Here is a 64,651-nt window from a genome sequence, read left to right on the forward strand (position 1 = left end):
CCTGTCCTCCGCGCCCCGCACCCCTCCACTCCGCGCACCTCGGGCCCCGCCACCCCCCCCCCCCCCCCCCCCGGCCCTGCACTCCACACCCGGCACCTCGGAGACCTGTATCCACAAAGCTCCCCTCCTTGGAGACGGCGAGCTTCTGTTATGGGGGCGGGGCAGGCAGCAGTAGATACAAACACTGGGTTAATGGTCTGTCTTAGAAGTAGTACGTGCTTATTGAATGTAAACTGTAATTGAAAGATAAATTCTAAATTAAAAAAATTTTTTTAAATTGCTATGGGGAAATAAAACGGGGAGGAGGGGTGGCTGCAATGTGTGCTAGACTTTAGGTCGGAAAGTGACAAGGAGTTAGGATTTCGCTCGCGTTCTCCCGGTATCGGGCCATCTGCCGGGCAATCGCCCACCCCCGCCCCCTGCAGAAGGCGCCTTAGAGCCGCTGCCCGCTCCTTAACGTGCGGGTGTGCGTCCTGGGCGTCTTGGGTCCGTAGGGATAGACTGAGACTGCAGAACAGCGGTCCTCCCGACCCGGTATTGGGGAGGCGCCTGGATCTCCTCCCTCCCTCCCCCCTCCCCCCACTCCGGGCTGCCCTGCAAAGTGGCGGCGGATGGGGAACCTGGGGTCCCACGACAGCTCTGGAAAGCAACCAAGGGGAATACAACCCCAAGGAGAAAACAGGCTTAAGTTGTGCACACAAGAGGAGGGTGCTATTATTTCCTTTTTTCTAATCCTCACCTGAGAAAAAGTGGATATATATGTCCAAAACTTAGCCCTAGCCGGTTTGCTCAGTGAGTAGAGCCTGGGCCTGCGGACCTAAGGGTCCCGGGTTCCATTCCGATTGGGGACGAAAGGGGCCATGTGCTAACCTGACTAGCTCAGGGAAGGCCTGCATGGCGGTTGTGCAAACTCAAGACCGAAAATAACCACGAAGGATGGTCTGAAAATTAAATATTTAACTACAAGCAGGTTATGGTGGGTAGTCATGTCCTAGGCCAGTATTTTCCCTGACAAAGATCAACTCTGATCTTTACTGAGCCTTTTGTCTTTTTGCATCTAGAGTAACATACCTGTGAAACGTCTGGGTAACTTGTAACTTCCCTTTTTCTGGACCCTTCAGGGCACAACAAATGGCACTCCCTCATTGTTATTATCGTGTTAATCGTCACCTGTTAACTATGTTAACCATCCTGTATCCATCTGTGTAAAAGAAGCATATGTCCATCATTTCACTTTTTATCCAATCCCAGAGGTTCCCCCCCTCTTTGCTTTCTCCCACCTCCCTAATCTGTCACCAATGAATTTCATGTAACTCACGTATTTTCCTTTTGATGGTAACTTATGAAAACAAGGTATGAACTCCCCATTCTCTGGAGCATTAACCTAATCTGTTGAGAGTCTGCTTCCTCGCAATTGTCAACAGATTGGCTCAAATAAACTCACAAAATTCTTGACAAGTTTGAATGGTTTTTACATTAACACGGTCAAAGGCCCATTGGGGCCCGTGCAGGAGGCAACCCAGGGATGTGTTTCTCTCACAGTGATGTTTCTCTCTGTCTTTCCCTCTCTTTTCACTCTCTCTAAAAGTCAATGGAAAAATATCCTTGGGTGAGGATTTAAAAATAATAGATAGATAGATAGATAGATAGATAGATATAGACAGAGAGGAAGGGAGAAATATCTCTGTAAGAAACATCCATCGGTTGCCTCCCATATGACCAGAATGGGTCACTTTCCCCTGGCCCTTCTCCTGGATTGCCCTCCTGGTAGGGGGCACTGTCATCCCTCGGCTGGGAAGGCTGGTACTCTCTCCCTCATGCCCTGCCCCCCAAGCAAGACAACCTATCAGGGCCTCCTCCGTGGCTCTCCAGCCCCCCTTTGGACCCTACCAGTCCATCCTCATGGCCCTGGGGGGAGTTTTGTGTAATGATGCTGACCATGTCCCTCCTCTTCATGAATCCATCCCCGACCTCCCAACCTGTGATGAATCTGAAACTCTCATTGTAGCCTCCAGGCCCTGAGCCACCCACATCTGCTCACCATTCCTGCCACTGGTCTTCCTGCCCGGCTCCATCCGGGCCCTGGGCTCAATCCTCTCACCCACTATCCTCACCCTTCAACTCCCTCTAGGGCAGCGGTTCTCAACCTGTGGGTCGCGACCCCTTCACAGAGGTCGCCTAACACCATCGGAAAACACATACATAATTACATATTGTTTTGTGATTAATCACTATGCTTTAATTATGTTCAATTTGTAACAATGGAAATACATCCTGCATATCAGATATTTACATGACAATTCATAACAGTAGCAAAATTACAGTTATGAAGTAGCAACGAAAATAATTTTATGGTTGGGGGTCACCACAACATGAGGAACTGTATTAAAGGGTCGCGGCATCAGGAAGGTTGAGAACCACTGCTCTAGGGGCTTTCTCAGGCTGCCCTCCGTGAGCCAGGCCCCTGTCAGACACTGTGGGCAGCCCTTTGCCCCAGCTCTCTTGGACTTACCAGTCAGGAAGTTCCGTGTTTCCTGTCTAGCCCTGGGAGGCCAGCGCTGTGACTTGTTTATCACTAGATCCCAGGCACCCTGCTCTGGACAGACTTTAAGATCTTCAAGAAGCGAAGGGGCCGGAAAGTGGCAGGAGAGAGAGGAGAAGGGGTAGAAATGGGGGTGAACCTAGGTGAGAATTATACCATGTCCCCTGCACCGCTCCTTTAACTTTTATACGAACTTGAAATGTTTCAAAATAAAGAAAATCTTGACACTGCGTGTGTTCCCGGCTTGGCTCAGCAGGGGCTTCCTGACCCCGGTACTGAACACCTTCCAGGCAGATAACGGCCACTCAGGAGGGAGATGGCCTTTGCTGTGTCCTCAAGCGGCCTCCAGGGGCCACCAAGTCAGCCAGGCCCCTCACTGGGGACGTGAGTGCCCACGCAGCCTGCAGCTTCCCTGGCAGCAGCAGGAGGGGTCAACAATGCCACACTGAAGTTCGGGGAGTGGGCAGGCCCGTCATTCCTCTCTGACCCGCCCAGGCCGGGGCAGCCTGGACACCAGGCTGAGTGGGATGAAGTCACGCCTGGCCTGCCCCCTCTCCTCTCCTTCCCTTCTTCACTCCTGCTTCCCGGGTGGCACTTCGCCATCACACGCCAGAGCCTGAGCAACTCCTCCTACGTTCTTACCATCAGACAAAACCTGCCCCGCTAAAGGATGACTCAGAACGGAGGAAAGAGGAATTGGTGGGTGAGGGGAACCTATTTAAATCTGGAATTAAGACAGAAGAACATCTCAAATTATGGCTGCAGAATATAAACGTTACAGACAAACATGCTGTAAAAATAAAAATAGCGAAATGGAGAGCTGGCAAGGAAAACGTGCTGGGCAACCAGCTCTCCTGAGACGGTGTCAAGAGATACTGATTACATTTAGAAAATGGTGTTTTAAAACACAAGGCCTCTAAACTATCGGGTACATGCAGAGGTGTGACGAGATAATGGACTCCCCCTGGAATTTCTAACAGATCAGCATGCCAGACACAGATACTGGCTTCTCCACGACCCCCACACAGATACTGACTCCTTCCTGAATACCTTGCCGACCCCCTGCAGCTGAAACTTCCTCAGCTGAATACCTCAGCTCATATCCCCATCCCTCACCCAACCGCAGTATAAAAAAAGCGCCCCCTCCCTGTTGGCGTGAATCCACGTGCCCTGCCTTTTGGGGTAGATGGGTCTCCCGGAGTCGCAGAAATAAACCTTTCCTTTCTTTCTTTTCTGATTCACTTGACTCTTTATTTCTTATGCCGCCTCCTGAGCCACCTAACCTAACAATAAGCCCGGCCGGTGTAGCTAGCTCAGTGATTAAGCGTCGATCTATGAAGCAGGAGGTCACGGTTGGATTCCCAGTCAGGGCACATGCCCGGGTTGCGGGCTCAATCCCCAGTGTGGGGCGTGCAGGAGGCAGCTGATCAATGATTGTCTCTCACCATTGATGTTTCTATCTTTCTCTCCCTCTCCCTTCCTCTCTGAAATTGAAGCAGGAATTTGGGGGAACATAGACAGGCTTAGGGTTTTTTTTAGAATTGGGGTCCATGGAAAAACACAGGGCTGCAGACTGCGAGAAGGTACATTTCCATAACGCAAGGAAGCCAGGTGCAGTTACATCTCCATAAGACAGGGGAGCAGCAACAGTTGCATTTACATAAGACAAGGGAACTGGAAGTATCCAGAAAGGTCTACATTTACCAAATAAAGAGAAGGAAGCCCTTCATCCAGATGGAAAAGAAAGCCCAGAGGAATGGAAGGACTATGAGGGAGGAGGGCCTTAGGAATCACTATAGTAACCAATTCGAAGGGGAATATTGACCAATCAGAGGGGATATCAGGACACAGGAACTGCAGCCTTTATAAGCCACAGGGAAAAGGAACTCAGTGGGACCCTTTCCCCCTCCCTACGTGGGAGTCAGTTCTGTGGGACTCTTCCCCCTCTCTACGTGGGAGTCTGTACTTGTTCTTCAATAAATCTCCACTTTTGCTATTCCACTTTCTGTCCGTGGATTCATTCTTAGATTCTGGTGGACAAAGAATCCGGGTTCCAGTCCAAAAATTTGGTATCAAAGTCAATAAAAATATATTTTTTAAAAATAAGCCATTTCCTTGTGCCCAGTGGCAGTTTACAAATAATGAGGGCCACTGCGGTGAGGCAACTGAGGCTGGGGGCCTCTGGGGGACCTGGACTTCTGGTTGGAGGAGAGCTGTAGAGTTCCTCCACTTCCTCCTCCAGCAGTGGCAGCACCCAGGGGCTAGGGAGGGGTTCAGGGTCCTGGTCATCTCAGCCCCCAACCCACCTGGAAGGAACATGATGGGAGCACCACACACTTGTCAGGGGGCCCGCCCCCAGACTGCAGCCCCTGCTCAGCAGAACCCTGTGCAGGGGGCTATCAGTCCCATGTGGCTGCCTGGAGGAGGTGAGCCTCCTGAGGCTCCAGCAAGGGGACAGGCCCTGGAGGGAGCCAGGGAGGTGGCTGGATCAGCTTCCTAGGGGGTCAGGGCTGGAGGTCCCACTGCCCCCTTTCAGACCAAGGCAGAAGGAAGGGAACCTCAGAGACCCACCTAGTCTCTTGCCAGTGGCTGGATTTCCAGATCGAAGGAGCCCTCGGGTGTGAGGTTCTGGGGGATGAAGGCCCTTGAGAGCCCTCCCGAGTCTGAAATAGAGCCCAGTCCAGGCAGCCCTGGGGAAGGACCATGTGAGGGCTGGTGGGGTTGGAATTGGGCCTCAAAAGACCCAGAATCCTGGAATTTTTACAACCTGTTCATGATAGAATCTAGCATTTATTTTATTTTATTTTAATCTTTTGTTCTGCTTACAAAAGTAACTTGAGCTTGAGCTGAAAAACATTACACAATGTTGTGAGTGAAAATCACTGGGGACTGGGCCCCAGGCAGAAGAAGTCACAGCCAAGTTCACTGAGCCATCAAGGACGCCGTGCCCGCAGTCGTCAGGGTTACGGAGCCTTGCCGGGCCCCACAGAGGACTCCTCCCCGCCCTCTGTGGGACTGGGAGCTGGCCCCTCTGCCAACCTTCCGTCTTCTTTTCCTTCTGGAAGAGAATGGGGTGGGTCAGGAGGGCTCAGAGGAAAAGGGAGGGGTGAGGGTGTGGCACAGACCCGAGTCCCTGAGCTCTCAGCCCACCAGGGGATGATCTGGGCACCACTGACCGACTTCGAAGATTGCCAACTCCAGACAAACGCTCCCAAAGGCCACAGAGGCTGCTAAAGTCATTTCCAGGAAACTTTGGGCCAAATCTGGGCTGAGGACTAGGAAGCTGCTGCTGTCCCCAGTGCCTGGCCAGGGATGGAGCCAGGGGGGGTGTGTGTGAAGGTGGGATGCAGCTGAGGGGGTTGGTGACTGCTGGAGTACCTGCCTAAGGGAGCCTGTGGGGCAGAGAGACAGCCTGGCTCTGCCCTCCATCTCTCCACCTGAGGAAGGCTGGCTTTTGTTCGAATCCTCACAATAGCGTGTATGGGGTAGAGCCTATCTGGCCCAAGAACCTGGGAAGATGCCCAAGCTGAGGTCTCAGAGAGGGTGGAAAAGGCCATGGAGCTGACCCAACCCACTGAGTTGAGCGGGAAGACGGTCTCTGAGCCAGATGTCCCCCTTCACCCTCTGCAGGGATCAGCTGGTGGCCTCAGGGTAGTAACTTGGCCTCTCTGAACCCTGCTTCCCAACAGGTCACAGGACAGCACCCTCCACCCCCTGGGCTGGCAGGAGGAAGCAGGTATACACACACATGGAGGCCCTGAACCAGAACTGGCTGGTGGAAGCGCTCACAGCATACACTGGGCACACTGCAGAGGGGCCTCCAGGTTCTGGGGAGATGGGTCCCCAACTCCCTGATTACAGTTCCTATCCAACAGGGGATGGAGGGTGAGGGGTTCCTCAGGCCTGTAGCTGGGGTGTCCCGTCTCAGGAGCCTTAATGTCTCAACCTTGGGGAAGTAGTAGGGCCCCCCCACCCCTGACCTCAGAGCACTCACCACTGTTTCCATCAGTGCGGAGGGGTCCCTTGTACTGCCCAGCTACCTGGTGGAAACCAAGAAGCTTTGGCTTCCCTTTCCCGGGACTGGCTACCAAGCCCAGTGCCCTGACTGACTCCAAGGAGGCCCCCTGTTCATAGGCAGCAAACAGGGCCAACTGCTGTGGCTTTTATTTTCTCTATCTTCTCAGGGCTCAGCAGACCCAGTTTCTGGTTGGGAAGAAACCTCAGCTCATCTCCTTCCCAGCTACTAGGCATCCCCTCCCCCAGGCGTCCCTCAGGTTTCCAAGTTCCACTGTCACCTGCACCAAGCCTGGGGCTCCAAATAGACTTTGGCACAGAAACATGCACACACAGACCCCCCGCCCCCCCAAACACAGAAATACAGAAATACACAGGAGCAGGCAATGGACAGCCCTCGCCAGTTGCTCAGTGGTTAGAGCATCCGCACTCAGACTGAAGGGCTGTGGGTTCGATCCCCCTTCAAGTACACATACCTTGGTTGCAGGCTTGGTCCCTAGTCCGGGTCAGGGTGTGTGCAGGAGGCAACCAATCAATGCGTCTCTCTTACATCAATGTTCCCCTCTCTCTCTCTTTCTCCCTCCCTCCCTCCTCCTTCCCTCCTCCCTCCCTTCCATTCTCTAAAAATCAGTGGAAAGGGTGAGGTTTAAAAAAAAAAAAAAAAAAAAAAGAGCAGACATGGACAGAAATAGGCCCAGGGACATGGACACACAAGGACACACACACAGACATACCTTCCCAAATACATATGTAGACACAGAACCCTAGACACACATGCATGGAGGCTACAGACAAGCAGAGATTTACACTCATATGTAATGTGGGGAGAGAGACTACATGCCGACACGCTCACAGCACAGACATGCTCTTTCTAGAGCCAGCCAAGCCTGTCTGTCCCCTCGGCTGTGCCGGTGTCAGGGGACTTGCAGCCCCAGGGAGGTCTTGCTCGGTTTTGCTCGCTGGGACGAGGGCCTCACCTGTGTCCAGCTTCCTGCGTTTCTGCTCAGGCTCCGGGGGGGCTGCCTCAATGGCACGCTGGGCCTCGGGATGGATCTTGAGGAGGGCCTTGGCCAGGGTGGTGGGGGCGGGCACCCCCAGGGACATGATGCAGTGCACGCCTCTGCGCTTGGCTGCAGCCACTTTGTCACTGTCTTTGGACGCTGTCAGCAGGACCAGTTTGGAGAACTTCCTGGGCTTGGGCTTTCTGGGAGCTGAAGGGACGACATCTGTGCCCGGCTCGGGGGACTGTGGGGACGGCTCCTGGCCGGCCTTCACACTCTCCCCGTCCTGCTCGCTGGGCTCAGGCAGGGGCATTTTGGGACCAATAGCCTGTCCCCCAGGCCACACTCAAGCTCCAGGAGACAGATTTCTCCTCCTGATTCCTGGCAAGGAACCTGGCAGTCCAGGGGCTCTGTCCTAATGGAGAAAGCAAACCCCCATCAGTGAAGCCTGGGCTCAAGGAGAATGGATCTGGGGGCGCAGTTTGGGCAGATGGGGCACCAAGATGCCCAAGGACATGAACAGAGCTGGAGAAGCCTGGGCCGATGCTTCTGCTTGGCCAGCTCCTCTCTTCGCAGCAGTGAGCATGTCACCTCCTCCATCCAAACCTCACTTCCCTGCCGGGAGCTGGTCCATCCTTGCTGCTTGACACAGTCGCTGCAGAGAAGAAACATCTGCACAGCATATGTTTCAAGGGACCTGGCGTATATGGCATACTGTTCTTAATATGTTTGCTCCCTTTGGCGCTATGTGTTTTAACCAAGGTCACCTCTCTGAGAAAGGTTGTTTCCCCAGGTAGGGATTTTTCCCTGAAGTTAGGGAGGGGATAAAACCTCTTAACTAAGTGCCAGGCGGGTAGTTAATCACTTTAACTACAAACAATCACCCTTAAGCTACATAATCTTTACTCCCTGGAATGGAGATAAGAAACGCCCTAACCTTTGCTATAGAAATTGACAGGATTAAAATCAACTGGTATAAATACAGATGTAACAAGACAACAAGACAGAGAACCTAGAGACAGAACCTAGAGACAGGACTTGGCTGGAGATCCTAGACAGAACCTAGACTCAGAACCTAGACACAGAACCTAGAGACAGAACCTAGAGAACATGGCAAAAGATCCTGGACAGAACCTGGCTACAGAACTTGGCTGGAGAACCTAGACAGAACATGGCGACTGAACCTGGCTAGAACCTGGCTGGAGAACCTGGCTGGAGAAGCTGGATGGAGAACCTAGCAAGAGAACATGGCTACAGAACCTGGCTGGAGATCCTGACCAGAACTTGGCTGGATCCTAACCAGAACTTCGCTGGAGATCCTGACCAGAACTCGGCTGGAGTTCCTGGCTTGAGATCCTGGAGGGAGAACCTCGCTATGCTGATCAACTGAACGCTGACCCCGTGCCATTCCTTCTTCGCCGACTCCGTCCACACCTTTGGGGACCCCTGGACCCGCTGGGGTTGGACCCCAGCACTTCCCCACGTGTAAATGTGCTTTTACAATTAAGTCCTGCCCTTGGGGCGGGGGTGGGGGGGTGGGGTGGGGGGAAGGCTGCTGGGGATTAAGATACTGATAACTGAGTTACTACAAATCCAGGTGCTTGGGTGCTGAGCCTGAAGCGAAATGTTTCATGGCTTTTTCTATTTAACCTTCCAGCCCCATGTTATGAAAGTCCGCCATTCTCACTGACCCAGGTTACAGACGAGGACACTGAGTCTGCCAGGGTAACCAGCACAGCCATGAAGCGGCAGAGCTGGGAGGCCAGCTGAGGCCGAGCTGGAGCCCACCCCACACGGCGCCTGGCGTGCCTTGTCCAGGATAACAGTCACCGGCGTTCCTGGGCACCAAGCATCAGAGACAAGCACTGGGGGCATGAGCTCAGGTCACTGACCTTCCCAGAGTTCCCAGCGCCCTTTCACCCTGACACTCTGCAGACCACAGGGTTCCTGGCCCTGAGAGGCGTGACTCTGTGGACTCACAACTAGATCTGGCCCTCACCCCAGGCGGGAGGCCTGAGGCCACCCAGAGCTCAGGAGGTGCCAGGGGTGCTTTCATAGTCCACGAGGGCAGCGATCTGACCTTGTGCTTGAGCTGGTGCTGCTGCTGCCTCAGCTGGGCGGGGACAAGGCTGTGAAGCTGTCCAGAGGATCTGTGGTCACTGAGGGCTCCCTGGCTTCTGGCCTGGAGAAGCATAAAGGACAGATTACGGGGACGGAGCTGGTCTGAAGACCATGCCCTGGGGCATAAGCATGGGGTGGCCATTTTTGTTTGGGGGGCAAGGAGGTGGTGAGCGGATGGCAGGTCTTCCCAGTTTACCGTGTTAGCCCAGAACTAATGCTGCAGCCTGGGGAGACTCTCGCCTGCCCTGCCCAGGACCAGGCTGTGGCAAAGCCCACGCATGCCTACTTGCACCCTCCGTTCTCACTGTTTCCTTTTTCCTGTGTCCTCACATGGTCTTCCCTGTGTGTGTCTATACCCTAAAGGCCCTTTCCCTAACACAGCCACATTGTGAGGTCCTGAGGGTTAGAGCTTCAACACATGGGTCTGGGGACAGGCACAATTCAGTCCACAGCAGCACAGAACACGGTGAGTGCCTAATAAATCATAGCATGTGGTGTCTCTATATCTCGACCCCAAACTTCCAAACCGAGAGCATGTCCCGGAAGGCAGGAGTGCGCAGGGCCTGCACATGACACTAGGACAGCGGTTCTCAACCTGTGGGTCGCGATCCCTTTGGCGGTCGAACGACCCTTTCACAGGGGTCGCCTAAGACCATCCTGCATATCAGATATTTACATTACGATTCATAACAGTAGCAACATTACAGTTATGAAGTAGCAATGAAAATAATTGTATGGTTGGGTCACAACATGAGGAACTGTATTTAAAGGGCCAGAAGGTTGAGAACCACTGCACTAGGGGCTATTTACTCAGTTAGGAGCCCTCAAACCAGCTGGATCTTCACACAAATGCCACCACAGTTCCAAAAGCTCTGCCTGTCACCCAGGGGAGCCAGACTACGCTTATATGGATTTTTTTTCATCATCCAAATTTTAGGTCATCATCCAAATTTTAAAAATATGAAAAATGCTTGTAGAAACCACCTTCATCCAAGATCTACCCATTTGAAAACATTCTGAAAGGGCGAAGGCTACGCCCTCCACCTTCCCCCAGGGTAAGGGCTACATCCTCCATCTTACCTTGGCCACGTGTTGGGCAAGGAGCTTCTTCACAGAAGTCTAAGACTCTGCTAGCCACACCCAGGAACGGGACATCGACTTGTGCCTGGCCAATCGGCAAAGCACAGTCCTTTCTCCTCCCTTACTCCAACCCCCCCCATATAACCGGTCCCTGGGCGGGGTTGGCGCGCTCAGCCACTTGGTTTGGTTTGGTGTCGGTAAGCCTTGTGGATGGGGAGCCCAAGTTAACTTGAAATACAGATTCTTATGCTTTTGCATCGAATTGGCCCCCTGATGTGGTTTCTTGGGAATCTTGAAATCTGGGCACAACATTTGGGGGCTCGCCCGGGGTTCCCAAGACCATGTAGGGACTCCCCCAATTCGTAGAATCTGCATGGCCACGGTAAGTGTCTCTGTATTGTGTTTGTCTGTTCTGTGTGCTTTATCTGTTCTGTGTGAGCTCACTTCTGAAATCTGTATTCGCCCACATTGACCGTGGACGCACATGGAGGTCAAAGGGCGGGAGGAGTCGGGGGACGCCTCGATCCTCCATCTGTATCTGTAGGGGTGTAATTTTGCTTCCGAAAAGGCGGAAGGTCTGTAGAAACCCCAATCTGAGACGAGGTGGGTAGTTCCCGCCGGTTTGGCGTAAGCCATCGTCTATCTCTTCCATGGAAGTGGAAGGCTGTTTTGGGCCCTGTTTGTCTGTGCCTGTTTCTCTGTTTTCTGTTGGGGGAGGCTTTAGAGCTCCCTCAGGAGTTGGGAAGTTGTTAAACTCTGAATGAATGTCTGGTGAAAGTATGTGAATGTAAAGGCAGGGGAGGGGTCCCCGCCCGCCCGCGCACGCCGCAGGAGCCGCTTGCTCTGCAGTCGGGGGCAGGCGTGCAGGAGCGGCGCGCGGCTGCCCTAGAGCCCGGCCGCGCCGCGGGCCCGGGTGGCTCGGCTGCGGCCCTGGAGGCTCGGCCTCTGGCCCGGTCGGCGGCGGGCGCTGGGCCGGAGCCGGAGCCCGAGCGGCGGAGCCTGGAAGAGGCCGGAGGCCGGGAGAGGCGGCGGCAGCCCGGGCAGCCCGAGCCCCGCAGCTTGGGCCTGCGCTCGGCTCCATGAGCGGCGGCGCGCCTTGCCTTCGGGGGGGGGGGGGGGGGGGGAGCGGCCCTGGGGGCTCGGGCCGGGCGCGGACTCGTTCGCGGAGCCTGGCGGCGGCGGCGGCAGCAGCGGCAGCAGCCGCCGGCATTGGCCGGCGTTGGCCGGCGTTGGCCCCGGGCTTGTGGCGAATGAGTGGAGCCAGGTGGAGCTCGGGAGAGCGGGGCCGGCGTGTCGCTCACGGGAGGCGGGAGCAGCGAGGCCCCCCGTCGGCGTCGGGTCCGGGGGAAGGTCCCCCGCAGAGCCTGAGGGCCGGACACCCGGGAGGCCGGGGGCGGCTGGGGCTCTGGATGCGAGCCGGTCTCTTCCCATAGAGATCGCCCCAGCTAGAAATGTAAAAGTTTTACAAAAGTTTTAAAATGCATCTGAGATTTCTGTGCACGTGTAAAGGGAAAGTACAGAATAAAAACCCGAGACTGTTTTGGCCTTAAAAATGGCAGAGATGAACCTGACAAAGAAATATTTGAATTAAATTGGAAAAAATTATATTATTGTGGTAACTAAATACCTTTGCTTATTGGTACAGCCACCATTTTGGGCTGCAAGCCTTGACAGCCGCCATGTTGGCCGCATGGTCTGCCGCTCCCCTGGGGGCCGCCATCTTGAAACAGCAAAGGCCCCTCCCTCTGATTTAGCCAAAAAGGAATGTCTTCTCACTGAGGCAGGATGGAATTTCAGGGGTGGAGCTTTAAGGCGGAGTTTTACTACGGAAATGTGAATGGGGCAGAAAGTGTTCTTGCCTCGCGGATTTATTTAATACTATTTTTAAGAAGATATTTTTAATACTTAATTAGCAATCACGGTCTTAATATAATTTCAGTGGTATAATAAACCAATGTTTCTGAGCAGTTGGCTTTATAAGGGCCAACAATAGAGCTCGTATTCCTTAAAAAAGGCTAAGTCATTTTTCTAATCTCTTAAATCTAAAAAACTCTGCTTTCCTTAAACTAAGGACAATTAAAGATTAAATCAAAATCTTTAAAAGGGACTGATAGTAGTAATCCAATTTCTAAAGTCAGATAGAAACTGTGGCTTCATACTGATCTAAATAATGTGTTTACCCACAGCTGTGGTTTGGATTGCATGCTGTCTCTGCTTCTGTAAATTGATCTGTCCTTAATGCTTAAATATGTATCCTTGTTATTGAATTTGAATATATTGTCAATCTGAGGAATGTTAATTATTTACATGTCACCTAAAAATTAAGGCTAAAAGTTTTAACTGGAAAGCATGGCTTTGGTGTAATGGGAGGAAAGAAATGTTAAATGAATGATAAACCAGTAAGCTGGAACTGGTCACTGGTGGTGGATTGTGAGAAGAGCTGGACACTGCCTAACTTCTCCTTCCTTGGTACCCCTAAAACATCAGAGGGTACTTCTGGCCTCGATTTTCTTGGTTTTGGATTTGTTTGTTTATTTGTGATAAAAACCATTTCTATCTAAATAAGATATAGATCAAGAATCCTGTCCTGGGATGTGGGAAAGAGCCCCACATCTGTTCCTGTCAGGTCCCCATCAGGGGACTTGGGGGCGGTGTTCCTGTTATCTGCTCAAGAGCCCAAGACTGTAAAAATACTTATTCACTGAAAAGGTGTAAATATGTTTGTAAACACCTCTGTCTGTTTACTGGGAACTTTGATTTTCTATGTGATATTCTATGCTGGGTTGGGATTTTGGAATTCTAGTCTGATTGGGACATTTAAGGATGGAGCTCACAGTTCCTCAAGGCAAAGACTTAATGGACCTAGAAATCTATAAAAATAGGCAAGAATGAAGCTGGTCAGGCCCCACCCCCTATCATTCCTGACTTTCTTGCTGCAAGAATTGTCTCTTTTCTTGAGAGGGCTCCAGAGAGCGCACGAGGACATTTGGCTGCACCTTGGCGCCACCCAGGAGACTGGCCCAACCCCAACTCCTCATCAGCACAGACCAGGAGATTGGGTCTACATCAAAAGGCACCACCTGGAGCCTCGATGGAAAAATCCCTACACCCAACTCCATGATGCTGACGACCCCCACCGCTCTCAAGATAGACGGCGTCATAACCTGGGTCCATCACACCCACGTCCAGTCAGCGGACCCATCCATGATCCGGAAAGACTTCGTCAAGCTACGGCATGCTCGACCTGCCTGATGCTGGTAACATTGAATAGACTTAAATAATGCCTGCATCTTCATGGACATGGCTCCAAAGAGACAAGGACAATTTATAGAATCACATATTTAGTAGCAGAAGATGTGGCTACCTAAAGCGGCCATGATGCCTATATTATGTTTCATTGTATTGATGTATTATATTAACCTTTAATTCTCTTGCAGGTTTGAATGTATGTTGGCTGTCCTGGAAGGGTACTATATGAGTTGACCCCCAAAAGTAAAGGGTGCCTAGCTGCCAAGAGGACAGGTGCCCAAATGGGCAGGAATGGTGCCCATCAGGTTTTGGTCTCTATTGAGAGACAGCTAACAGTTGGCAGCCTGTATACTGCTTGCAGGCCTTTGTGACCATGCCCATGTCAGGGGTAGTCTGAAAAAAAGCCTGTTTAGAATAGAAGATCTGAGGCATGATTATGCATAGAAAGAAAGTTTAATGCCAACAATTAAAAGGAATTAGCAAGAAAAGTCAGAAAATCTTAGAGTAGATCAGTATGTCTTTCTTCTTATGTAATTCCTCCAAAATTTGGCAATGCTAACATGGCAATACGTTTCTTTGCATAGATTCAATAAGACCGGTTCCTAATAGTGATTTTATTAACGGAAAACTTTGACTGGAATATCATGTTTTAAAGAGCCCTATCTAAGCTCTAAAGACTCGAAGCCAGTAAAAATGCCACGAAGAAAGCCTGATATTCTGCTTGGAAGCCCTGAAGATGGCTGGCGCTGAAGTGTCAGGCCGATGCCCTACCATCACTGGCGGTTGGTAAGAGTAGAAGGGGAGCAGTAGGGATGCCTCTGCGTTCCTGCGGAGCCCCCACACGCTCTGGGCCGCAACAAGTAGGAGGGCTACTGAGATGGGCCTTAAAACCTAAAGCGTGGGCTCAGGTGAAGTTGCTACAGGTGAGGGATTCACCTAACTCAGCAGATACTGCAGGCGGGCCTGATGGCAGCTGGGTGGCGTGGCTTCCTGGCCCTACGGGGCACATTAAGATTCAACCATGAGATTCCAGCAAAGGTAGTCAGTTACCATTCTTGTTGTATTTATGCAAACATCAGGACAGTAGATAAATTAATCTTGATTTGGCTTTTTGATAGCCATGGAGGAATTTAAAAAAAAAAAAAATCATATTTCAATAGAAGTTGTTGAAGCTAAAATGATTTCTTCCCCTTCCACCAGACCCTTTGTTAAAATATGCCCAGTACGGGCCTCTAGCAACGGTGGAATAAAAATTCAATCCGTCTCATGATTGAGCCGGAAGTTCCAAGACAAAGGGGGGAATGAAAGGGCGAAGGCTACGCCCTCCACCTTCCCCCAGGGTAAGGGCTACATCCTCCATCTTACCTTGGCCACGTGTTGGGCAAGGAGCTTCTTCACAGAAGTCTAAGACTCTGCTAGCCACACCCAGGAACGGGACATCGACTTGTGCCTGGCCAATCGGCAAAGCACAGTCCTTTCTCCTCCCTTACTCCAACCCCCCCCATATAACCGGTCCCTGGGTGGGGTTGGCGCGCTCAGCCACTTGGTTTGGTTTGGTGTCGGTAAGCCTTGTGGATGGGGAGCCCAAGTTAACTTGAAATACAGATTCTTATGCTTTTGCATCGAATTGGCCCCCTGATGTGGTTTCTTGGGAATCTTGAAATCTGGGCACAACAATTCCTGCATAATAAACAGCTCCTCTACTCAGCTGACACCACTCTTAATAATATTGAATTCATTAAACAGTAATAGCAAATCTGCATCATCCCACCTCCTATCACAAACTGCTTTCATTTCTGCATTGTTTTCTACATACATCTTTTTTCACAGCTACAAGCAAAGCTTTCAAATAATCGTACTTCCTGCTTTCTTTCCATTTATTAGGGTAGAAACCACCAGTCTAGAGACCAGATGAAAAGACCCCTAGAGAGTGCCAGAACACAATTTAACTTACCCTGTAAGTGTAGAGAATTCAATTTAAACTTTAAGCAACAGTATTCTAGAAGGCCACAAGATAGTGATGTTGCTCCTTAAAATGAGCCATTTTTCCAAGATGGAAAAAAAGAGGACACAAGGGGTAAAAAAGGATATAAGAAGGTTTTAAAGTGTTTCTACTTGTGCCCTACCTGGTTTGGTTCAATGGATAGAGCGTTGGCCTGCAAACTGAAGGGTCCCAGGTTCGATTCCAGCCAAGGGCACATGCCTGGGTTGCGGCCTTGATCCCCAGTAGGGGGCGTGCAGGAGGCAGCCAATCATTGATTCTTTCTCATCATTGATGTTTCTATATCTCTCTCCCTTCCTCTCTAAAATTAATAAAATATACTTTAAAAAAAGGTATCTAACTACAGATAAATAAATAAAAATAAAGTGTTTATATTTGGTTTACAAAAAAGCATTGTTAGAAAGTCCAGTAAACACATTTAGCAAAGATGATCTTTTCTAGGCTACACAACTGTGCATTTAAAAAAAAAAAAAAAAGACCAAGAACTTTGATCCCTGTCCTGTGTCTTTCTCTCTCAATCCACTTGTCTTTCCTTTTATTTATTCTCCATTCCAGTTATATTTCTCATGTACTTACTAATTTTATTTGACCCATTCTTAACTTAAGAAGCAGGTGCTTTCTAGTCTGTTTTCAAAGAATTATATTAAAATGCACTAAAGCTAATTAAGAAATATTCATTAAAATGTTAGCAGTGGTGGGAATGCGGGGTTTCATTTTTGCTCGTTTTCTATTTTTTTATAATTTCCCCCAAATTATAACGTGCATGAACTAATTTTACAAGGGAAAATATTTAACATTTAAAACATAAGATACATTTACCAAGATGGTAATTTTCCTTTTAGTCTACTACTTTAGAAAATAGGTCTCCATTCCTATGCCACATAATGTCATATAAGAAAATAAAGATTAATATAAATAGCTAGAATTTAAAAAGAATAAAATTAAACTAGAGAGAGAGAGAGAGAGCACACACCCTGCCCCTCCAGCACTCCTGTCCATGTCCAACATTAAAGTGACCTGCTCAGAGCCATGTGGTTGGTCCTCAAGCTGAGATCTGAGCCAGGAACAAAAATCCTATGACATCAGCCCATATCTCCAGAACAATCTTCCTTCTAAATGTCACCATCATCCCCCCTGCCCTGGGAAGACTGAGACTCCAGGACTTAAGTAAGTGGCTCCGGACAGCAGAGCTACCAGGAGCGAAAATTTGAACCCAGGCCTGGCTGGTCCGTCCTGAGCAGCTGTGGCTTAAAGTGAAAAATGCCAGTTACAGAGGGAACTGCATGCAGGACTTCAGAGTAAGTCCTCAGGATATTACCCAAAGAATAAAATAGATATCCATAAGCCCACACTGACATAAATGGGGGAGAAGAGACAAATCCTTATGAAGAATTCCAAAAACCTTTAAGAGGTGAAGGTTAAATCCGACCCTTGATACGGGGGAAAGAATAGACTTTTCACAAATGTCGAATGGTGGGACAATTAGATATCCAATACAAAGGAATGAAGATGAACCCCCTCCTCACACCATATACAAAAATTAACTCTAAATGGATCATAAAAGCAAGCTATAAAACTCTTTTTTTAAAAGATAGCAATAAGTCTTCATGAACTTGGATTGGCAGCTTTTTTCTTTTTTTTTTTTTTTAGATATATTTTATTGATTTTTTACAGAGAGAAAGGGAGAGGGAGAGGGAGTTAGAAACATTGATCAGCTGCCTCCTGCACACCTCCCACCGAGGATGTGCCCGAAACCAAGGTACATGCCCTTGACCGGAATTGAACCTGGGACCCTTCAGTCCGCAGGCCAACGCTCCATCCACTGAGCCAAACCAGTTAGGGCATGCTTTTTTCAATATGATACCTAAAAAAGTACAGGCAACCAAAGAAGAAACAGATAAATTGAAAAAAAATTAAAACTTTTGTGAAGGATACTGTCAAGAAAGTTAAAAGAGTGTGGTGCAGTTGCTTGGGCGTTTCCTGTGCACCAGGAGATTCCCAGTCAAGGGCACATGCACTGTTTCAGGGGTTGTGCAGGAGGCAGGTGATTCTTGTGCTCTCACATCGATGTTTCTCTCTCACTCCCTCTCGCTTCCTCTCTCTCTAAAAACCAATAAACTATTTTATTTTTATTAAAAAATTTTTTTGGTTAATCCTCACCTGAGGATATTTTTTCCATTGATTTTTAGAGAATGGAAGGGAGGGAGGGGGATGGGAGAGGAAAAGAGGGGGAGAGAGAGACCAATGTGAAAGACACATTAACTGGTTGCTTCCCACATGTACCCCAACCAGGACTGGGAATGGATCAAATCTGCAACCCAGGTATGTGCCCTTGACCTGGAATGGAACCCATGACCCTTTGGTCTGCAGGTCAACATTCTAACCACTGATCAACACTGGCCAGGGGGGTGGGGAGAATCAATAAATTATTTTTAAAAAAATAAAGTTAAAAGGTAACCCATAGAATGGGAGAAAAATTTTGCAAATTACATATTTGATAAGGGTCTTGTATCTGGAATTTATAAAGAACTCTAACTCTGAAATAAAAAGGCAACCCAATTTAATAATGAGCAAAGGCTCTGTATTGGCCTTTCTGAAAAGAAGATACACAAATGGTTGTTAAGCACATGAAATGTTCCACATCATTAGCCAAATGGGAAATGCAGAACAAAACCTCAATGAGATACTACTTAACACCACTGGGATGCACATCAGTATCTCTTCTGGATTCATCCCCACCCTTCTAGAAATTTATTTTCTAGGTGTAAAGGGAAGGACTGAGGGGCAGCTACTTTAAGCGAAATGTGTATATTTTGAAAATTAAATTTTTACTCAGTAAAAGTTCAATAAATAAATAGAATTTAAAAAATGAAGCAGAAATGAATTAAAAAGACCAAAAAGCTTAACAGTTACCTTACTGGACTCGGTTTACACCCTTCCCTTAATTGTGTGATCCGGTGGTTTTAGATTGCTGTGGTCTCCCATCACCCACTGATCCCAACCCGCTGTCATGCTATGCTGTTGGTCTGTGCAAAGGAACCTCAGAAGTGTGAAGATGACCCAGTGCAAGGCCCAGTTCACACACTGTTAAGAACTGGCAGGAGCCTCTGAGATATCACCAGGTCTTTGGGAGGCCGTGTAATGGCCCCCAACAATGTCCAGTCCCGACCCCTGGAACCTGTGAATGTGTTACCTTACATGGCAAAGAAGAATTAAGTTTTCAGATGGAATTAAGGTTACTAAAGTAGATGAGCTTGGGTTATCCAGGCGGGGCCAATCACAAGGATCCTAAAAAGCCGAAGAGGAAAGCAGAGAGAGGCAGAGAAAGATGTGCTGATGGAAACAGGGTCAGAGGAATTCGACATTGCTGGCTGTGAAGGTGGAGGGAGGGGGCCATGAGCCAAGGGATGCTGGAGGCCTCTAGAAACTGGAAAAGACAAAGAAATAGATGGTCTCCTCTCGAGTCCTCAGGAAGGAATACAGCCCTGCACACGCCTTGATTTGAAACCACTGAGACCTGTATCAGACTTCTGAACTCCAGAACTGTAAGACTGTTACAAAGCTGTGTTGATTTCAGCCACAAAATCTGTGCTAATTTGTTACTGAAACAATAGGAAACTAATGGGAGGTCCATTCCCTTCCTGGTGAGATTCTGAAAGATGGGAGCCCTGCCTGGTGGTTGATGATGGATCAGCTGAATTACCTTCATGTATATGAAAGAGATACCACCAATGTCCACCAACACCTCTCTGGGCTGGTCACACCTGTGTAATAGGATAGTGGTGAATTTAGCAAAGCTTCTTAAAAATAGATAGGGGATGTCCTACAGTTTGGCTCAGTGGATAGAGCGGCCGCCTGCGGACTGAAGGGCCCCAGGTTCCATTCCGTGCCAGGCTTGCCGGTTTGATCCCCAGTCGGGGGTGTGCAGGAGGCAGCCAATCAATGATTCTCTCTCATCATTGATGTTTCTATCTCTCTCTCCCTCTCCCTTCCTCTCTGAAATCAATAAAGAAATATATTTTTAAAAAAACAGATAGGGGAAGAGTGAAGTGGTTGTTTTAAAAAAAGTTCCCAGTGAAACTGACAGCTGCCCCGCCTCCCATCATCACCGTCCTAGGCGCTTCATGGAGGGCTGTGCCTGGCTCACTGGTGGGATGATGGGCCAGCTTAGCTGGTACATATCCTTACAGGGAGGTTTTCGAAGCAGCAATGACCCCAAGATGGTCCAAGAACTGCTACTCCAGAGTTTGCAGGGAAGAGCTCCCCCAAAGTGGGAATTTCACGTCATAGCCCCTCCTTAACCTCATCACCATGGCTCGGAATATCAGTCACTTTATCCCCCTTCCCCATTGTCATTTGTCATCAGACCTCTCTGTGCTGCGCCCCAATGGCCCCCGCTCCCATCCTCCCCAATCGCGTCCATCGCCTCCTGACCGAGCCTCTGAGTGTCCCCTCCCAGGATCGCACCCTTCCGACTCCGCCATCCCTGCGGGGACTGCCAGGGCCACAGGGGGGACGGGGTGAGGACGGTGCGGGGAGGGAAGCAGCACTGGGTGGGGCAAGGAGAGCAGGCTGGCATGGGGCTCCCGGACTTAGGGTGTCTATCGGGGCTCAGTCCCGGGGTCGGCGGGGTTGGGGGAAGGAGCGAAGAAAAGGGGGTGAATCGCGGCTGAAGGACAAGGAGGTGGCCTGAGCGCTGGGATGCAGAGCCGGGGGGACCCCCAGGATCAGCCGCCCCAGGAACTCAGAGAGACCCCCGCGGGGTGGGGGGGGGGGGGCGTCCGCGCCCTGGGACCCGGGACCCTCCCCGACCCTCCGGGGCCCGTCCTTACCGGGCGGCGGCCGGGCTGTGAGCGCAGCGGGACCCTCCCTCTCCGGGGTCTGAGCCGCAGCGAGTCCCTCCGCCTCCGAGCCGGGGCCCCCGCCTCCGCAGCGGCCGTCACCTCAAGCCGGGGTCACGGCACAGGCATGCGCAGTGGCGCCGCGGCCCATTCCTGGGGAAACTCCGCTTTCCCGGGTCTTCCCCGCGCGACGCGGACTCGCGCTCCCGGACCAATCGGCGCGCGGGGCGGGGCGTCTGGGCGGGAGGCCCGGGCCGGGGTCCGCGCAGGACTCCGGCTCGCAGCGCCGGGCGGTGGGTTTCAGAGCCCCCCGTCCGCCCCCGGGGCGTGGACCGGGTCCCTGCGGAGGAGGCGGGGCACTTTTTAGAGGCCCCGTTACCCCGGTCTCTGCCCGAGCGCGCGGAGGGCAGGCCTCCCTTTCCGCTCATTGAGCCGCCGGCTCCGCTTAGCGAGCATCCTGGACCGCGCAGCATCCTCGGGAGGGTCCCGCCCTCGCCCTACGGTCCGGCCCCGCTCAGAGGTCAAGCCCTCGCAGGTTGGTCTCTCCCACATCACTGGTCACTCCTTTGCCCACCTGCCCAGCACTAACCAATAGGCACGGCCCTCACCCATCGGCCCAGCCTTCACCATCCGCCCAGCCTTGTCCATTGGTCTAGCCATCACCCATCGGTCCGGCCGTCGCCCGTAGGTCCCGACCTCACCCATCGGTCCGGCCGTCGCCCGTAGGTCCCGACCTCACCCATCGGCCCGGCCGTCGCCCCTCGCACAGCCACTGCACACCTGTCATCCTCCGAACCGCCCCGTGCGGTGGGGACCGGGACTGCCCCGGTGCAGGAAGCCGCGGGGCCTCGCGCTGCTCTCTTGGACGCTCGGCAGGTGGCGGTGGCGGGCGGAGCGGTCTCAGCATCGTCTGAGCTATCGCTCACCCGGTCACTCAGGGCCCAGGCGCTAAGCCCCTGCGCCGGCGCGGACTGCCCGCCTTTCCTCCCGCACGGAGTCCCCGGCCCTCGGCTCACTGTGACCTTCTCCAGCTCGCGAATCCCTCCTTCCATCCGCTCCCCTTCACCCGGCGGAGCCCTGGGTCTTCTGGCTGCAAGTCCTCGGCGTGTGCGGCGCGGGAAGACGCTGCCACACATTGACACCCCTTTCCTCCGCCTCCCTCCAGTCTCTCTAAAGCTGTTGCTGGCAGCGCCGCCAGGCTGCAGACCGTGCAGATCCTGCCCCCTTGGGGCCTGCCTGCTGGGCGTCCGGCTCTTCCCAGGGTCTCCTCTGCACCCTCCAGTTCTCCCATGTTCTCCCGATTTCCAATCCGGATCTTTCTCTTCCAAATACCAACAGAGCCCGCACCCACTTCCAGAGAGGTTCCGTTTCTTCTGGGCCCTGCCTCTGCTGATTACTCCTTCCCACCCCAGGTTCAGCCTGCAAGGCTTCTATTGTCCCTAAGTCCTTTCTTCTGGGGCCAGGATAATTTCCTGGACATTCTCCAGTGTCATTCAAAGGCCTTCATGGATTTATTTATCATTACTAATCATCCACCGGCTACTGGTTGTTTCTAATTTTATTATTTTACTGGAGGCCCAGTGCACGAATTCATGTATGGGTGGGGTCTGGTGGGGGGCACACAGGAGGTTGGCTGGCCGGCCCCACCCCTGGTTGAACTCCTGGTCCAGGGGACAATTTGTATATTAGCCTTTATTATATAGGACTAGAGGCCTGGTGCACAAAAATTTGTGCACTGGGGGGTGGAGTGGGGGGGGGTCCCCCAGCTCGGCCTCTGCCCTCTCGCAGTCTGGGACCCCTCAGGAGATAACGACCTGCTGGCTTAGGCCTGCTCCTGGGTGGCAGAGGGCACGCCCAATCCCTAGGTGCAGCCCCTGGTCAGGCTCAGAGCAGGGCCGATTGGGGAGTTGGGGCGCCGCCCCCTGTCATGCACAGAGCAGGGCGGATCGGGAGGTTGCGATGCCACCCCTAGTCACGCTCAGGGTAGGGCCGATTGGGGGGTTGGGGCACCAGCCCCTGTCACACTCAAGGCAGGGTCGATGGGGAGGTTGCGGCACCACCCCCTGTCACTCACAGAGCAGGGCCGATCAGGGGGTTGGGGCGCTGCCCCCTGTCACTCACAGAGCAGGGCCCATCAGGGGGATTGGGGCTCTGTACCCTGTCACACACAGAGCAGGGTCGATCAGGGGGTTGGGGAGCTTCCCCCTGTCATGCACAGAGCAGGGCCCATCAGGGGGTTGAGGAGCTCCCCCCTGTCACTCACAGAGCAGGGCCGATAGGGGAGTTGGGGCACCGCCCCCTGTCACACACGGAGCAGGGCGGATCAGGGGGTTGGGGCGCTGCACTCTGTCACACTCAGGGCAGGGCCAATGGGGAGGTTATGGCTCTACCCCGTTACACACAGAGCAAGGCCCGTGGAGGGGGGTTGGGGCGCCGCATCCTGTCAAACACAGGGCTACAGGGCGATCAGGGGATTGGGGAGCTCCCTCCTATCAGGCACAGAGCAGGGCTGCTCAGGGGGTTGGGGTGCCTTTCCCTGTCACAAACAGAGCAGGGCGGATAGGGAGGTTGTGGCCCCGCCCCCTGTCACTCACAGAGCCGCAGGGCAATCAGGGGGTTTGGGCGCTGCTCCCTGTCACGCTGATCCCGGTGCCGGGAGGCATATTACCTTTTTACTATATAGGATAGAGGCCTGGTGCACGGGTGGGGGCCGGCTGGTTTGCCCTGAAGGGTGTCCTGGATCAGGGTGGGGGACCCCACTGGGGTGCCTGGCCAGTCTGGGTGAGGGGCTGAGGGCCGTTTTCTGGCTGGCGGGTGACTAAAGCTCCCAACAGCTCCTTTTTTTCTTTTTTCTTTTTTATTCTGGGCCAGCTTTAGCTCTGAGGCCTCGGCTGCTGAAAGCCGGTTTCTGGCCTTTGTTTTTCCTTCTGTATTTGATACAATGTTGCGGTCCAGCTGGCTGAACCTGGCTGACTGACAGCCGGTTTCTGGGGTTTTGTTTAGCTTCTTATTTGCAACATAGTACATAGTTGCTTAGAGTTGCAGCTGAGAGGCCGGCAACTCAAGCGGGGAACATTAGAGTCAGCTGTCACTGGAGCAAGCAAGCCTCCCTGTTCGCTTCAGTGCATGGCTGCCGGCCGCCATCTTGGCTGACAGTTAATTTGCATAAGGATATGCTGATTAGCCAATGGGAAGGGTAGCGGTCGTACGCTAATTACCATGTTTCTCTTTTATTAGTGTAGATAAGCATTTTAAAAAAATATTTTTATTGATTATAGAGAGGGAGGTAGAGGGAGAGAGAGAAACATCAATGATTAATTGCTGCCTCCTGCATGCCCCACATTGGGGATCAAGCCCACAACATGGGCATGTGCCCTGAGCAGGAATCAAACCATGACCTCCTGGTTCATAGGTCCAAGCTCAACCACTGAGCCACACCACCAGGCACCTCATAAGCATTTTCATATGTAAATTTCTGACATCTCTTTCTTTAAATTCTGAAAAGAGGTCAAAGAAGGTGACTATTTTAAAGGCTTTTAAAACATGTTGCCAAAGGAACTGCATAAGCTTGGGATTAGATGCCTGGGTTCAAATCCCAGACCTGGCATTTGCTCGCTGCATGACTTGAGCAATTACTTCCCCTCTGTATGCCTCTTTTTTGTTTTGTTGTTGCTAATCATCACCCAAGGATATTTTTCCATTGACTTTTATAGAGCGTGGAAGAGAGGGGGAGAGACAGAGAGAGAAACATTGATGTGAGAGAGAGACACATTGATTGGTTGTCTCCCACATGCACACTGACTAGGGGGCACCCTGACCAGGTCCAGGGATCAAACCTGCAACTGAGGTATGTGCCCTTGACCAGAATAAAACTTGGGACCCGTCAGACTGCTGGCCAACGCTCTATCCACTGAGCCAAACCGGTCAGGGCTGTTCTTTGCTTTTAAGTTCTTAGTGTACGGACAGAAAAAGGCCTTTCCTTTGCTTTGCTATGGCCTTCCACAATTTATGAGAAGCACCTGATAATAAACCCCAAGATTGTTGGGTCCTCTGATTCACACAGCTCCTCTGTTCAAAATGCAGGAAAAGATAAGCTACTCTCAAAGCTACATTCTTGCATCCCCCTCCTCCCTGCTGTTTTCACAACTCAAGGATAATTGGCACCAAGGAGTCTAGTAATTAGTAACTTTCTGAGAAAGTTCCCTTCCCCCTCCCTTTCAAAAGTTTCTTTTAAACTCTTCATAACTTTTGTTCTAAGCTTGTTTTACAGGCCAGGGAGGAAAAGCACTGTGCCTCAGTTTTATTCACCTGGTATATGGGGATAATAATAGTCCCTACTTCCTGGAGTTATTATGAGAATTCACAGAGCATTATCTACATAGGTCTTAGATTTTAACATTTATATTTCTTAGTCCAGTGGTTCTTAAAATTTTTGGCTTCAGAACCCCTTTACATTCTTTAAATTATTGAGCAACTCAAAAGCTTTTGGTTATATGGGTCACATCTAGCAATATTTATAATTTTATAAATTTAAGTTGAGAATTTAAAACAGCAATAATAAACACACTGTGTAGCATAATTATATCTTCAGGCCAAAAGTGAATGAGGAAAGTGACAGTATTCTACATTAAAAAAAATATATATTTTATTGATTTTTTACAGAGAGGAAGGGAGAGAGATAGAGAGTTAGAAACATCGATGAGAGAGAAACATCGATCAGCTGCCTCCTGCACATCTCCTACTAGGGATGTGCCCGCAACCCAAGTACATGCCCTTGACTAGAATTGAACCTGGGACCTTTCAGTCCACAGGCCGATGCTCTATCCACTGAGCCAAACCAGTTTCGGCCAGTATTCTACATTTTTAAAAATTTCTTTAATATCTGATTTAAACCAGCTGGATTTTCATATTTACTTCTGCCTTCACTCCATTACAATATGTTGTTTTGGTTGAAGTATGAGAAGAAAATCCAGCCTCACACAGATAGGTAATTGCAAAAAGAATATTTTCATATCCTATGCAGATAGTTGTGGATATTCTTCTTTAATACTACACCAACACTTAATCACTGATAGTTTTGTTACTGAACTCAAGGAGTTCACCATTTGAGGTATTCTAGTCAAGAATGAGACACAGCCCTGGCCAGTGTGCTCAATGGTTAGAGTGTCGGCCCACACACTGAAGGCTCGCAGGTTCAATTCCTGGTCAAGGACACATTACCTAGGTTGCAGATTCACTCTCCATTCTCTGGTTGGGCCTTGTGTGGGAGGCAACCAGTCAATGTGACTCTCTCACGTAGATATTTCTCCCTCTCTCTCTCTCTCTCTCTCTCTCTCCATCCTTCCCCAGTTTCATCCCTTCCTTCCACTCTCTCTGAAAAGCAAGGGAAAAAATATCCTCTGGTGAGGATTAACAAAAAATAAAAAAAAGAATCAACCAATGAATACATAAATAAGTGGAGTAACAAATCAATGTTTCTCTCTTCCTCTAAATTAAAAAAAAATAAATACATAAATAATTTTTAAGAATTCTTATGCAGATCTTGCAAATGTTGACCCATTTTATTATACAATATAAAAATATAACAGGCATGAATACTGCCACCAATCTCATCACAAAAGTCTTACAATATTAGGAAGCTGTGAAGCTAAAGGTGGCAGATACAAGTTTTCCAAAATTTTACTTTTTGCTAGAAGGCTAGGTAGAATTTTATCATTGGCAACAAATCTTGACAATTGTATTCCTTGAAGTAACAGACACTGTTCATTTTTTAAAAAAATGTTTGCCAGTTACCAAAATCTGAATAGCCACAGATTGTCTATGGGTCATTTTTTTTCCCAAGTAAAAATAGTGTTTCATACGGCCCCCGTGAGGTCGGGATGGCCCCGGTGAGGTTGCAGCGACCCCCGTGAGGTAGGGACGGCCCTGGTGAGGCTCAGACGGCCCTGGTGAGGTTGAGACTACTCCAGTGAGGTTGGGACAGACAAAGGGGACCAGTATAGACTGATGAACAGGAGTAGATACAGAGGCAGAGCAACATTGAACAGACTGTCAAACTACAGTGGGAAGCCTTGGGAGGGTTTTGGGGGGGATTAAGAGATCAACCAAAGGACTTATATGCATGCATATAAGATTAACCAATGGACACAAGACACGGGGTGGGGTGGGGGGGGCGGGGGGGTAGGGGCTGGGGGAATGTCAAGGGGGGGAAAAAGGAGACATATGTAATACTCTTTGTAATAATTTAAGAAATAAAAATTATTTAAAAAGGAAAAAAAAAAAAAAAAAAAAGAAAAGAAAAAGCTACCCTAACCGGTTTTGCTCAGTGGATAGAGCATCAGCCTGCGGACTGAAAGGTCCCAGGCTTGATTCCTGTCAAGGGCATGTACCTTGGTTGCAGACACATCCCCAGTGGGGGGTGTGCAGGAGGCAGCTGGTCGATGTTTCTCTCTCATTGATGTTTCTAACTCTCTATCCCTCTCCCTTCCTCTCTGTAAAAAATCAATAAAATATATTAAAAAAAAAAAAAAGATGTGTGCCTAAGGACAAAGACTTAATAAAATTAGTAATTTTGTACTGGTCACCAAAGACTGTCTTAAGTGAAAGAGTCGTTTTCCCCCAGCATGTGGTGGTGAAGTACAGAGTGACAACTAGTGAATTTGGTGTCACTACCTTGGTTCATACTAAGAGTCACCATTGCTTTTGCATCATCAGTGCAATGTCAACACAGTGAAAAAGGCAAACTGTGTTTTCTCAGCATTTCTATAAAAGTAATCACGGAAGAACCACAGGTGGAGGCCGCTACATCCGTCTTCCGTGGACCCTTAGATCACCCTCTTCCGATGAGACCCTGACTGCCACCCCCAAACTACGACCCATTTGCCAGCAGGAAGCAGACAGACCAGCGTCCTCTGTCCCCAATGGCAGTTGGGGTTTTCTAATCGGAGGGGTGACTGAAAGGAGTTTTTAGGGGTAAAATAGGCAGGTTTAGGAAATTTTAAAAATTTAAGGGGTCCATGAAAAAAGTACAGGGCTAGAGAGCTGCAGAAGGTATATTTCCATAGAATAAGGGAGCTGGGAGCTGCAGAAGGTATATTTCCATAGAATAAGGGAGCTGGGAGCTGCAGAAGGTGAACATTTACAGAATAAAGGGAAGGAAGCCCCTCATTCAGAGGGAAGAGGAAAGCCCAAAGGGAATAGGAAAACAATAAGGGAGGAGAGGAGAGCCTCATGTACCTCACGTGAGGTTTGAGCTCTGAGGTTGCTATAGTGACCAATCAAAGGGGATAGTGACCAATCAGAGGGGATATCAAGGCACAAAGAACTGCAGCCTTTATAAACCGGAAAAAAAAGGGACTTGGTGGGATTCTTTCCCCCTCCCCACCTGGGAGTCTGTGCTTGTTTTGCAACAAATTTCCACCTTTTACTATGCCAATAATAATAATCACAGAGTTCCTGAAAGGGGTTTGGGAGCCCCCAGGAGTCACTGGGCCACACTCTGAGAGCTTCTGTGCTATCCATTTTTCTACTAGGTTGTTGATCATTTTCTTACAGATTTAAGAAATCTTTTCTATTCAACGCAGATTAATCCTATCATTCCACATACGATGGGAATAGCATTTGCATTTGTGGAGGGGTGGGGAATTAGGTGTATGAAGGTCATTGGCATTAATTCAGCACCAATAGGTGTTTGGAGAAGAAATCTGTTCAGTGCAAACAGCTCAATTGTAAGACAGCACAGCTGTTTGTGTTATGCCCAGATTTCAAGATTCCCAAGAAACCACATCAGGGAGCCAGCCAATCCGATGCAAAAGCATAAGAATCTTTATTCGAGCTAGCTCGGCTCCCCCACCTTGCCGACACAGCAGCAGGAAGCAGAGAGAGAGCCCAACCCCGCCCAGAGACCGGTTATATAGGGGGGGTTGGAGTAAGGGAGGAGAAAGGACTGTGCTTTGCCGATTGGCCAGGCACAAGTCGATGTCCCGTTCCTGGGTGTGGCTAGCAGAGTCTTAGACTTCCGTGAAGAAGCTCCTTGCCCAACACGTGGCCAAGGTAAGATGGAGGACGTAAGGTGGAGGGCGTAGCCCTTACCCTGGGGGAAGGTGGAGGGTGTAGCCCTCGCCCTTTCATTCCCCCCTTTGTCTTGGAACTTCCGGCTCAATCATGAGACGGACTGCACTTTTATTCCACTGTTGCTAGAGGCCCGTACTGGGCATATCTTAACAAATGGTCTGGTGGAAGGGGAAGAAACCATTTTAGCTTTAACAACTTCTATTGAAATAGGATTTTTCTTTTTAAAATTCTTCCATGGCTATCAAAAAGCCAAATCAAGATTAATTTATCTACTGTCCTGATGTTTGCATAAACACAACAAGAATGGTGACTGACTACCTTTGCTGGAATCTCATGGTTGAATCTTAATGTGCCCTGTAGGGCCAGGAAGCCACGCCACCCAGCTGCCATCAGGCCCGCCTGCAGTATCTGCTGAGTTAGGTGAATCCCTCACCTGTAGCAACTCCACCTGAGCCCACGCTCCAGGCTTTAAGGCCCATCTCAGTAGCCCTCCTACCCGTTGCAGTCCAGAGTGTGTGGGGGTTCTGCAGGAACGTAGAGGCATCCCTACTGCTCCCCTTCTACTCTTACCAACCGCCAGTGATGGTAGGGCATGGGCCTGACGCTCCAGCGCCAGCCATCTTCAGGGCTTCCAAGCAGGATACCAGGCTTTCTTCGTGGCATTTTTACTGGCTTCAAGTCTTTAAAGCTTAGACAGGGCTCTTTAAAATATGATACTCCAGTCAAAGTTTTCCGTTAATAAAACCACTATTAGGAACCGGTCTTATTGAATCTATGCAAAGAAACGTATTGCCATGTTAGCATTGCCAAATTTCGGAGGAATTACATAAGAAGAAAGACATACTGATCTACTCTAAGATTTTCTGACTTTCCTTGCCAATTCCTTTTAATTGTTGGCATTAAACTTTCTTTCTATGCATAACCATGCCTCAGACCTTCTACTCTAAACAGGCTTTTTTCAGACTACCCCTGACATGGGCATGGTCACAAAGGCCTGCAAGCAGTACACAGGCTGCCAACTGTTAGCTGTCTCTCAACAGAGACCAAAACCTGATGGGCGCTGTTCCCTGCCCAGGTGGGCACCTGCCCTCTTGGCAGCTAGGCACCCTTTACTTTTTGGGGTTCACCCCACATAGTACCCTTCCAGGACAGCCAACATACATTCAAACCTGCAAGAGAATTAAAGGTCAATATAACACATCAATACAATGAAACATAATATAGGCATCATGGCCGCTTTAGGCAGCCACATCTTCTGCTACTAAACATGTGATCCTATAAATTGTCCTTGTCTCTTTGGAGCCATGTCCATGAAGATGCAGGCATTATCTAAGTCTATTCAATGTTACCAGCATCAGGCAGGTCGAGCACGCCGTAGCTTGAGCTTGAGCAGGTTGCGTTGTTCTCGATAGATGACGAAGTTTTTCCGGATCTCGGATGGGTCTGCTGACCAGACGTGGGTGTGATGGACCCAGGTCGCGACGCCGTCTATCTTGAGAGCGGTGGGGGTCGTCAGCACCACGGAGTTGGGTGTAGGGACTTTTCCATCGAGGCTCCAGGAGGTGCCTTTTGCCTGGGTGGCGCCAAGGCGCAGCCAAATGTCCTCGTGCGCCCTCTGGAGCCCTCTCAAGAAAAGAGACAATTCTTGCAGCAAGAAAGTCAGGAATGATAGGGGGTGGGGCCTGACCAGCTTCATTCTCGCCTATCTTTACAGATTTCAAGGCCCATTGTCTTCCTTTACAGGCAGGGGGAAAGGCCCATTAAGTCTCTGCCTTGAGGAACTGTGAACCCAATCAGACTAGAATTCCAAAATCCCAACCCAGCACAGAATATTACATAGAAAATCAAAGTTCCCAGTAATCAAACAGACAGAGGTGTTTACAAACATACTTACACCTTTTCAGTGAACAAGTATCTTTACAGTCTTGGGCTCTTGAGCAGATAACAGGAACACCGCCCCCAAGTCCCCTGATGGGGGCCTGACAGGAACAGATGTGGGGCTCTTCCCTTTCCCACATCCCAGGACAGGATTCTTGACCTATGTCTTATTTAGATAGAAACGGTTTTTATCACAAACAAACAAACAAATCCCAAACCAAGAAAATCAAGGCCAGAAGTACCCTTTGATGTTTTAGGGGTACCAAGGAAGGAGAAGTTCCAGCCCTTCTCACAATCCACCACCAGTGACCAGTTCCAGCTTCTTAACATTCATTTAACATTTCTTTCCTTCCATTACACCAAAGCCATGCTTTTTAGTTAGTTAGAACTTTTAGCCTTAATTTTTAGGTGACATGTAAATAATTAACATTCCTCAGATTAACAATACATTCAAATTTAACAACAAGGATACATATTTAAGCAATAAGGACAGATCAATTTACAGAAACCAGTTTCTACCTGCAATAATCGTACTTTAGAAATTAGATTACTGCTATCAGTCCCTCTTAAAGACTTTGACATAACCTTTGATTGTCCTTAGTTTAAGGAAAGCAGGGTTTTCTAGATTTAAGAGATTAGTTTAAAAATAAATCCTCGAAGCAAGCATGCTTGCAGCCCCATAAAACTCCGCCTTAAAGCTCCACCCCTGAGTAAATCAGAGGGCGGGGCCTTTGCTGTTTCAAGATGGCGGCCCCCAGGGGAGCGGCAAACCATGCGGCCAACGTGGCGGATGCCAAGGCTTGGAGCCCAAAATGGTGGCTGTACCAATAAGCAAAGGCATTTAGTTACCACAATAACACAATTTTTCCCAATTCAATCCGAACATTTCTTTGTCAGGTTCATCTCTGCCATTTTTAAGGCCAAAACAGTCTCGGGTTTTTATTCTGTACACAGCAAATGGTCAGGTTCAGCTCAAAACTATGCGCACTCGTTTTTAAACTGGTATTTTCCCTTTACACGTGCACAGAAATCCCAGATGCATTTTAAAACTTTTACATTTCTAGCTGGGGCGATCTCCATGGGAAGAGGCCGGCTCGCATCCAGAGCCGCTGCCGGCCCCGGCCTCCCGGGTGTCCGGCCCTCAGGCTCCGTGGGGGACCTTCCCCGACCCGATGCCGACTGGGGCCTCGCTGCTCCCGCCTCCCGTGAGCGATGTGCCGGCCCCGCCCCCCGCGCTCCACCTGGCTCCACTCACTCGCCACAAGCCCGGGGCCTTCCACTTCCATGGAAGAGACAGACGATGGCTTACGCCAAACCGGCGGGAACTACCCACCTCGTCTCAGATTGGGGTTTCTACAGACCTTCCGCCTTTTCGGAAGCAAAATTACACCCCTACAGATACAGATGGAGGATCGAGGCGTCCCCCGACTCCTCCCGCCCTTTGACCCCCTTGTGCGTCCACGGTCAATGTGGGCGAATACAGATTTCAGAAGTGAGCTCACACAGAACAGATAAAGCACACAGAACAGACAAACACAATACACAGACACTTACCGCGGCCATGCAGATTCTACGAATTGGGGGAGTCCCTACATGGTCTTGGGAACCCCGGGCGAGCCCCCAAATGTTATGCCCAGATTTCAAGATTCCCAAGAAACCACATCAGGGAGCCAGCCAATCCGATGCAAAAGCATAAGAATCTTTATTCGAGCTAGCTCGGCTCCCCCACCTTGCCGACACAGCAGCAGGAAGCAGAGAGAGAGCCCAACCCCGCCCAGAGACCGGTTATATAGGGGGGGGGTTGGAGTAAGGGAGGAGAAAGGACTGTGCTTTGCCGATTGGCCAGGCACAAGTCGATGTCCCGTTCCTGGGTGTGGCTAGCAGAGTCTTAGACTTCCGTGAAGAAGCTCCTTGCCCAACACGTGGCCAAGGTAAGATGGAGGACGTAAGGTGGAGGGCGTAGCCTTTACCCTGGGGCAAGGTGGAGGGCCTAGCCCTCGCCCTTTCAGTTTGGAGGCCCTGGTGCAGGTGGCCCTGGGACCAGGCCCTCTCCAGATCCAATGTTTCACCTTCAGTGTTTCAGCTCCTATTCAGCTCTAGTCAAGGAAAATCAGTGGCCAGTGGGAAAGAAAGTGTGCTCCCTTGGGGAGAGGCGGGTAAGGGCATGTGTGTGTGTGTGTGGGGGGGGGGGGGGGGCGGGGGGGCGGGTAGGGGAGGCTGGGGGAAGGTCAATGGGGGAAAAAAGGAGACATATGTACTACTATTTGTAATACTTTAAACAATAAAATAAAATTTAAAACAACAACAACAAGAAAGTGTGCTCCCAGAACTAGAGGGGAGCTCATTTATATAGATAGAAGCCCTGCCCCTGGTCTCTGATTGGTCCATCTTCATGCAGATGATACTCCAAATCCTCAAAGTTTGATTGGTCCAAAAGGCACTGTTCTGATTGGTCAGTGAAGAAGCTGATGGGGATATAGCTGGGCAGCTCTGATTAAATGGGGAAAACCTCAGTCCTATGGGTTGAAATAGGATTCGAACTCCTTTATAAGGGCTGGCTCCGATGGCAGAAAAAGGACAGGCAGGCGGTTCAGTTCAGAGGCAGGTGGTTCAGTGCAGGATTTTCCCTGAAGTGCAGTTTGCATGAGAGGCCACTGTGTAGAAATGGCTGCTAGACGCTGTTTTTCAAAGTGGAGCCCAGTTAGCCACCAGAAGCCCTTCTTAGTAGGTATTTTCTTTTTCAGGGTCCACAACGTGTTTCTAGAGTTGAATCTAATGGTCTTTTCCAGTTTGAGTCTCTTCTTTTTTCTTTTCTTTTTAAAAAATAATTTTTATTGATTTCAGAGAGGAAGAGAGAGATAGAAACATCAGTGATGATAGGGACTCACTGATCAGCTGCCTCCTGCACACCCCCTACTGGGAATTGAACTGTGACCTCTTGTTTCATAAATGAATGCTCAATCACTGAGCAAAACCTGCTGGGCAGAGTTCTTTTTAAAGAATTATTCTTAGCAAATTCTTCCCATACTGACTTGGATAAATATTTGATATTTTCTGTATTCGTTTTTTAAAGATGCCTAACAAAGTACCACAAACAGGGGGACGTAAACAGTAGAAATGTATTGTCTTTTAGTGCTGAAGACCAAAAGACTGAGATCAAGGTATCCATAGGGTTGGTCCCTTCTGAGGGCTGAATCTGTGCCATGCCTCTATCCTTGGCTTATATAGGCATCTCTACTTTTATCTTCACATGGCATGCTCCCTGTGTGTGTGTCCAAATTTATCCTTTTAAAAAAATATGTTTTTATTGATTTCAGAGAGAGGAAAGGAGAGGGAGAGAGAGATGGAAACATCAATGGTGCGAGAGAATCATTGAGCCCACAACCTGGGCATGTGCACTGACCTGGAATCAAACCGTGACCTCCTGGTTCATGGGTCGACATTCAACCACTGAGCCATACTGGGCGGGCTCAATTTTCCCTTTTTATAAGGACATTTGTCATATTGGATTAAGGCCCACCCTAATGACATCATCATAACATAATCATCTGCAAAGATCCTGTTTCCAAATAAGGTTACATTCACAGGACTTCTTCTTTTTATCTTTTAGGGAACACAATTTAACCCATAACATTTGCCTTTACTTTTTCCTAGTGGTTTGATAGTATCTCCTTTTCCATTTGATTGTCTCATGTTTGGGAACTTATTTATCTAACAAGTGTCCAATAGTTATTTACTCAGTACTCTGATCTTGGGAACTTCAGTGAACAAAAACATTCTGCCCTCTAAGCGCCTATATGCTAGGGGTAGTGATGGAGACAAAAAAAAAAAGATATAATAAATAATTCAGTTATATAGTCTGTTTAAAGGTAGTTGCTATCTGTTAGGGTTTGGCTGGTGACATGGGGTGTGAAAGAATTCACAACTAAAAGAAGAGCTGAAGAGAGGACGTTTATTTTACTTTCCAAGAGAGGAAAAGGCCAAGTACTGCTGGTCAATACAGGGAAGGGAGTAGAGTGGCCTGCTCTTTTAAGCATTGGCTGTTGCTAAGTGACGAGGAAGGGAGGCGGATACCAGGGGGGTTGTCTTGAAAAGATACAGTTTGCTTTCCAGGAGACAGTCTGGCAGATGTCTTAGGGAGGTGTCTTATCAGTACTTTTCTCAAGCCTGTAAAATATACTTAGAGCAAAAGTTATGAAGAGTTCAAAAGGGAGATCTGTTTGAAAGGGAGAGGGGAAGCGAACTTCCTACTAACGGAGATTCCTTGGTGCCAATGATTGAGCAGGGGCCAGGCGCGCTCGCCCTCTGCTGGCTGCCAAGAGCATCGGAGAACATCAGTCACAAAGTCTCCTTGGGAGGGAAATCTGAGTGAAACCATGACCTGCTCTTCACCTTCACCAGGAAAAGCACAAAGCTAACGGGTACAGGAGTGAAACATTGTTTTGTTTGCCTGGTCCTTGCCTGTCCCCTCCCACCCCAGTTTTTTAATAATTAGACCTGTTTATCCTCTGACTTCTTGCTTTATTGCAATTTCACTACTTGGCCTATCCTGAGGTGACAAGGATTTAGCCACAAGGACGTTTGGATAATTTATAGCAGCCCAGCTGGCATGGGTTGAACTTCCACCCAGGAACCAAGAGATCACTAGTTCAATTCCCGGTTGCTCAATCCCAAGTAAGTGAGCCTGGAGGAGGCAGCTGATTGGTGATGTTTCTCTATCATTAATGTTTCTACTCTCCCTTCCTCTCTCTAAAAATCAATAAGAACATTTTTGTAAAAATAATAATTTATAAGTGAAACAAATATAAAGTAACTCAAATGTCCATCAAATGATAAACAAATGTGGTTTGTCCTTACAATGCAATATTATCCTATAAAATAAAACCCTAATAGGTAAATCAACTGAAAGGTGAAATTACCGGTCGCTATGATGCACACTGACCACCAGGGAGCAGACGCTCAAAGCAGGAGCTGCCCCCTGGTGGTCAGTGCGCTCCCACAGGGGGAGCGCCGCTCAGCCAGAAGCCAGGCTCCTGGCTGACAAGCCCTGGAGCAGCTGGAGCTTCTCCCACCTCTGAGGCAGCGCTAAGAAGCAGTGAGCCTAGCTTCTGGCTGGTGAGCGCAGCGGTGGTGGGGTGGTGGCTGGGAGCCTCTCCCGCCTCCAGGGAAGTGCAGGCAGACATCCCCTGAGAGGTCCCAGGCTGGGCTGAGGGACCCCCCCCCCCCCCCCCCCCCCCCCCCCGCCCCTGCAAGTGCAGGAATGTCCTGCATCGGGCCTCTAGTTCAGTCACAATAAGGAATGAAGTACAGATACGTGCTACAAGGTGAGCGAACATGAGTTCAGGAAACATGTGGAATGAAAAAAAGCCAGTCACAAAAAAAGGGCCACATTTAATGAGTCATTTTATTTGAAAAGTCCAGATTAGTCAAATCCATAGAGACAGAAAATAGGTGGTGGTTGCCACGGCCCAGGAAGTTTGGGGGGCAATGGGGAGTGACTGTTAATGGGTGCAGCGTTTCTGTTTGGGGGGATGAAAATGTTCTGGAATTAGATAATGGTGACGGTTGTACAACCTTGTAAATGTACTAGGAACCACACAATTATACACCCTTAGATGGTAAATTTTATGGGGGAATCAAGAAAGTGACAGATATATTAGCGTTGCCCCCTCATAAAATGTTTGTATATCCATAATTTCATTTATTTTACATAATTTCACTTTAAATGCCAAGAAGTGAAACTAAAATATCTTTAGCTCCCTGATTCTCCCTGACATGCGTTTTCTGCATATTCTCATAACCTCTTTCACACTAAAATCACGAATTGTTTAAACAATACTTGTAGAGATCACTGAGCTGTATTTAACGTTGACCCTGACCTCATTGTGAGATAGTCAGGTCGCTGGCTGGGCCCAGCTGGCACAAAGCCGGGAACTCATAATTTCCCCAGTGACTTCCCTTCTTCTTGCAGCCAATTAGCAGTTAGACTGAAGACTCACACTGCTGTCTGCAAGACTTACTTCCTGAGCTTAAATTTTGTTCCCTTTGCTCACACAGGCGCACTTTCGAGAAAGCCTGTCCTTTCGCTGACCGTCCTTCATTTAAATGCTAAAGCACCCCCCCCCCCCCCGTGGAGATCTAACATGCTAATGAGACATGCCCTGCAAGAAAAAGCATGTAGTTCGACTGCACAAGTGTCAGAGTCCTCCCCTCTACATACTCAGACCTCATCTTCTACCCCTCACCTTCCTTTAAACTGTTCCCAGCCTTTGTTTGGGAGCAGCCGATCCTTCCTCTCCCTCGGAACTAACTCCCTCCTGCACACCAGCTATAGTAAACCTCTCCCTGAGAACCACTTTTTGTTGTTGTGGATCCTCACCCCCACCGCTTTTAGAGAGAGTGGGAGGGAGGAGGAGAGACAGAGAGAGAAAAACATTGATGTGAGAGAGACATATTCATTGGTTGGAGATAGAGCCTGCAGCTGAGGTACGTGTCCTTGACTGGAATCGAACCCTCGACTCTTTGGTCCTCGGGCCGACACTGTGACCACGGAACTAGGGCAATATTTTGTGTGTGTGTGTGTGTGGCGAACTCTCTTGATTTCCTTCTCTGGTGTGCCCAAGAACCCCTGACATTGTTAACGATTGGATGCAGTGGCTCCCAGCTCCCAGTGTGGCTGTTTTTCTTTTTTAAAATATACTTTATTGATTTTTTTACAGAGAGGAAGGGAGAGGGATAGAGAGCTAGAAACCTCTATCAGCTGCCTCCTGCACACCTCCTACTGGGGATGTGCCCGCAACCAAGGTACATGCCCTTGACCGGAATCGAACCTGGGACCTTTCGGTCTGCAGGCCGACGCTCTAGCCACTGAGCCAAACCGGTTAGGGCTGTGTGGCTGTTTTTCAATCAGAGGGTATAAGCGTTTAAAAGTCATGACCTTGCCCTAGCTGATTTGGTTCAGTGGATAGAACATCGGCCTGCGGACTGAAGGGTCCCGGGTTCGATTCCGACCAAGAGCACATGCCTAGGCGTGCATCCCTTGGAATCAGATATTGGCAGATTTTGACAGGCTGTGCCCCAGGCTTGGACATATTGGTGGGCTTCTTGACTCTGGCCCTGAGCCCCTGGAAGAAGGCCAGTCAGTATCTCTCTAGCCTGGCCCTTCTGTCTTCTGAGTTCGGGTCCCATCTGGGCTCCTCATCTGGGAGGGCCGCCCTGGCCCATCTGTCTGTGTCTAATATCCCTGCCGGGGCCTGGGTCTGGAGCCATTTCTGAGCTTCCATTACTATTCTCAAGCGCTCCTCCGTGTTAAAAAGCATGAGAAGGAGTTGCTTGCAGTCAACCTAGGTGGGCTTATGGGTCTGGAAAATTGACTCTAGGAGGTCTACCATGGCCTGAGGGTTTTCAGAATAGGCAGGAGTGTGCTGTTTCCAATTCAGGAGATGGGTCTTGGTAAAAGGCTGGTAGTAGAAGACCAATCCCCCCTCTTGTAGGTCCCATCTTCTCCAAGCACGTGGGGACCCCCGAGTCTCCCAGAGAGGCATCTGAAAAGCTGGGGGTGGCTTGGGTCTCTGGTCAGCTGAGCGCAAGTGCCGTCCAATTGGCTCTGGAGAGTCAGAAGGAGGTGGTGTATCTAAGCTTCCCTGAGTGGGCAAAGGAGCACTGGGTGCCACATGTGGAGGTGGTAAAACTGGCGGGGCTTCCTCAGGGGTTCCTGCAGAACAGGAGGCTTATTCTCCTTCTGAGGGGCCTGTTTCTCTTCTCCTGCCTGTCTCTTTTCTCCTGCCGCTAAAACCTTACTCTGCCCCTTCTTACACACACAGAGCCGGATCCAAGGTGGCTTGAGCCGAACTATTTTCAGCCACTGATCAATGTAGGGAAACTGGTCGGGATGACCTGGGTCTCCCGTTGTAATTCTGTGGACGTTCCTGATTGTGGGGACATACAATGTGCCCTCCGCTGGCCACCCTTCCCCAAAAGATGGCCAGTCGATTGCACACATCTTTCTTAACGTCCAGGGAACTAACTTCACCCCACAATCCCCAGTGAAACCGTTCTTAAAATTCTTTAACATACATTCCAAAACAGTGGGTTTGGAGGAACTACTTCCCATATTTGCGGTTAAACTGTGTAATCCCTCCCAGTTGACAGAGACACAGGACAAACACAAGGTAACTTTTGCTTCACACAGACTTTTACGTTCACATTCACACACCAGTCAGTCTGAGCTTTGACTTCCGCCCACGGAAAGTCCCTGAACTGAGGCAAATATTTTGCCTAACTGGTGATCAGCCACTTCTTCTGTCCCGAAACATAGGCCTGAAGTCATACTGGTCCCCCCGGGGGAAAACTTACCGGTCAGACATCTGGTTCCAGAAAGGGCTTTTCTGTCCTCCCTGGAGTCCACGGGGGCGCGAGCGGGGGTCCTGGTCATCCAGGCCCGATGAGGACTGGGACCCAGTAAACCACTGGAGGCACGCCTTTCCCGTCTTCAGGGGGGCCCGGGTGAATGGACCAGCCATCGACCTTTACCAGTGGTGCCCTAAGTAGGCAGCACGACTGGTATTTTCTCGGCCAACGCACCAAATTAATGTTGCAGATAAGCTGCCAGGCAACACGGGAGAATTAATCAGCCGGGCGCTCAAGAGGATGTTCAGAAAAGTAGCCTTTATTTGCAGATGCCCTAGTGCCGTGACCCAGGGGAGTCAGTCTCCAAATCCTGAGCGATGAATATGGACGAAGCTTTCCCTTTACACCCTTAGTTCCTTTGTCCCCCAAATATGGGTCAGGCTTCCAGACTTTTCACGGGCTTTGCGCCCCCCTGTGAGTTGGGATGGGGGAAGTGAGATTACACTGGGAGGCCTGTCTGGCACCAGCGCTTGCCAACCCCCTTAGGGGGTTGTACATGGTTCATGGCTATGGTCTCTGTAAAATTGGAGTATTCCGGGACACAGGTTCTGTAGAGGCCCCCGGGAAGGCACATGGGCATTTTTCCTTAATAATTGTCAGCTGAACCCAAGGCGACAGGCAGAGCCACATCTTGGATACGCATCTTACCAAAAGGGGCAGAAGTGTTCTCAGCTTGACTCTCATCTTTGTCCAGGTGCTGGGGAGTGGGTTTTGATATGTAAATCCAGTCTAGTATCGGGAATGAATACGACTCGGGCCCACCCAAGCTCCTTTATCTTGAGTTTTGGTGAAACCTCCTGGTATTTGGGGTATAAAATAAACACGCTGCTTCGGTGCTGGGTCCCTGTCTCTCCCTCAGAAGAGGACGGCGGTCCCACCCGGTCCCAGCCCTTTCCTTCCATCTTTGTGTCTTGTCTCTTTATTTCATTTCTCAATCCCCAGCCCCCCTACTCAAAGAACCAGACCACTCTCTTTCCGTGCTGGACGTGGACAAAAGAGAGACCCTGCCATAAGGTTCTGCAAGGCAGGACAGATAAGAATGGAGTTTATCAGCAAGCAAGAGTGTGCATCAGAATGCAGGTTACTGGCACAGGTTCAGATAGCTATCCCCGCCCCCGCCCCCCCCCCCCCCCCCCCAAATGTCTTATTTTCCCCTTCACTGGGACCAGAGAGTGGTCAGCATTCCTGAGGAAAACTCCCGGAAGGGGTCAGGGTCAGGGTTCAGGTGCAGCAACCAAATCAAAACGTGTCATGTGTTCTCAAAATGTTTTCCTTTTCTTTGAGTAATGGGCCCATCTAGGCTCTGAGGTGTTTGGTCTTTGACAGGCCTGTTTCATCCTCCCGTTTCCAGGGTCTGTAAGAAAACTTTTCATCTATCACTCATCAGACAACTGTGGCTCTATTCCTATTACATGCACTTCCCACTAACATCAGTGCTGGAGGTAGTGGCATTGGTTATCAAAGGACCCAGGATCCTGGAATAAAGAGACTGGTTCTGGAAGAGTAAGGCACAAAGTATGCACTCAGTAAGTGTGTATTTAATTAATTTTTATTTTGCTCAAAAGTTGACTTTGTTCATAATCAAAATTAAACTGTGTATAGCATGTTGCTTCACACATTCCCCAAGAAGGTGGAGCCTTCTCCTTACGGCGAGGGGATTGGAAAGAATTCCTGTCCATGCATTTTCTGGGCCTTGTTTTCGCTGCCCTGAAAGAGAAGGTGGGCGTGTCAGACAGGGCCCGGAGCTGACAATGGGAGGAGGGTATGGGCAGTCAGTTTGGAGGGGCTGCCAGACCTCAAGGCCAATGGAGGACCCCACTACCTTCTCGGATCTCTACTGTGCCTCCTTCAAACCATCCCCAGCCCTCCCTCTTACTCATGTGCAGCCCACACCCCCATCCCCACCCCCAGCCAGCCCCAGACCTCCCCAGATGCTAATCCCAGGTTTGCTCTGACCTTATTTCAGCATAACAGGAGTCCTATAATGAATACTAGAATTGTGCCCACAGCTAGCACAAAGGCAACAGGCCCCTTTGCCTGCAAATTCAGAGTTACACGACCCGTTCCCTATATGGAGGAAGAAAGGGGGCAGGTCATCCACAAACATCTGCTCTGCACCCCACCATAAGCCAGCTACTTTTATTGGGTAGAAGGACAAAGATTACATGGGGAAGTAGACAAGGGTGTGCCAAATGGGCAGTTTACAGGTCATACAGGCTGGAGATTTGCAAAGGCCTGAGCATCTGCAAAGGCTGGGGGTCTTGAAAGGGCTGGCAATATGGGAAAGGCTCCAGGCTCTGGTTTCTACAACTAGGTGGTTAGTCTTTCCATGATAATAGGCAGCTCCCTGGTGGGGATGATGGGCTGCATTTCCAGGTGAGCTCCCAGCCATATTAGAATGTGTTTTCTTTCATCAGAACAAAGCAATCACAGTTAACAGAGCATGGTTAATATATCTGATAATTTCAGTTGGTCCCCAATATTCTGTTTCTGCCTCTAACACCTGAGTCCTCTGAGAACTCCTGGTCTGTCACTTGAGATGCCCCATCCCATGGTCCTGGGGTCTTAGCCCAGAGGGAAGCAGTGGACCCCCTTATAGGCCCTTAGTTGTCCTGGGTGCACCCTGTCAATGGGGGAAATGACCGGAGTCCTGTTTTTGTCCCAGTAACTGGTGGCTGGGCATGGCCAGGCCTGGCTGAATCTCACCAGAGAGAGGGCAAATGAGGCATCTTTTCCTTCCATCATCTTCTCAAGGAATCAGAGCTCACACCTGTGGGGAGAACACCCAAGTCACCTTCCCACACACTCCAATCCCCCTAGGGCCTCTGGATCTGCTCCTCTAAGGGGGAAGCCAGGTTTCAACCTCACAGGGATCCTGCCTAGAGGGGATCACCTGGAAAACAAGAGATCTGAGGGTTAATGGCCCTGGAGCCAGGCCCATTCTCTGGGGGTGAAGGGGTGGGGGGTTGTCTGTGGAGTCCCAGGGCCTGGCTTTGCTTCAGGCTCAGGAGTCTCCTCTGCAGGCCTGGGGGAGAGCTCACCTACCCTCTCCCCATTGCCTCCCATTGCAGGAGATGCATCTTTTCATCTTCATAGAAAAGAAACAGCATGCAGCCAGTCAGTTACTGAATTTCCCCAGAGCAAGATGGATATGGGAGGGGAGGTGGGGAGAGATTATGAGAGCTGTGCACCTGGCTGGTAGCACATTTTCCAGGAAGATTCTGTAGACAAAAGGAGGTGGAAACAACTAGAAAAGGCCCCAGCCAATTAAAAAGAAAAGAAAAGAAAAGAAAAGAAAAGAAAAGAAAAGAAAAACCAATAGGAGACAATAAGACCTAGGCGACTTATGGGATAGAACGTACACTCCATATACTCAGCCAAAGAACTGGAGGAGGGACTTTCACACAAGAGGATAAATATCGCCTGTGCCAGCTAATTCAGCTGAGCCTGCGCCAACGGACACCTGCTCCTGAGAAAGTTTTAAAAGTCTCCTTTTCACCAGACTTCTGTCTCTGAGTCCGTTATTTGAATTCAGACAGGTGAGCCTTTCCCACACTGTCTCCGCACCCACCTTGGGAAACTGTTTTGTGAGGGAGCTCCTGTGGCCAGCAGCCCAGGCTTTGCCCCACCTCCTGCCCATCCTCTTCAGCCCCTCCAGCTGTGCCCCCCGTCCTCCCCGTTCCTAGAAAACCCAGGCTTGGCTCCTGGTCCCCTGGGCCCCTCTCCTCTGCTCCCTGAGTCACATGAGGATACTCACCAGCAGTTCCTCCCCCTTCCCTGTCCACCAGGCTATTTCCTTTGGCTGCTCAGAATTCCTGACACCCCTCCTCCCCCAGCTCACTGCTCCCAGCAGGACCCATGGATAAGAACCTGCCATGGGACACATCTGGGAAGGACCCGAGGGGGTGGCCATCTGACAGGTGGTAGTGGGGTAAGGGGTGGCCCCACTGAGTACAGAGAAAGGAACAGCTGGGGTCCTTGACCCACTGACACTCCCTGCGCAGCTCCCCCCACACATTCCAAGGCCAGGGTGTCGGCTAACCTGGCTCTTGAAAGGACAAAGAACTCTCCTCCATCTTGTCTTGTAGGGCTGGGCCCTCAGCCTAAGCCCCCTCCCTTTTCTGAGAGTGACCACAAGAATGCCAGTACTGTCCTAACTCCCCCAACCACCACCTGAATGGACCAATGAAGCTCCAGGAATGCAGCTAAGGTCCTAATAAGGCTATAGTGGGGGACGGCTCAAGCCTCAGAATGTGCTGGTCACTTCCTGACCCCTGTGCTGAAAGACCCTGACCAAAGTGACCAGTCTCTGTAACTCACGTCACTTACCTAAGCCCACCCAAATGACTAGCCCTATATAACCTTTGTTCTCCTGGGGATCTCTCGTTCTCTCTCTCTCTCTCTCTCTCTCTCTCTCTCTCTCTGTCTCGCCGCTGTGTCGAAAGTGGCTGGGAGCCAAACCCGGGTTTAAATAAAGACTCTTTGTTTATTGCATCGGAAGAGGCTCCCTGGTGGTTGATTCTTGTGGACCCCGAACTCTGGGCATAACAGCTCTCACCCTTTGTCCTCAGTTGCCCTTCTAGAAGGCAGATCTGATTCCTGCCTGCAAATCATGTCCCTGCTGTATCTAGGCCTCCCGTGGCTGAGGACCCCATTCCCTGAGGCTGAGCCTGCCGTCCTGTTCCGGGTAACGAACCCTCTGCTGGACTCCCACATTTTTTTTAAAAAAATATATTTTATTGATTTTTTACAGAGAGGAAGGGAGAGAGATAGAGAGTTAGAAACATCGATCAGCTGCCTCCTGCACATCCCCCACTGAGGATGTGCCCGCAACCCAGGCACATGCCCTTGACCGGAATCAAACCTGGGACCCTTCAGTCCGCAGGCCGACGCTCTATCCACTGAGCCAAACTGGTTTCGGCTGGACTCCCACATTTTGGTGAGGCAGCTCTCCTACCCTGGTGGCCCCGCCCTGCTCTTACCTTGAGAAAGAGACCGACCTTGCTTCCTCCTGCTCTAGCTGGCCAGACTGAGAAATAGCCGGAAGTTTAGTGCCAGGGTGTGGTGGGAAGTGAAGTCAGAAATTCCATAATTCTGAGTCATTTGAAGAGGAGTGTAATTGCGTGTGTGTTGGGGGTGGGGTGAGTGGGGTAGTGATAGACTGCTTTTACTTAACAGTTTACTTTTTTTTTTCATGGCAAGAAGCAGATTTTTAAAAAAATATATTTTATTGCCTGGGCTCAAGGAGAATGGATCTGGGGCGCAGTTTGGGCAGATGGGGCACCAAGATGCCCAAGGACGTGAACAGAGCTGGAGAAGCCTGGGCCGGTGCTTCTGCTTGGCCAGCTCCTCTCTTCGCAGCAGTGAGCATGTCACCTCCTCCATCCAAACCTCACTTCCCCACGTGTAAGTGTGCTTTTACAATTAAGTCCTGCCCTTGGGGCGGGGGGTTGGGGGTGGGGAAGACTGCTGGGGATTAAGATACTGATAACTGAGTTACTACAAATCCAGGTGCTTGGGTGCTGAGCCTGAAGCGAAATGTTTCATGGCTTTTTCCATTTAACCTTCCAGCCCCATGTTATGAAAGTCCGCCATTCTCACTGACCCAGGTTACAGGCGAGGACACTGAGCCTCCCAGAGCGACCAGCACAGCCATGAAGCGGCAGGGCTGGGAGGCCAGCTGAGGCCGAGCTGGAGCCCACCCCACACGGCGCCTGGCGTGCCTTGTCCAGGATAACAGTCATCGGCGTTCCTGGGCACCAAGCATCAGAGACAAGCACTGGGGACATGAGCTCAGGTCACTGACCTTCCCAGAGTTCCCAGCGCCCTTTCACCCTGACACTCTGCAGACCACAGAGTTCCTGGCCCTGAGAGGCGTGACTCTGTGGACTCACAACTAGATCTGGCCCTCACCCCAGGCGGGAGGCGCCAGGAGCTCAGGAGGTGCCAGGGGTGCTTTCATAGTCCACGAGGGCAGCGATCTGACCTTGTGCTTGAGCTGGTGTTGGTGCTGCCTCAGCTGGGCGGGGACAGAGCTGTGAAGCTGTCCAGAGGATCTGCGGTCACTGAGGGCTCCCTGGCTTCTGGCCTGGAGAAGCATAAAGGACAGATTACGGGGACGGGGCTGGTCTGAAGACCATGGCCCTGGGGCATAAGCATGGGGTGGCCTTTTTTGTTTGGGGGGCAAGGAGGTGGTGAGCGGATGGCAGGTCTTCCCAGTTTACCGTGTTAGCCCAGAACTAATGCTGCAGCCTGGGGAGACTCTCGCCTGCCCTGCCCAGGACCAGGCTGTGGCAAAGCCCACACATGCCTACTTGTTCTCACTGTTTCCTTTTTCCTGTGTCCTCACATGGTCTTCCCTGTGTGTCTATACCCTAAAGGCCCTTTCCCTAACACAGCCACATTCTGAGGTCCTGAGGGTTAGAGCTTCAACACATGGGTTGGGGGCAGGCACAATTCAGTCCACAGCAGCACAGAACACGGTGAGTGCCTAATAAATCAGAGCGTGTGGTGTCTCTCTATCTCCACCCCAAACTTCCATGCACGTTCAAACCGAGAGCATGTCCCGGAAGGCAGGAGTGCGCAGGGCCTGCACATGACACTAGGACAGCGGTTCTCAACCTGTGGGTCGCGATCCCTTTGGCGGTCGAACGACCCTTTCACAGGGGTCGCCTAAGACCATCCTGCATATCAGATATTTACATTACGATTCATAACAGTAGCAACATTACAGTTATGAAGTAGCAACGAAAATAATTGTATGGTTGGGTCACAACATGAGGAACTGTATTTAAAGGGCCAGAAGGTTGAGAACCACTGCACTAGGGGCTATTTACTCAGTTAGGAGCCCTCAAACCAGCTGGATCTTCACACAAATGCCACCACAGTTCCAAAAGCTCTGCCTGTCACCCAGGGGAGCCAGACTACGCTTATATGGATTTTTTTTCATCATCCAAATTTTAGGTCATCATCCAAATTTTAAAAATATGAAAAATGCTTGTAGAAACCACCTTCATCCAAGATCTACCCATTTGAAAACATTCCTGCATAATAAACAGCTCCTCTACTCAGCTGACACCACTCTTAATAATATTGAATTCATTAAACAGTAATAGCAAATCTGCATCATCCCACCTCCTATCACAAACTGCTTTCATTTCTGCATTGTTTTCTACATACATCTTTTTTCACAGCTACAAGCAAAGCTTTCGAATAATCGTACTTCCTGCTTTCTTTCCATTTATTAGGGTAGAAACCACCAGTCTAGAGACCAGATGGAAAGACCCCTAGAGAGTGCCAGAACACAATTTAACTTACCCTGTAAGTGTAGAGAATTCAATTTAAACTTTAAGCAGCAGTATTCTAGAAGGCCACAAGATAGTGATGTTGCTCCTTAAAATGAGCCATTTTTCCAAGATGGAAAAAAAGAGGACACAAGGGGTAAAAAAGGATATAAGAAGGTTTTAAAGTGTTTCTACTTGTGCCCTACCTGGTTTGGTTCAATGGATAGAGCGTTGGCCTGCAAACTGAAGGGTCCCAGGTTCGATTCCAGCCAAGGGCACATGCCTGGGTTGCGGCCTTGATCCCCAGTAGGGGGCGTGCAGGAGGCAGCCAATCATTGATTCTTTCTCATCATTGATGTTTCTATATCTCTCTCCCTTCCTCTCTAAAATTAATAAAATATACTTTAAAAAAAGGTATCTAACTACAAATAAATAAATAAAAATAAAGTGTTTATATTTGGTTTACAAAAAAGCATTGTTAGAAAGTCCAGTAAACACATTTAGCAAAGATGATCTTTTCTAGGCTACACAACTGTGCATTTAAAAAAAAAAAAAAAAGACCAAGAACTTTGATCCCTGTCCTGTGTCTTTCTCTCTCAATCCACTTGTCTTTCCTTTTATTTATTCTCCATTCCAGTTATATTTCTCATGTACTTACTAATTTTATTTGACCCATTCTTAACTTAAGAACCAGGTGCTTTCTAGTCTGTTTTCAAAGAATTATATTAAAATGCACTAAAGCTAATTAAGAAATATTCATTAAAATGTTAGCAGTGGTGGGAATGCGGGGTTTCATTTTTGCTCGTTTTCTATTTTTTTATAATTTCCCCCAAATTGTAACGTGCATGAACTAATTTTACAAGGGAAAATATTTAACATTTAAAACATAAGATACATTTACCAAGATGGTAATTTTCCTTTTAGTCTACTACTTTAGAAAATAGGTCTCCATTCCTATGCCACATAATGTCATATAAGAAAATAAAGATTAATATAAATAGCTAGAATTTTAAAAGAATAAAATTAAACTAGAGAGAGAGAGAGAGAGCACACACCCTGCCCCTCCAGCACTCCTGTCCATGTCCAACATTAAAGTGACCTGCTCAGAGCCATGTGGTTGGTCCTCAAGCTGAGATCTGAGCCAGGAACAAAAATCCTATGACATCAGCCCATATCTCCAGAACAATCTTCCTTCTAAATGTCACCATCATCCCCCCTGCCCTGGGAAGACTGAGACTCCAGGACTTAAGTAAGTGGTTCCAGACAGCAGAGCTACCAGGAGCGAAAATTTGAACCCAGGCCTGGCTGGTCCGCCTTGAGCAGCTGTGGCTTAAAGTGAAAAATGCTAGTTACAGAGGAAACTGCATGCAGGACTTCAGAGTAAGTCCTCAGGATATAACCCAAAGAATAAAATAGATATCCATAAGCCCACACTGACATAAATGGGGGAGAAGAGACAAATCCTTATGAAGAATTCCAAAAACCTTTAAGAGGTGAAGGTTAAATCCGACCCTTGATACGGGGGAAAGAATAGACTTTTCACAAATGTCGAATGGTGGGCCAAATAGGTATCCAATACAAAGGAATGAAGATGAACCCCCTCCTCACACCATATACAAAAATTAACTCTAAATGGATCATAAAAGCAAGCTATAAAACTCTTTTTTTTAAAGATAGCAATAAGTCTTCATGAACTTGGATTGGCAGCTTTTTTTTTTTTTTTTAGATATATTTTATTGATTTTTTACAGAGAGAAAGGGAGAGGGAGAGGGAGTTAGAAACATTGATCAGCTGCCTCCTGCACACCTCCCACCGAGGATGTGCCCGAAACCAAGGTACATGCCCTTGACCGGAATTGAACCTGGGACCCTTCAGTCCGCAGGCCAACGCTCCATCCACTGAGCCAAACCGGTTAGGGCATGCTTTTTTCAATATGATACCTAAAAAAGTACAGGCAACCAAAGAAGAAACAGATAAATTGAAAAAAAATTAAAACTTTTGTGAAGGATACTGTCAAGAAAGTTAAAAGAGTGTGGTGCAGTTGCTTGGGCGTTTCCTGTGCACCAGGAGATTCCCAGTCAAGGGCACATGCACTGTTTCAGGGGTTGTGCAGGAGGCAGGTGATTCTTGTGCTCTCACATCGATGTTTCTCTCTCTCTCCCTCTCCCTTCCTCTCTCTCTAAAAACCAATAAACTATTTTATTTTTATTAAAAAATTTTTTTGGTTAATCCTCACCTGAGGATATTTTTTCCATTGATTTTTAGAGAATGGAAGGGAGGGAGGGGGATGGGAGAGGAAAAGAGGGGGAGAGAGAGACCAATGTGAAAGACACATTAACTGGTTGCTTCCCACATGTACCCCAACCAGGACTGGGAATGGATCAAATCTGCAACCCAGGTATGTGCCCTTGACCTGGAATGGAACCCATGACCCTTTGGTCTGCAGGTCAACATTCTAACCACTGATCAACACTGGCCAGGGGGGTGGGGAGAATCAATAAATTATTTTTTAAAAAATAAAGTTAAAAGGTAACCCATAGAATGGGAGAAAAATTTTGCAAATTACATATTTGATAAGGGTCTTGTATCTGGAATTTATAAAGAACTCTAACTCTGAAATAAAAAGGCAACCCAATTTAATAATGAGCAAAGGCTCTGTATTGGCCTTTCTGAAAAGAAGATACACAAATGGTTGTTAAGCACATGAAATGTTCCACATCATTAGCCAAATGGGAAATGCAGAACAAAACCACAATGAGATACTACTTAACACCACTGGGATGCACATCAGTCTCTCTTCTGGATTCATCCCCACCCTTCTAGAAATTTATTTTCTAGGTGTAAAGGGAAGGACTGAGGGGCAGCTACTTTAAGCGAAATGTGTATATTTTGAAAATTAAATTTTTACTCAGTAAAAGTTCAATAAATAAATAGAATTTAAAAAATGAAGCAGAAATGAATTAAAAAGACCAAAAAGCTTAACAGTTACCTTACTTGACTCGGTTTACACCCTTCCCTTAATTGTGTAATCCGGTGGTTTTAGATTGCTGTGGCCTCCAGTCACCCACTGATCCCAACCCGCTGTCATGCTGTTGGTCTGCGCAAAGGAACCTCAGAAGTGTGAAGATGACCCAGTGCAAGGCCCAGTTCACACACTGTTAAGAACTGGCAGGAGCCTCTGAGATATCACCAGGTCTTTGGGAGGCCGTGTAATGGCCCCCAACAATGTCCAGTCCCGACCCCTGGAACCTGTGAATGTGTTACCTTACATGGCAAAGAAGAATTAAGTTTTCAGATGGAATTAAGGTTACTAAAGTAGATGAGCTTGGGTTATCCAGGCGGGGCCAATCACAAGGATCCTAAAAAGCCGAAGAGGGAAGCAGAGAGAGGCAGAGAAAGATGTGCTGATGGAAACAGGGTCAGAGGAATTCGACATTGCTGGCTGTGAAGGTGGAGGGAGGGGGCCATGAGCCAAGGGATGCTGGAGGCCCTAGAAACTGGAAAAGACAAAGAAATAGATGGTCTCCTCTCCAGTCCTCAGGAAGGAATACAGCCCTGCACACGCCTTGATTTGAAACCACTGAGACCTGTATCAGACTTCTGAACTCCAGAACTGTAAGACTGTTACAAAGCTGTGTTGATTTCAGCCACAAAATCTGTGCTAATTTGTTACTGAAACAATAGGAAACTAATGGGAGGTCCATTCCCTTCCTGGTGAGATTCTGAAAGATGGGAGCCCTGCCTGGTGGTTGATGATGGATCAGCTGAATTACCTTCATGTATATGAAAGAGATACCTTCAATGTCCACCAACACCTCTCTGGGCTGGTCACACCTGTGTAATAGGATAGTGGTGAATTTAGCAAAGCTTCTTAAAAATAGATAGGGGATGTCCTACAGTTTGGCTCAGTGGATAGAGCGTCCGCCTGCGGACTGAAGGGCCCCAGGTTCCATTCCGTGCCAGGCTTGCCGGCTCGATCCCCAGTCGGGGGCGTGCAGGAGGCAGCCAATCAATGATTCTCTCTCATCATTGATGTTTCTATCTCTCTCTCCCTCTCCTTTCCTCTCTGAAATCAATAAAGAAATATATTTTTAAAAAAACAGATAGGGGAAGAGTGAAGTGGTTGTTTTAAAAAAAGTTCCCAGTGAAACTGACAGCTGCCCCCACCTCCCATCATCACCGTCCTAGGCGCTTCATGGAGGGCTGTGCCTGGCTCACTGGTGGGATGACGGGCCAGCTTAGCTGGTACATATCCTTACAGGGAGGTTTTCGAAGCAGCAATGACCCCAAGATGGTCCAAGAACTGCTACTCCAGAGTTTGCAGGGAAGAGCTCCCCCAAAGTGGGAATTTCACGTCATAGCCCCTCCTTTCCCTCATCACCATGGCTCGGAATATCAGTCACTTTATCCCCCTTCCCCATTGTCATTTGTCATCAGACCTCTCTGTGCTGCGCCCCAATGGCCCCCGCTCCCATCCTCCCCAATCGCGTCCATCGCCTCCTGACCGAGCCTCTGAGTGTCCCCCTCCCAGGATCGCACCCTTCCGACTCCGCCATCCCTGCGGGACTGCCAGAGCCACAGGGGGGACGGGGTGAGGACGGTGCGGGGAGGGAAGCAGCACTGGGTGGGGCAAGGAGAGCAGGCTGGCATGGGGCTCCCGGACTTAGGGTGTCTATCGGGGCTCAGTCCCGGGGTCGGCGGGGTTGGGGGAAGGAGCGAAGAAAAGGGGGTGAATCGCGGCTGAAGGACAAGGAGGTGGCCTGAGCGCTGGGATGCAGAGCCGGGGGGACCCCCAGGATCAGCCGCCCCAGGAACTCAGAGAGACCCCCGCGGGGTAGGGGGGGCGTCCGCGCCCTGGGACCCGGGACCCTCCCCGACCCTCCGGGGCCCGTCCTTACCGGGCGGCGGCCGGGCTGTGAGCGCAGCGGGACCCTCCCTCTCCGGGGTCTGAGCCGCAGCGAGTCCCTCCGCCTCCGAGCCGGGGCCCCCGCCTCCGCAGCGGCCGTCACCTCAAGCCGGGGTCACGGCACAGGCATGCGCAGTGGCGCCGCGGCCCATTCCTGGGGAAACTCCGCTTTCCCGGGTCTTCCCCGCGCGACGCGGACTCGCGCTCCCGGACCAATCGGCGCGCGGGGCGGGGCGTCTGGGCGGGAGGCCCGGGCCGGGGTCCGCGCAGGACTCCGGCTCGCAGCGCCGGGCGGTGGGTTTCAGAGCCCCCCGTCCGCCCCCGGGGCGTGGACCGGGTCCCTGCGGAGGAAGCGGGGGCACTTTTTAGAGGCCCCGTTACCCCGGTCTCTGCCCGAGCGCGCGGAGGGCAGGCCTCCCTTTCCGCTCATTGAGCCGCCGGCTCCGCTTAGCGAGCATCCTGGACCGCGCAGCATCCTCGGGAGGGTCCGCCCTCGCCCTACGGTCCGGCCCCGCTCAGAGGTCAAGCCCTCGCAGGTTGGTCTCTCCCACACCACTGGTCACTCCTTTGCCCACCTGCCCAGCACTAACCAATAGGCACGGCCCTCACCCATCGGCCCAGCCTTCACCATCCGCCCAGCCTTGTCCATTGGTCTAGCCATCACCCATCGGTCCGGCCGTCGCCCGTAGGTCCCGACCTCACCCATCGGTCCGGCCGTCGCCCGTAGGTCCCGACCTCACCCATCGGCCCGGCCGTCGCCCCTCGCACAGCCACTGCACACCTGTCATCCTCCGAACCGCCCCGTGCGGTGGGGACCGGGATTGCCCCGGTGCAGGAAGCCGCGGGGCCTCGCGCTGCTCTCTTGGACACTCGGCAGGTGGCGGTGGCGGGCGGAGCGGTCTCAGCATCGCCTGACTCTGAGCTAACGCTCACCCGGTCACTCAGGGCCCCGGCGCTAAGGCCCTGCGCCGGCGCGGACTGCCCGCCTTCCCTCCCGCACTGAGTCCCCGGCCCTCGGCTCACTGTGACCTTCTCCAGCTCGCGAATCCCTCCTTCCATCCGCTCCCCTTCACCCGGCGGAGCCCTGGGTCTTCTGGCTGCAAGTCCTCGGCGTGTGCAGCGCGGGAAGACGCTGCCACACATTGACACCCCTTTCCTCCGCCTCCCTCCAGTCTCTCTAAAGCTGTTGCTGGCAGCGCCGCCAGGCTGCAGACCGTGCAGGTCCTGCCCCCTTGGGGCCTGCCTGCTGGGCGTCCGGCTCTTCCCAGGGTCTCCTCTGCACCCTCCAGTTCTCCCATGTTCTCCCGATTTCCAATCCGGATCTTTCTCTTCCAAATACCAACAGAGCCCGCACCCACTTCCAGAGAGGTTCCGTTTCTTCTGGGCCCTGCCTCTGCTGATTACTCCTTCCCACCCCAGGTTCAGCCTGCAAGGCTTCTATTGTCCCTAAGTCCTTTCTTCTGGGGCCAGGATAATTTCCTGGACATTCTCCAGTGTCATTCAAAGGCCTTCATGGATTTATTTATCATTACTAATCATCCACCGACTACTGGTTGTTTCTAATTTTATTACTTTACTGGAGGCCCAGTGCATGAATTCATGTATGGGTGGGGTCTGGTGGGGGGCACACAGGAGGTTGGCTGGCCGGCCCCACCCCTGGTTGAACTCCTGGTCCAGGGGACAATTTGTATATTAGCCTTTATTATATAGGACTAGAGGCCTGGTGCATAAAAATTTGTGCACTGGGGGGTGGAGGGGGGGGTCCCCCAGCCTGGCCTCTGCCCTCTTGCAGTCTGGGACCCCTTGGGAGATAACGACCTGCTGGCTTAGGCCTGCTCCTGGGTGGCAGAGGGCACGCCCAATCCCTAGGTGCAGCCCCTGGTCGGGCTCAGAGCAGGGCCGATTGGGGAGTTGGGGTGCCGCCCCCTGTCATGCACAGAGCAGGGCGGATCGGGAGGTTGCGATGCCACCCCTAGTCACGCTCAGGGTAGGGCCGATTGGGGGGTTGGGGCACCACCCCCTGTCACACTCAAGGCAGGGTCGATGGGGAGGTTGCGGCACCACCCCCTGTCACTCACAGAGCAGGGCCGATCAGGGGGTTGGGGCGCTGCCCCCTGTCACTCACAGAGCAGGGCCCATCAGGGGGATTGGGGCTCTGTACCCTGTCACACACAGAGCAGGGTCGATCAGGGGGTTGGGGAGCTTCCCGCTGTCATGCACAGAGCAGGGCTGATCACGGGGTTGAGGAGCTCCCCCCTGTCACTCACAGAGCAGGGCCGATAGGGGAGTTGGGGCACCGCCCCCTGTCACACACGGAGCAGGGCGGATCAGGGGGTTGGGGCGCTGCACTCTGTCACACTCAGGGCAGGGCCAATGGGGAGGTTATGGCTCTACCCCGTTACACACAGAGCAAGGCCCGTGGAGGGGGGTTGGGGCGCCGCATCCTGTCAAACACAGGGCTACAGGGCGATCAGGGGATTGGGGAGCTCCCTCCTATCAGGCACAGAGCAGGGCTGCTCAGGGGGTTGGGGTGCCTTTCCCTGTCACAAACAGAGCAGGGCGGATAGGGAGGTTGTGGCCCCGCCCCCTGTCACTCACAGAGCCGCAGGGCAATCAGGGGGTTTGGGCGCTGCTCCCTGTCACGCTGATCCCGGTGCCGGGAGGCATATTACCTTTTTACTATATAGGATAGAGGCCTGGTGCACGGGTGGGGGCCGGCTGGTTTGCCCTGAAGGGTGTCCTGGATCAGGGTGGGGGACCCCACTGGGGTGCCTGGCCAGTCTGGGTGAGGGGCTGAGGGCCGTTTTCTGGCTGGCGGGTGACTAAAGCTCCCAACAGCTCCTTTTTTTCTTTTTTCTTTTTTATTCTGGGCCAGCTTTAGCTCTGAGGCCTCGGCTGCTGAAAGCCGGTTTCTGGCCTTTGTTTTTCCTTCTGTATTTGATACAATGTTGCGGTCCAGCTGGCTGAACCTGGCTGACTGACAGCCGGTTTCTGGGGTTTTGTTTAGCTTCTTATTTGCAACATAGTACATAGTTGCTTAGAGTTGCAGCTGAGAGGCCGGCAACTCAAGCGGGGAACATTAGAGTCTGCTGTCACTGGAGCAAGCAAGCCTCCCTGTTCGCTTCAGTGCATGGCTGCCGGCCGCCATCTTGGCTGACAGTTAATTTGCATAAGGATATGCTGATTAGCCAATGGGAAGGGTAGCGGTCGTACGCTAATTACCATGTTTCTCTTTTATTAGTGTAGATAAACATTTTAAAAATATATTTTTATTGATTATAGAGAGGGAGGTAGAGGGAGAGAGAGAAACATCAATGATTAATTGCTGCCTCCTGCATGCCCCACACTGGGGATCAAGCCCACAACATGGGCATGTGCCCTGAGCAGGAATCAAACCATGACCTCCTGGTTCATAGGTCCAAGCTCAACCACTGAGCCACACCACCAGGCACCTCATAAGCATTTTCATATGTAAATTTCTAACATCTCTTTCTTTAAATTCTGAAAAGAGGTCAAAGAAGGTGACTATTTTAAAGGCTTTTAAAACATGTTGCCAAAGGAACTGCATAAGCTTGGGATTAGATGCCTGGGTTCAAATCCCAGACCTGGCATTTGCTCGCTGCATGACTTGAGCAATTACTTCCCCTCTGCATGCCTCTTTTTTGTTTTGTTGTTGCTAATCATCACCCAAGGATATTTTTCCATTGACTTTTATAGAGCGTGGAAGAGAGGGGGAGAGACAGAGAGAGAAACATTGGTGTGAGAGAGAGACACATTGATTGGTTGTCTCCCACATGCACACTGACTAGGGGGCACCCTGACCAGGTCCAGGGATCAAACCTGCAACTGAGGTATGTGCCCTTGACCAGAATAAAACTTGGGACCCGTCAGACTGCTGGCCAACGCTCTATCCACTGAGCCAAACCGGTCAGGGCTGTTCTTTGCTTTTAAGTTCTTAGTGTACGGACAGAAAAAGGCCTTTCCTTTGCTTTGCTATGGCCTTCCACAATTTATGAGAAGCACCTGATAATAAACCCCAAGATTGTTGGGTCCTCTGATTCACACAGCTCCTCTGTTCAAAATGCAGGAAAAGATAAGCTACTCTCAAAGCTACATTCTTGCATCCCCCTCCTCCCTGCTGTTTTCACAACTCAAGGATAATTGGCACCAAGGAGTCTAGTAATTAGTAACTTTCTGAGAAAGTTCCCTTCCCCCTCCCTTTCAAAAGTTTCTTTTAAACTCTTCATAACTTTTGTTCTAAGCTTGTTTTACAGGCCAGGGAGGAAAAGCACTGTGCCTCAGTTTTATTCACCTGGTATATGGGGATAATAATAGTCCCTACTTCCTGGAGTCATTATGAGAATTCACAGAGCATTATCTACATAGGTCTTAGATTTTAACATTTATATTTCTTAGTCCAGTGGTTCTTAAAATTTTTGGCTTCAGAACCCCTTTACATTCTTTAAATTATTGTGCAACTCAAAAGCTTTTGGTTATATGGGTCACATCTGGCAATATTTATAATTTTATAAATTTAAGTTGAGAATTTAAAACAGCAATAATAAACACACTGTGGCCAGAACCGGTTTGGCTCAATGGATAGAGCTTCGGCCTGCGGACTTAAGGGTCCCAGGTTCGATTCCGGTCAAGGGCATGTACCTTGGTTGCGGGCACATCCCCAGTGGGGGGTGTGCAGGAGGCAGCTGATCGATGTTTCTCTCTCATCGATGTTTCTGGCTCTCTATCGCTCTCCCTTCCTCTCTGTAAAAAATCAATAAAATATAAAAAAAATAAATAAATAAACACACTGTGTAGCATAATTATATCTTCAGGCCAAAAGTGAATGAGGAAAGTGACAGTATTCTACATTTTTAAAAAATATATATTTTATTGATTTTTTACAGAGAGGAAGGGAGAGAGATAGAGAGTTAGAAACATCGATGAGAGAGAAACATCGATCAGCTGCCTCCTGCACATCTCCTACTAGGGATGTGCCCGCAACCCAAGTACATGCCCTTGACTAGAATTGAACCTGGGACCTTTCAGTCCACAGGCCGACGCTCTATCCACTGAGCCAAACCGGTTTCGGCCAGTATTCTACATTTTTAAAAATTTCTTTAATATCTGATTTAAACCAGCTGGATTTTCATATTTACTTCTGCCTTCACTCCATTACAATATGTTGTTTTGGTTGAAGTATGAGAAGAAAATCCAGCCTCACACAGATAGGTAATTGCAAAAAGAATATTTTCATATCCTATGCAGATAGTTGTGGATATTCTTCTTTAATACTACACCAACACTTAATCACTGATAGTTTTGTTACTGAACTCAAGGAGTTCACCATTTGAGGTATTCTAGTCAAGAATGAGACACAGCCCTGGCCAGTGTGCTCAATGGTTAGAGTGTCGGCCCACACACTGAAGGCTCGCAGGTTCAATTCCTGGTCAAGGACACATTACCTAGGTTGCAGATTCACTCTCCATTCTCTGGTTGGGCCTTGTGTGGGAGGCAACCAGTCAATGTGACTCTCTCACGTAGATATTTCTCTCTCTCTCTCTCTCTCTCTCTCTCCATCCTTCCCCAGTTTCATCCCTTCCTTCCACTCTCTCTGAAAAGCAAGGGAAAAAATATCCTCTGGTGAGGATTAACAAAAAATAAAAAAAAGAATCAACCAATGAATACATAAATAAGTGGAGTAACAAATCAATGTTTCTCTCTTCCTCTAAATTAAAAAAAAATAAATACATAAATAATTTTTAAGAATTCTTATGCAGATCTTGCAAATGTTGACCCATTTTATTATACAATATAAAAATATAACAGGCATGAATACTGCCACCAATCTCATCACAAAAGTCTTACAATTTTAGGAAGCTGTGAAGCTAAAGGTGGCAGATACAAGTTTTCCAAAATTTTACTTTTTGCTAGAAGGCTAGGTAGAATTTTATCATTGGCAACAAATCTTGACAATTGTATTCCTTGAAGTAACAGACACTGTTCATTTTTTAAAAAAATGTTTGCCAGTTACCAAAATCTGAATAGCCACAGATTGTCTATGGGTCATTTTTTTCCCCAAGTAAAAATAGTGTTTCATACGGCCCCTGTGAGGTAGGGACGGCCCCGGTGAGGTTGAAACGGCCCTGGTGAGGTCGGGATGGCCCCGGTGAGGTTGAAACGGCCCCTGTGAGGTCGGGACGGCCCCGGTGAGGTTGAAACGGCCCCCGTGAGGTAGGGACGGCCCCGGTGAGGTTGCAGCGACCCCCGTGAGGTAGGGACGGCCCTGGTGAGGCTCAGACGGCCCTGGTGAGGTTGAGACTACTCCAGTGAGGTTGGGACTGACAAAGGGGACCAGTATAGACTGATGAACAGGAGTAGATACAGAGGCAGAGCAACATTGAACAGACTGTCAAACTACAGTGGGAAGCCTTGGGAGGGTTTTGGGGGGGATTAAGAGATCAACCAAAGGACTTATATGCATGCATATAAGATTAACCAATGGACACAAGACACGGGGTGGGGTGGGGGGGGCGGGGGGTAGGGGCCGGGGGAATGTCAAGGGGGGGAAAAAAGGAGACATATGTAATACTCTTTGTAATAATTTAAGAAATAAAAATTATTTAAAAAGGAAAAAAAAGAAAAGAAAAAGCTACCCTAACCGGTTTGGCTCAGTGGATAGAGCATCAGCCTGCGGACTGAAAGGTCCCAGGTTCGATTCCGGCCAAGGGCATGTACCTTGGTTGCGGGCACATCCCCAGTAGGGGGTGTGCAGGAGGCAGCTGATCGATGTTTCTCTCTCATTGATGTTTCTAACTCTCTATCCCTCTCCCTTCCTCTCTGTAAAAAATCAATAAAATATATTAAAAAAAAAAAAAGATGTGTGCCTAAGGACAAAGACTTAATAAAATTAGTAATTTTGTACTGGTCACCAAAGACTGTCTTAAGTGAAAGAGTCGTTTTCCCCCAGCATGTGGTGGTGAAGTACAGAGTGACAACTAGTGAATTTGGTGTCACTACCTTGGTTCATACTAAGAGTCACCATTGCTTTTGCATCATCAGTGCAATGTCAACACAGTGAAAAAGGCAAACTGTGTTTTCTCAGCATTTCTATAAAAGTAATCACGGAAGAACCACAGGTGGAGGCCGCTACATCCGTCTTCCGTGGACCCTTAGATCACCCTCTTCCGATGGGACCCTGACTGCCACCCCCAAACTACGACCCATTTGCCAGCAGGAAGCAGACAGACCAGCATCCTCTGTCCCCAATGGCAATTGGGGTTTTCTAATCGGAGGGGTGACTGAAAGGAGTTTTTAGGGGTAAAATAGGCAGGTTTAGGAAATTTTAAAAATTTAAGGGGTCCATGAAAAAAGTACAGGGCTAGAGAGCTGCAGAAGGTATATTTCCATAGAATAAGGGAGCTGGGAGCTGCAGAAGGTACACGTTTCCACAGAATAAGGGAGCTGGGAGCTGCAGAAGGTGAACATTTACAGAATAAAGGGAAGGAAGCCCCTCATTCAGAGGGAAGAGGAAAGCCCAAAGGGAATAGGAAAACAATAAGGGAGGAGAGGAGAGCCTCATGTACCTCACGTGAGGTTTGAGCTCTGAGGTTGCTATAGTGACCAATCAAAGGGGATAGTGACCAATCAGAGGGGATATCAAGGCACAAAGAACTGCAGCCTTTATAAACCGAAAAAAAAGGGACTTAGTGGGATTCTTTCCCCCTCCCCACCTGGGAGTCTGTGCTTGTTTCTCAATAAACTTCCACCTTTTACTATGCCAATAATAATAATCACAGAGTTCCTGAAAGGGGTTTGGGAGCCCCCAGGAGTCACTAGGCCACACTCTGAGAGCTTCTGTGCTATCCATTTTTCTACTAGGTTGATGATCATTTTCTTACTGATTTAGGAAATCTTTTTTACTTAACTCAGATTAATCCTACCATTCCACATACGATGGGAATAGCATTTGCATTTGTGGAGGGGTGGGGAATTAGGTGTATGAAGGTCATTGGCATTAATTCAGCACCAATAGGTGTTTGGAGAAGAAATCTGTTCAGTGCAAACAGCTCAATTGTAAGACAGCACAGCTGTCAAAATAGCACAGCTGTTTGGAGGCCCTGGTGCAGGTGGCCCTGGGACCAGGCCCTCTCCAGATCCAATGTTTCATCTTCAGTGTTTCAGCTCCTATTCAGCTCTAGCCAGGGAAAGGCAGTGGCCAGTGGGAAAGAAAGTGTGCTCCCTTGGGGAGAGGGGGGTAAGGGCATGTGCGTGTGTGTGTGTGTGTGTGTGTGTGTGTGTGTGGGCGGGGGGGGGGGGCGGGTAGGAGAGGCTGGGGGAAGGTCAATGGGGGAAAAAAGGAGACATATGTACTACTATTTGTAATACTTTAAACAATAAAATAAAATTTAAAACAACAACAACAAGAAAGTGTGCTCCCAGAACTAGAGGGGAGCTCATTTAAATAGATAGAAGCCCTGCCCCTGGTCTCTGATTGGTCCATCTTCATGCAGATGATGCTCCAAATCCTCAAAGTTTGATTGGTCCAAAAGGCACTGTTCTGATTGGTCAGTGAAGAAGCTGCTGAGGATATAGCTGGGCAGCTCTGATTAGATGGGGAAAACCTCAGTCCTATGGGTTGAAATAGGATTCGAACTACTTTATAAGGGCTGGCTCCGATGGCAGAAAAAGGACAGGCAGGCGGTTCAGTTCAGAGGCAGGTGGTTCAGTGCAGGATTTTCCCTGAAGTGCAGTTTGCATGAGAGGCCACTGTGTAGAAATGGCTGCTAGACGCTGTTTTTCAAAGTTGAGCCCAGTTAGCCACCAGAAGCCCTTCTTAGTAGGTATTTTCTTTTTCAGGGTCCACAACGTGTTTCTAGAGTTGAATCTAATGGTCTTTTCCAGTTTGAGTCTCTTCTTTTTTCTTTTCTTTTTAAAAAATAATTTTTATTGATTTCAGAGAGGAAGAGAGAGATAGAAACATCAATGATGATAGGGACTCACTGATCAGCTGCCTCCTGCACACTCCCTACTGGGAATTGAACTGTGACCTTTTGTTTCATAAATGAATGCTCAATCACTGAGCAAAACCTGCTGGGCAGAGTTCTTTTTAAAGACTTATTCTTAGCAAATTCTTCCCATACTGACTTGGATAAATATTTGATATTTTCTGTATTCGTTTTTTAAAGATGCCTAACAAAGTACCACAAACAGGGGGACGTAAACAGTAGAAATGTATTGTCTTTTAGTGCTGAAGACCAAAAGACTGAGATCAAGGTGTCCATAGGGCTGGTCCCTTCTGAGGGCTGAATCTGTGCCATGCCTCTATCCTTGGCTTATGAAAGCATCTCTACTTTTATCTTCACATGGCATGCTCCCTGTGTGTGTGTCCAAATTTATCCTTTTTAAAAAATATGTTTTTATTGATTTCAGAGAGAGGAAGGGAGAGGGAGAGAGAGATGGAAACATCAATGATGCGAGAGAATCATTGAGCCCACAACCTGGGCATGTGCACTGACCTGGAATCAAACCGTGACCTCCTGGTTCATGGGTCGACATTCAACCACTGAGTCATACTGGGCGGGCTCAATTTTCCCTTTTTATAAGGACATTTGTCATATTGGATTAAGGCCCACCCTAATGACATCATCATAACATAATCATCTGCAAAGATCCTGTTTCCAAATAAGGTTACATTCACAGGACTTCTTCTTTTTTTCTTTTAGGGAACACAATTTAACCCATAACATTTGCCTTTACTTTTTCCTAGTGGTTTGATAGTATCTCCTTTTCCATTTGATTGTCTCATGTTTGGGAACTTATTTATCTAACAAGTATCCAATAGTTATTTACTCAGTACTCTGATCTTGGGAACTTCAGTGAACAAAAAGATTCTGCCCTCTAAGCGCCTATATGCTAGGGGTAGTGATGGAGACAAAAAAAAAGATATAATAAATAATTCAGTTATATAGTCTGTTTAAAGGTAGTTGCTATCTGTTAGGGTTTGGCTGGTGACATGGGGTGTGAAAGAATTCACAACTAAAAGAAGAGCTGAAGAGAGGACGTTTATTTTACTTTCCAAGAGAGGAAAAGGCCAAGTACTGCTGGTCAATACAGGGAAGGGAGTAGAGTGGCCTGCTCTTTTAAGCATTGGCTGTTGCTAAGTGACGAGGAAGGGAGGCGGATACCAGGGGGGTTGTCTTGAAAAGATACAGTTTGCTTTCCAGGAGACAGTCTGGCAGATGTCTTAGGGAGGTGTCTTATCAGTACTTTTCTCAAGCCTGTAAAATATACTTAGAGCAAAAGTTATGAAGAGTTCAAAAGGGAGATCTGTTTGAAAGGGAGAGGGGAAGCGAACTTCCTACTAACGGAGATTCCTTGGTGCCAATGATTGAGCAGGGGCCAGGCGCGCTCGCCCTCTGCTGGCTGCCAAGAGCATCGGAGAACATCAGTCACAAAGTCTCCTTGGGAGGGAAATCTGAGTGAAACCATGACCTGCTCTTCACCTTCACCAGGAAAAGCACAAAGCTAACGGGTACAGGAGTGAAACATTGTTTTGTTTGCCTGGTCCTTGCCTGTCCCCTCCCACCCCAGTTTTTTAATAATTAGACCTGTTTATCCTCTGACTTCTTGCTTTATTGCAATTTCACTATTTGGCCTATCCTGAGGTGACAAGGATTTAGCCACAAGGACGTTTGGATAATTTATAGCAGCCCAGCTGGCATGGCTCAGTGGTTGAGCTTCCACCCAGGAACCAAGAGATCACTAGTTCAATTCCCGGTTGCTCAATCCCAAGTAAGTGGGCCTGGAGGAGGCAGCTGGTTGGTGATGTTTCTACTCTCCCTTCCTCTCTCTAAAAATCAATAAGAACATTTTTGTAAAAATAATAATTTATAAGTGAAACAAATATAAAGTAACTCAAATGTCCATCAAATGATAAACAAATGTGGTTTGTCCTTACAATGCAATATTATCCTATAAAATAAAACCCTAATAGGTAAATCAACTGAAAGGTGAAATTACCGGTCGCTATGATGCACACTGACCACCAGGGAGCAGACGCTCAAAGCAGGAGCTGCCCCCTGGTGGTCAGTGCGCTCCCACAGGGGGAGCGCCGCTCAGCCAGAAGCCAGGCTCCTGGCTGACAAGCCCTGGAGCAGCTGGAGCTTCTCCCACCTCTGAGACAGCGCTAAGAAGCAGTGAGCCTAGCTTCTGGCTGGTGAGTGCAGCGGTGGTGGGGTGGTGGCTGGGAGCCTCTCCCGCCTCCAGGGAAGTGCAGGCAGACATCCCCTGAGAGGTCCCAGGCTGGGCTGAGGGACCGCCCCCCCCCCCCCCCCCCCCCCCGCCCCCGCAAGTGCGGAATGTCCTGCATCGGGCCTCTAGTTCAGTCACAATAAGGAATGAAGTACAGATACGTGCTACAAAGTGAGCGAACATGAGTTCAGGAAACATGTGGAATGAAAAAAAGCCAGTCACAAAAAAAGGGCCACATTTAATGAGTCAATTTATTTGAAAAATCCAGATTAGTCAAATCCATAGAGACAGAAAATAGGTGGTGGTTGCCACGGCCCAGGAAGTTTGGGGGGCAATGGGGAGTGACTGTTAATGGGTGCAGCGTTTCTGTTTGGGGGGATGAAAATGTTCTGGAATTAGATAATGGTGACGGTTGTACAACCTTGTAAATATACTAGGAACCACACAATTATACACCCTTAGATGGTAAATTTTATGGGGGAATCAAGAAAGTGACAGATATATTAGAGTTGCCCCCTCATAAAATGTTTGTATATCCATAATTTCATTTATTTTACATAATTTCACTTTAAATACCAAGAAGTGAAACTAAAATATCTTTAGCTCCCTGATTCTCCCTGACATGCGTTTTCTGCATATTCTCATAACCTCTTTCACACTAAAATCACGAATTGTTTAAACAATACTTGTAGAGATCACTGAGCTGTATTTAACGTTGACCCTGACCTCATTGTGAGATAGTCAGGTCTCTGTCTGGGCCCAGCTGACACAAAGCCAGGAACCCATAATTTCCCCAGCGATTTCCCTTCTTCTTGCAGCCAATTAGCAGTTAGACTGAAGAATCACACTGCTGTCTGCAAGATGTACTTCCACAAATGTTTCTGTTGCACCTTTGAAACTCAAATTTCGAACTGGGCAGGATGCAAAGGTAGCTTCCCCGGTTCTTGTCCAGGTGTGATTTGAAGAATGAAGCCACGGACAAAAGGTGGTACAGGAAAAGGTGGAAATGTATTGATAAACAAGCACAGACTCCCACGTGGGGAGGGGGAGAGAGTCCCACAAGTCCCTTTCTCTAAGGTTTATAAAGGCTGCAGTTCCTTGTGTCCCGATATCTCCTCTGATTGGTCACTATAGCAGCTTCAGAGCTCAAACCCCACGTGGGTTTCCCCTCTTCTCTCCCTCGTGTTTTTCTATTCCCTTTGGCCTCCTCTTCCCTCTCTGAGTGAGTGGCTTCCTTCCCTTTACTCTGTAAATGCACACCTCCTGGCTGCTCCCTTATTCTGTGAATGTATACCTTTGGGGAGCTCCTAGCTTTGCAGCCTTGTGGTTCTCCCCATGGAACACCTAATTCCTAAAACTTCGTAAACCTGCCTATTTTACCCCTAAAAACTGCTTTCCCCTTCAGCCTGCATGGTGCTCTGTGGCCCCTCCAGTGAGCAGCTCCCACTGTGCCTCTGGGGGGCTCTGCAGTGCAGGGCTGAAGGGTCCGGCCAGTGGAGGGGAATACCACTTCGTATTTTATCATTTTTAAGTGATGGGAGTTTGACTGATTGGTCTTTTACTTTTCAGCAGGCCCCCTGCCCCCGAGTATCCTAATATATAAAAAGCCAGCGGCCATCACGACCGAAACAACTGAAGGGACAATCGATCAGCAGGCTGGGTGGGGCAACAAGGCTGGCAGGGGGTTAGTCAGGTAGGACCAAACGACTGAATAGCAGGCTGTGTGGGGTGACCAGGCCGGCAGTGGGGGACAGTTGTGGCCGACAAGGCTGGCAGGGGTTGCAGTTGTGGGCGACAAGTTCAGCAGGAGGGCAGTTGGGGGTGAGCAGGCCAGCAAGGGGGGAGTTTGGGTGACCAGGCCAGCAGGGAGTGGCAGTTGGGGGCAACCAGGGCTGCAGGGGGGCAGTTGGGGGTAATCAGGCCGACAGGGAGGAAGTTGTGGGCAACCATGCGGGCAGGGGGTGCAGTGAGGGGCCACTGAGTCGGCAGGCAGGGGCAGTTG

The 64,651-nt window shown here is 49.5% G+C and overlaps 1 protein-coding gene and 1 long non-coding RNA gene across 5 annotated transcripts; both read right to left on the reverse strand.

Annotated features, from left to right (window-relative positions):
- Positions 1–5,326: 5,326 nt before the first annotated feature.
- On the reverse strand, positions 5,327–21,702 carry FLYWCH2 (FLYWCH family member 2). Of its 4 annotated transcripts, XM_070413201.1 has the most exons (5): positions 20,842–21,180; positions 9,638–9,739; positions 7,534–7,972; positions 6,537–6,582; positions 5,518–5,600 (listed from the first exon to the last, which is right to left on the reverse strand). In XM_070413201.1, exons 3-4 carry the CDS (start codon positions 7,868–7,870, stop codon positions 6,548–6,550), a joined length of 372 nt encoding a protein of 123 aa, XP_070269302.1. In that variant the 5' UTR covers positions 7,871–7,972; positions 9,638–9,739; positions 20,842–21,180; the 3' UTR covers positions 5,518–5,600; positions 6,537–6,547. The 4 variants fall into 4 exon arrangements, with proteins under 4 accessions (XP_070269299.1, XP_070269301.1, XP_070269300.1 ...); XM_070413198.1 differs by lacking the exon at positions 6,537–6,582 and having other exon boundaries at positions 5,327–5,600; positions 20,842–21,168; XM_070413200.1 differs by lacking the exons at positions 6,537–6,582; positions 9,638–9,739; positions 20,842–21,180 and adding an exon at positions 21,631–21,702 and having other exon boundaries at positions 5,327–5,600.
- Positions 21,703–40,741: 19,039 nt separating this feature from the next.
- On the reverse strand, positions 40,742–44,293 carry LOC139009148 (uncharacterized). Its single transcript, XR_011471276.1, has 4 exons — positions 44,193–44,293; positions 41,917–41,980; positions 41,167–41,277; positions 40,742–40,917 (listed from the first exon to the last, which is right to left on the reverse strand). It is a non-coding gene; the product is annotated as an uncharacterized lncRNA (long non-coding RNA).
- Positions 44,294–64,651: the final 20,358 nt, after the last annotated feature.

The sequence above is a fragment of the Myotis yumanensis genome, unplaced genomic scaffold (assembly GCF_028538775.1).
Source record: "Myotis yumanensis isolate MYYU_CA2020_CCGP unplaced genomic scaffold, mMyoYum1.0.hap1 SCAF_4, whole genome shotgun sequence".
Classification (NCBI taxonomy): Eukaryota; Metazoa; Chordata; class Mammalia; order Chiroptera; family Vespertilionidae; genus Myotis; species Myotis yumanensis.

Coding starts and splice junctions, on each gene's coding strand:
- FLYWCH2 (XM_070413200.1), bottom strand. CDS start 7,870: ATGCCCCTGCCTGAGCCCAGCGAGCAGGACGGGGAGAGTGTGAAGGCC. Junction 5,601..7,533: donor ACGCAGGAAGCTGGACACAG/GTGAGGCCCTCG, acceptor ATTCTCTTCCAG/AAGGAAAAGAAGACGGAAGG.